This window comes from Scophthalmus maximus, chromosome 18 (genome assembly GCF_022379125.1).
Source record: "Scophthalmus maximus strain ysfricsl-2021 chromosome 18, ASM2237912v1, whole genome shotgun sequence".
Lineage (NCBI taxonomy): Eukaryota > Metazoa > Chordata > Actinopteri > Pleuronectiformes > Scophthalmidae > Scophthalmus > Scophthalmus maximus.
In genome coordinates this window covers 2669447-2741535 of record NC_061532.1, presented here as the reverse complement: position 1 = coordinate 2741535, position 72089 = coordinate 2669447, and the positions used below count along the sequence as shown (strand labels likewise).

The window sequence follows — 72089 nt, the reverse complement described above, 5'->3', positions numbered from 1 at the left end:
GCTGCCTTTCTCTGAGTAAGATTAACACACACACACACACACACACACACATACATATAATTTGAATTTAATTAATTTCCCCTCTTTTAATCCCACTGAGGCCACAGATACAGAGATCCTCTATTACTCTCCATTATTGTCAGCTCCTCAGTGGCGTCAGCTTAGGAAGCAAATCCAATTATTTGACTTAATATTCACTTTTAGTGTTCCTGCCTGGGTGTCTTTGCTTGTGGTCATTTTGAGAAAAGGTGGTGGAAAAAGCAAAAATCCATTATATTGTTTTTATAGCTGGGCTGTAAATGAAAGCAGCAGGAGAGTGAGTCTCCGAACTGTGATCAAGTAACTGACAATGTGACAAATTGTTTTTGCTTTTGTTTTGTTTTTATATTGTTGTTTTTTTCTTTTTACTGAAATCTGAAATGTGAGATTTCCTTAATTTGACATCTCCAGACAAGACACGACAGGAAGCAATAAAAAAAACCCCAGAGAGGATACACAAAAATCTGACTTTATTCACACTTTGTTATGAAAAAGTCTTGGTCAGTCAATTCATAACGCACATGAGGATGACTGTATCAAAAAAGTTTAGCAACTCAGAGATTTTACTGATATTTTACTGGGGTAAAGGTTCATTTGTTACAAAATGCTTTGGTATGATGATTGTATTATTAAACAGTGAGAGGAGTGATTTGAGTGGGCATGTCATCAGACTGTGTATCATCGTCTGAGGCCATACTTTACTGCTGGAAATTGTTGGATTTCAAGTCTCTCAGGATATTGGTCATGAATGAGACCGGCCTTGTACCTAGACTGCTGTGGTGAAGAGGGAGCTGAGCCGGAAGGCAAAGCTTTTTGATTTTACCAGTCAATCTGGAGTCCGACTCTCTCCTAAGAGCTTTGGTTAGTGACAGAAGGAATTAAATTGCAGATACGAGTAGAAATGTGTTTCCTCCGCAGGATGACTAGTCTCAACCTGAAACGCAGACGTCTGGTGGGAGTTCGTACAGCTGAATGCTCGTTCGCATCTAAAGGACCTTGATTTGGTGGTTCGGGCAACTGATCACAATGTGACCTTGGTACCTTTTGGTGGGAAACTCAAGAGAAGACAAAGAATATGTGGAGAACCTATATAGGCCCATCTCATCTCTCTTGGGAATACCTGGAGGAGATGGAAAACTTTGGAGAGAACGTGGCCCGGCCTCAGATGTTGCAGAAATGGATACTGCAAACTTGTTAAAGGAATGCTAGTGCTATCATACAGTAACAGAACAGTGTTGGAGTTTGATCTCAGTATATATTCTGCAACTGAAAGTTTTCACTATCTGTGAGACCTTCCTTTAAAAACCAAAACTCCCTTTCGCTGCCTCAACTGCCTCTCACTGCTAATATTGGAGCCGAATATCCAAATTCAGAAAATGTGAAGGAAGAAGAATGGATTATGGCATTCAAACAAGACCTAGAATATATTTATACATAACATAAGAAGTATAATTCTGCAAAATCCTACTATGGCAGATCGTGAGTGACGTCAAAAATTGAAATTACTTGGATAAATAATGAATAAATAAGGATTAAGAAAATAGTGACATAAAAGTGTAATGGCAAATTGATGCAGTTGAATCAATAAAATGGAGATCGTGGATGTCTTAAGCAGAAGTATTTATTACAAGACCCCACTATACTGAGGAGATTTCTGACATGTTACACGGATCAACAAGTGTTCAGTGCCAGGCGTCCCAAAAACCTGCCTTTCTCAGGTCTATGTGGGCATATTTAGCTCTTTTAGAATAATGTTGTGGTCAAACAGACAGAATGGTTCCACAGTATCTCCATAGTAGTCCTATGTCGCAAGAAGTCTTTTGACTACAATCTAAATTCTGCAACTATGATGCCCTGAGACAGCCTTCGGCTAATCAAGTTCCCCGGCCTGCCAAAGATAAGATGACCTTGATTAACGAATCAAACACTCATCTTTACAGTCAATTCCTCAACAGTAGAGTTTTTAGACCTAACCAGGGTTTGAACTCAGAAGCTTCAAACTCCGTCTTTCCACTCTTATTGCGGTCATGCACATAAACCTTAGCTATAGTTTCCAAACAATTCATTTTAAGGTGGGTTCATAGTCATATTGCCCAGGAAAGTTTATGAAGCAGTCGCATTGATCCAGCAGATCAATGTGCAAGGCATCCATCAGTATCCATGGTGGCAGATGTTTTCTTGCTCAATGTGCGAAATATTGAGTGTGTCCCAGATTTTCCATGTTTGTTCATACCTCCCCCCTTAATGCAGAGTGTCTTACAAAGCTGTGAATTTGCCTTCACATGGAGTGACAATCCATTAATGTAGGGCCACAGGGTAGGGACACCGCACCTTAAAGGACTCGTGCTTTGGCTCAGCTGTCGACCGTGGTGGCGGCAACTTGGTTAAAGCCTGCAAAGAAGTGTAGTACCTGCAGTGAGTAGGTGACCCAGAGTGATCTCTGGCACTGGCTCCACAGTGTGACAGCATGTCAGTTCAGGATTGTTATCAAGTCACACAGCCACCTCACATCTCTATGTTGTGAGCAGAATCTCAGGCGCCTGTGACTTGACAGTAACAACTGCTCACTTCCATTAGCTGATGGCAGCCACTCGAATGGCTGTTTAGCCGCTGAAGTTGGAGCAATCTGATTGTGGCAACGCAGCCATTTCCTGAATCTGATTTGTTGGAGCATGAATCTGTTTGCTGTGCATGCTGTCAGGAGATTACAGACACCCCCAGACTGATGTGGGCAGCCAGCCTTTTAATAACTCACAAGGCCATTAATTTGTTTACACAGATAAAATGCTCAGACTTGCACATGCAGTTATTCATTTTACAAACAGATATACATGCAATCAAGCAACCACATTACAAATGCTGAGTGTAAACAGTGCATGTTTTTTTTTGGGGGGGGGGGTGGTAGGGGAAAGATGTTATCTTATTCACTGCAGTAAAGTTGGATGCCCATTTTGGTCCACTTCAAAAAAAATGCACTAATCTCTCTCAGTTCAATTGAAGGTGCATGTTGATAAGTTGTCAATAAACATATTCTGGTCCATGTGCCCTCCAACAGCTTTTCAGAGGGTCAGATGTGAAATGGTCAAATGGCCAAAGCTTCCCTGAAGCTTAAAAGAAAATTCTGTAATGCAAAAATAAAGCAATAGAAAGTGGTAGAAGATAAATTGTTTTTTTTGTTTTTTTACACAAATCAGTAAAATAATTGTGTTAATAGTTTAATGGAAACTGTATTTTGCAATCAGACTCTGCATTGCATGTTATATTCAAAAAGCACAAGTAGAATATCTTGACAAACAATAAAGAGAATTTAAAAATGTATGTAGTTTCAGTGATAGGATTGTGTAGGTCAATCCATGCAGTTGACATTTCTCTCAACACCAAACATGGGAACGTCATGGTGGCACTCAAGGGTGAGTCAAGGGTTATTTTTTTTCCATTTCATTCAGCAGATATTTCACTGGATAAATTAATACTTTAACCTTCATTGATTGGTTAAACTGTAAAACACATTTCACATTGTACTCACTCCCATTTCTCTCTCTCTATATATATCTCTCTCTCTCTCTCTCTTTGTCTGTGATGCACACAGGTCACTTAGATTATTTGTGTTACAACATTTTAATGTTCAACACAAATATGTTTCGAAGAAGTACATCTATAAGTACATCAATAAGTACAACAAAGCACCACCTAAATGTGTGATTCAGCTGCCAACTACACTGCCTACATGGAAACATATCATTTCATGATTTTATGCTGGCTCTCTTTTATGGGTCTTTCTCCTGCATATCAAATTTGCACTATAGGGTAAACTATCTACAAAATCCCTTTTGTGGTCATTTTCCAAATACTTACCATTAAACGACATAGACACACTGGTGACAATGCAGAATCCTACATTTTCCTGCCTCAATAATGTGCCTTAAACTCTCTGCTTGTTAATGCTCATTAACAAGCACCTTGATTGGCAGACAGGAAACTATCATTAAGATAACTACAAAGCAGAACAGAATTGAAAGGCTTGGTTTTTTAAATTGAATAAATATGAAACTTCAAGGTGGCGTGATTGAGTCTAGAAACAGCAGGTTATCTTATAATTGTGAGGTGGACCAGCACATAAGAGAGCAGTGTTACCGACAGGGGTATCTCACAGAAGTGAGGCAGACCAGTGTGTGACAGTGTTGCTGAAATACAATTCTTATTAGAATTAGAATTCAATTGAACTTTATTTGTAGTACCAAATCACAACAAACATTATCTCAAGGCACTTTACAAGGTACTGTCGACACCTTACAGTATTACAGAGAAACCAAGCAGTTCCCAGAAATAGCAAGTGCTTGGTGACCATGGAGAGAAAAACCTCCCTTTTAACAGGAACATTTCTAGCAGAACCGGACTCAGTTGTGGGCAGAACATCTGCCGCGACCGGTTGGGGTGAGAGGGGAGAAATGGGGGAGAGAGGCAAGGTGAATATAAGTAGAACAAATATGAATAAATATATTTATTATAATATAAATATGTTCTAGTGCTACATTGGGTATTGAAGTCATCACAGATGAGTCAGGAACACCATCATATGTAAGGCAAGATGAACAAGGTCAAAGAAACACCTTCAAGCACACACTTAACCCTATGAGGCCCACTGTTGCAATTTTGCAACATCACTTTTAGCTGTCCTAAATACATATTTGTAAATGTTTTTTTTTCCTAAAGACCACATTAACATAGTCAATGATTCCTTTTGTTTAGCTTCACATTGTTATTGGGAGGTAAATGTGCATACAGGTCTGGCCACATGGCCATGAACTCACACAACATGCCGACTTTCCTTAAGCTCATCTCCTTTTTTATAAATCAAGACTAAAGTAAGTAAAATGCCTGAAATATTTTTTGATGTGTTTATTACAATGTCTAGAACAGGTCGATACCAAGTTATTGTGGAAAACATTCATCAAATTAGAGTTTGAGCTTTTTATGTCCATGTTGCAATTTTACAACGCTGGGTGAGAGTGGCAGTCAAAATAGCCTGTGCACCTTACACATTACCTGGGGACATGTGGAAAAAATACTAATATAAATATAATCCTTTTGATTATTCCTAAATTCTAAATGTATTTTCTTAAAAGTTCCAATTTTGAGTTTATACAATTTCTGGTTGAAACTCTGTAGCAGAATTTGAAATTGCATCTGTATCTTATCAATTAAAAAATGTAATTCACTGATCCTGGGCTTTTTTCTGGGCTTTGTTTGTTTGCCCAAATACGTAGTTGCTTGTTGCATTAGGGAGCCTTACATTGCGGGTGCCTAGAAATAAATACCTGGGAGATGTCGTTTTTTTGACTAATTTGTAGTCAAATACAAGTTCCCCATGACATTGCGCTGGTACATTTTCATCTTCTGGCGCACTATCATCCTCGACTATCATCTGGCTCCTCTACAAGTGGGACTGCAAAGCTCTCAACATTCCTAGGAAAGAGATACTGAACAGGAGACTGTTCCAGGCACATCTAACATCTTCTCTCATCCTTGTGAACGCCACTGTCAACACACCAAGGAGGACGACCTTCTTCAGGCAATGGGAGCCCAGTAACACAGACAGTGCCATCAAGGAGCCATTTGACTGCTCAGAAGAGACCGTCCTCAGGTGATTCAAGTCCACCAAATATAGGGTCCAAGCCAAGAGGACTTCTGGGCACCCTCTTAGTGGATATACGCAAGGACATGATCGCACATTTCACTGTGAAGATGAAGAGAGGACGCTGCAGACACTGGGATGGAGGATTCACCAACACTCTGCAATGACCGTAAAAAAAGGACAAGAACTGTCTTTGGGACTGTCACTGCAAATGAACATGGTGGAACACTTGGTCTATGTCAAGGCTTTCATTCAGGTCATTGAGTTTTGTTAATATTTTTAGAAAAAATTCTGAATTTTTCCCCCCATTTTTTTATGAATAAATTATTATTCATAAAAAATGTGACTGTTGTGTGATGATTATTCATGGTATATGTTATTGTGGGGTTACATGAGCAAACAAGCCTGTAAATAATCCCTTAGTAGTTCTGTATATTCATTCAGACTGTGAGTGCAAAAAAAGAACTCCTGCTACCACTGAGGCCCAGTGTTGCAAAATTACAAGTTACCCTAAAAACTTACTAAAACGTAAACAAATTCCAAAAACCTTTCATTTCTGCATCAGAGGCCCCCTACAACAACATCTGAAAGGTGAAACAATTTTGTGCTCATTTCTTTCTATATTTGGGCTTTACAGGGTAAAGAGATTTTGTTTGTATATCAGACTGACAGTGTGAAATTCACTCGTTTTATGTACATTGTGCTGCTTAGGTCAGTGATATGATGTGAAGAAGACAGAGTCAAAGTTAAAGAGATCTGTGGTCTGCAGGGATGTGTTTGTTGGTCTGGTTTGAGCAGTCTTCACAGACACAGACAGGGCTGATGTGGGATGAGGGGAAATACTTTAATTTGGTCCCATTGTGCATTTTCCCCAAGAGAATTAAGGAAGATCTCAGTGTGAAGCTGGACCCGATAGATAATCAGATACTGCACCACTTACCATTTACTTTGCAGGTCTAAAGTTACAAGCCTGATCCCTGTATTGTCTGTAGACTGTGTGAAGATGTCTCCTCGCTGGTAACTTGGCTTTTAAACAGCCTTCCAAGGTAGCCTGGCTATGGCAATGGGTGGTGACTTTTTTTAAGGGTTTAAGGTTTTGCTCCAACCAAAACAGCTGGGAGGACCAGCAATCTACCTACCTTGTTGGATGAAATGATGGGTGAGAGGAGCTATGGTGCCAGGGGAAGCATGTTGCAAAGATAATATTGTCTGGTCACATTCAGCTTGAACATACTGAAATACTGGAGCCAGCGTATATGGGTAAAATTGGACTCAACTGCTATTGGTTTCTGTTATGGTTGACTAAGGGAGATATTATTGACTAAGTTACCTCTTAACAACAATGGTGACCCTTCATCAATACAGTCTGATAATTAGTGTTTCTTCAGTCCGCTCAGTCACGACTGGAGAGGACAGTAGTGTCCCAGAGTCTATAGTTATTTGCACTGTGCATGTGACCATAACGTTTACCATTATCAAAAGAAATAAGCCCCTTGTTCATTTGAGTGACATCATTGCTCTTGCATAGCAGGAGCCCTGATGTGTCAAATGACCGGATAATTCATGTCACTAATAAGCGACACAATGTGCCAATCTCCCAATATTCAAAGAATTACAGAAGAGAAACATGCCTTCATCTGCATGTTCTTGCACTGATTTCCTGAAAATGTATTTAAAAAAATGTGTGCGGCATCTGGATGGAAAACTTCGCTATTGTGACCGAAGATAAAATGATTGCTGTTAAGATCACTTTCGGAATGATGCGGAAAATAGTCTCTCAGATAAATGTCATTATAGTGTATTGCCGTATGTTACATCTTCAAACTCTTGGTTGTAACTAAATCCTGGCCACACCAGCATTAAAAACAGCAACATCTTGCTGCCAAACCAATTCACTTCAATGGAAATTCAATGAGCAGATTTATAAATGGGCTCAGAACAAATTGGAAATAAAGGCTAGACTTTGATAGAGCATGGCATATGCATTGTGTCATTGACATGTAGCAAAGAATCTTGACAGTCCTGACCTTTCAGAGAAAATAGAGCTTGGGGGTAGAGCAAGCTGTCTGCTACCTAATCTGCTAATAAACAGATAGAAAGTCAGCAAGTTGTTGTGGTTGACTAGTACTTACTACTGTAGCACGCCACTACAGCTCCTGACTCTCTAGCATGTTAGCAGTAAGCTAGTAGGTGTAGCCGTTGACCAAGTGGCCCTGCAAGTAAAACTGGGTCCCTTTCAGGAAGAACAAGGAACTAAGACATCAGGGTCTAAATTAACTTTTCTTTTGCTTTCTTTTAACCCCCCAAAAAGTCCCTGCTCATGTGGTAGTACTTTAGGAAAGTACAGGAACCTTTGGGGGTGGTGCTTGCAGCACCGAAAATGCCTGATTGGTTGAGTACTCCAGCATTTTATTTGAGCCGGGCTATCTCTGCATGTAAAATCTGTTTCGTTACTTTAAGTCTAGCATTTTGGGTGTTTTGAATACAATTATTTTCTGATCGTCAGCAGCATGATTTAAATCTCCTCCATGTTTACTGTTGTAGTGTTACTCAACTCCTGGTGGGCTGGAGTGGAACAGCTTGTTGTAGCTGTCAGTTGTTCATATGACAGCAGGCTAATTTGTGTAACGCAAGCGAGATAAGGAAAAAAACTGTCTGCAGGAACCTAATAGTTCTTTGGTTGATACATGGAATGACATGACCTATTTTATGACTACACATAAATAAAACTTACTATGCCACTGTGTGGTGTGACTCAACTGGAATTTTATTGTCATACTGTTACCTGTGGCAGCACAGCACAGACAACACAGCCACAGGGCCAATTTTGGACTGAATTCCTTTCAACCAGAAAATCCTGCTAAATGTCCTCTCTAGAATTTTCCTACTTAAAAGTTTAACCTCAATAATGTTAAGAAAAAAAAGTTGTTATCAACACTTGCAATAACCATAATTGGTCATGGCCATGGGAATCTTTCCCATCATTACCTTTTATACAAATAGTAAATCTGTAAGAACTGTTGTGTCATCCCACTCTTTGATGTACTATCATTACCCAGTGACCATGAGAGATGTCCGTAGGCTTCACTACCAAATGAGGGACAGTTCAATTCTACTATTTCACTAGTTGCACAAGAAATGAATATACTGGTGAACTGGTCCTGACCTCACAAACCTTTTTATGTTTAGTCACTGTACTCTAATTGTAAAATGCTGTAATGTATTGCTAACATTGTAAAGCAAGCTAAGAACACACAAGAAGACAACTTTGGAATAACTGATATGTATGATGAAAGATATGTATTTCCCCAGAGTCTCACAAAACCTTGGGTTACCATGTTGGAAAAGAATATCTCTGAATTTTAATCCACCTTCACCATCCCACTTGTGTTATAAAAATCTGTTTTCATAAAAAAAATTTCAGTAAAATGCTGTATAATATTAGCTGATTGGGCTATACACATGTTAATTGATTGAAACCATGTGAGAGCAACAGATCTGACACTTGTGAGGAGCCACAACTACAGCTACTGTTTTTTGTAAAGAATTCCCCCAAGGGTGCACATGGCATAAAAATATTCTGTGTATATAAAATAGTCATATTCCACTTAGAACTTATTTAAATAGTTTTTGTCTAAAGAGGCAACAGACAACTTTCATGCCCCTAGTGGTTCCAGGTGGTATTATTGTTTGCTCAATGTCGTAAAGACGCTGCAGTAGCGAGAATATTTTACACCTGGTGCAAAGTGACGTCAAGCACGATGCAAGTGTATTCTTTAGTTTCAGAGCACCACCGTTGTCATCTTCCTGTCTAACACGTGATGTAACAAGCTCATCTGAGCACCCATGGGCCTGTTGGTGTTAAAATGAGGTGTGGTCAGGAGCATTGTTATCTTGAGGCAGTAGAAAGCGATTACACTTTTCAACCAACTGGTCTGTAGTCAGTGTGGCACAGTATTTCATTCTTATTTTAAGGTATTTTAAAGTAATAATAATAATATGCATTGCATTTTTGGCCGCAAAATGCAATGCAAGTGAAACTGCTTCCAGGGTGGTTGCAGGATACAGTCTGATTGGTTTGTTGCATGTTACACTCAAAACACAGCCATGATTAATTCAGAGACGTATTGTGCATTCGCTTGTTCCTCAGAAGGTCCCAATCCCCAAGTTGTGAAGTAATCTTTCCGACTTTGGTGTGTTTGTGTGCTTTGAAGTCGGACTGTGAAAAAAACATGGACACAGTAAACAAAACGTGTTTTATTTAATGTGTTAAGAGTGTTTATACCACATATTGACACCTCAACCAAAGAGATCAGATGTGACAGGCAAACAAAAATGATTATGTATGTGTGTATGCACAGTAATCTGTATGCACATTATTACTAAAAAATTGTAGTTTTGGCCTAATGTATGGTGTTAGGCGCTTGTTGTTATAAAGTTAGTAAATAAGTGATATGCATTACATGATTAACACCATCAATCAAAAGTTTCTTGCCTTCAACCAATTGCTTCCGCCATTTTTCTAGGTGCATGACGTCAGCAAGATTTTCTGACTCTGACCTATTGTTATGACTTATGGTGTTATTCACATTGATTTTCCAAGTGGGGAACTCATTTTTCCAGTTGTTCGGACACCATGTTGAATGCATTATAAGTACAATATTTTTGAACCATGCACCTGGGGCTGGGACCTTTTTTCTGCTAAATTAAAAAAGGGGATTTCAAGTCATCCTAAATTATCTTAGTAGAGCCTGTAGTCTCGTATGGTCTTTTTTTGCAATGTAATTAATTTTTTTGGAGCACCCTAATCCACTGAGGTTTTGTTAATATTCACATAATTACTCATGACTGTTTGTGAGAGGTCACGAGCCAAAAAGGTTGGGTGCCACTGGTTTGATGATAAGAATGTGTTTGTTTTTTTATAATTTCTAATAGTATCCATGCACTTTTACACGTTTCACCGCTAAAGTAAACACAGACAACATATTTCTGCTGGAGGTCTTAGGGGTGTGTGTGCATGTGTGTGACACAGATTTTGATTTAGCGGCAGGCGTGTGTTAGCGTATCTCTCTCCAGGGGGTCATAGAGACAGTCCCACGCTGGTCGCACGGAACACGTCCCCTCTGCTTGCTGTGCCCCTGGTATCTGTTACAAATGGAAAACAGTCGATGTCAGCCGAGATGGAAAAATCTATCGGTATCGTGGTAACGGTGCCCACGGCTCAAAGGATCTCGCTCTGTCCTTGAGCAGGCAATGCTCAAACTGCCGAACAGTCCATGCCTTTGAAAGTCACCTTTAAAATTCAGTGTGTTTCGTCAATAGAGATGCTGACTCATTACATAACACAGTCCTCCACTGAAAAGCTATTGTCCATTTCTGGTTGAAAAGGAGGGGAAATCCCTAATGTGAGTGTAGCTGTCGCAAAAATAATATTTATATATATAAAAGGAAAGTTAAGGTTGTGCAATATTTTTTGTGTAAGTGTCCTTAACGTCAGTTAGTGGTGACACCTAGTGGTTGAGCATGTGCACAGCCCTGAATGAACAGCATGCAGCATGGGCTTATCATAAGCGACTTATTTTTTTGTAAAGTCGCTTACAAATATTTGTATTCACGGGTTGCAGCTGGCTCTCTCTCGCTCACTCACTCCGCTGAAAAAAAGTTTTTTCCCATTGTGAAGCTACCGTCAACAACTCCAGGATGCACGCCCTATTTTGCCTCTGATTATTAGTCTTTGTTGCCTCCCGTAGATCAGTTGGCGAGTTTTCTTCGACATCCCTGTCAGCGTTGACCACTACGGAAGCCACAGCGGGCACAGGGACAAAATAAAACAGGTGAAACTCTATGAGTAATGTAAAGATGAAATGAGGAAAAGAAAATACATTTTATTCAATTATTTTAAAGATTGACAGTAAACAACATAATTACTTTCCTCTGACGCATTAAACTGTTGAATTCCTTAATACTGAAGCTACACCGGATGTTGTATATGTAAATTACTGAAAAAATCTTTCAGAAATCTGTAGTGGGAGCTTCTTTATCAGACTCTTCTCAGTGCATTCTGCTCCACTGAACCTTATTTGCCTCTTTGGGGCACTAATCCAAAATGAGATATTCAAAAACACTCATTATGGGATGTTATTTTAAATCTTTTTTGTGAGAAAGCTAATTACTTACACTTTTTTCCCCTTTACGATTATGCAGTCGTATGTGTAATTTGAGCAATGATATCAGGGAAACTGTGGTCTCAGAAGCACCGTGGAAATTAAAACTTTCAGTTGGGATCTGTTAAACACACACACACACACACACACACACACACACTAATGAATAAAGGTTTGGGTGCCGAAATACACAAGAAAAGCAGAATACTGCACATGGACACATGTCAAGTAAGTCACGAAAACATGATTTTGGCATCTCTGTAAACTGCTTCATATACGTCAGTGGAGAAATGATTCAAATGTGAGCAGAGTTAGGGCTGAGCTATGTTTCACCCATTTCAATTAAAACAGGCCCCGCCATCGAAGGGGCCTCAGATTAATATGCAAGATCTTGAATAACCATATGCATATATACACTTATTGTAGACAAGCCACTGCAGCACCTAGCAGTATGTTGTTTTTTATTTAATCATGAGGGAACTTATTGTTTCAAATGCAACATGGAATTCAGCCGACTATTTGGAGCACTGGACAGAGAATTCATTTGCACATTTTGCACATGTATCATGCTTTTTTCATTTGACTTCTTTTTTTTAATAATTTGTATTTTATTGCATTTTTGTACAGCATTGTTAAATCCGCGTCAAACGTTCAACTGATTTGTGTACATATATACCCTAGTAATGATAAGAATAAATCACGTTATCAAAATATACAACAATAGAGAACAGATAATGAAATTAAAATTAAAAAAATAAAATGACATAAAAACACACATGGATCAAATGTGCAGTCTTTCATTAATGTACATGTACTTTACTTCAAGATCCTGTCCTTTGAGTTGAAAAACATTTTTTCATTTGACTCATCATAACTTAACCCGGTTATTCAATTACACTTTTTAGCATAGTCTTTTGCTGAGATTTTATTTTATTTAATTGTGTCTTTTTAAGTGTCGGCATTTTGTATTTTAGGATCCTTGTGTGTGTTTATTTGCACCTCTGGTCCTGGGAAACTTGATTTCATTCCACTCTACATGTATATGCATATTCAAATCCCCTTGAACCTTGAGATTATGGAGTGAGTACATTTTTTAAGTGTCGGAGCTGTTGGGGAGCCTCTCCAGGCTCTGATCTCCATCACCTGAAGGTGTGCACAGTGCTCTCTCTCTCTCTCTCTCTCTCTCTCTCTCTAATCTGATATTAACACCACTGAGGCGTCTCCCTCATCTGTAATGTATTCATTTTGACAATCAGGCACAGACCTGATTTATCCCCATCAACCTTCTGTTGCTGTCTATATCTTCCTGACTGGCTCTTCTGTGGCTATAACGTATTTATTTGTTCATTGTAGCCTGCACTTTTATTTTCTGAAACTGTTATGACTGTTTTGTGTGTTTTCTCTATATTTTACCTAGCCCACACAAAAGATATTCCTGTAGGTGACGTGAAAGCTATTTTTCTGATAATAAAAAATCCTCAACATGTGCAGACTTATTTACTTCGTGTGGCTAACTTATATGAAAAGGTATGTTGGAGGACAGGTCGCCAGCCTATCACAGGGCCAACACACCGAGCAAACAACCAATCACAGCTATGGTCAATTATGAGTCTCTAAATAACCTTTGTGGAATGGTGGCAGCACCCTGAACGCGGCAGCTTGGCTCTCTCCTGCTTTTGTATTTGTTAATGTTTTTGTCTACATCCTGTAAGTGAACTAATTATACGGTGTCAGTGCAGCAACAGCAAGTAGCGGATAACAGAACTTTTCGAACTTTATATCTCGCTTTGTTTGGAAACTGCTGCTACTGACTTTGTCTGTGTTTTTTGTTTTTATCCTATTTCTATTTATTGTTCTGATATGTGTAAGGGGAGGAAGCCATACATAATGTAATTAATGACAATAAAGACAATTCTATTCTATTTCATTCTATTCTAGTGAAGAAAGAAATATGGACAAAGTGAAGAAGCTACTGATCATGATATGAAGAAAATTATGGAGGAAGAGCATGATTCACAACCAGCCCAGGAGTCAGATGAAACACAGGGTTGGAGCCTGCTATATGTGGATCTCAGAAGCAACAGGACCCCTTGATTTAAATTTTTAGATTTTGGGGGGCATCTAGAGAAATTGTTTTGAAATATATTTTTGAAATGCTTCAATCAGCTCCCGATGGTTATGTTTGTCTGTTATAACATTATTCTGTAATAAAGAACAAATAGATTCATGGTTGAAAGGGACCATAAGGTCCATGTTCCATCATGGCCCTGAGTGATCTGAGGTACGGTAGGGTTTACCCGGCATTTATCTTATAGTTACATTTTCTTGCATGTTTAAAAGGAGTGTTCCACTAAAAATGAAACCCTTTTTTAAGGTGATTCCAAAAAGTTTTAATCTTGTTCCTCCATTGCTGTATCCAGCTCGGATTCATGGCTATTACAATCGATTCCAATCGCGACTCCGCTCCTCTCACCCGCACAATCCATTCCTTCACCACTAATTCAGTAAATGTAGCTGAGCATTAATTATTCTCACATCGCCATAAATCCCTGAAGGTGCTACTTCCAGCGGAGCTTTGAAGCTATGAAAGTTATGGAGTTCATGTCTATACTCAGTGCTCATGTACAGAATATTGTATCCTTGAGGTCAAAAATGTTCACGTGTCTTAAAACTTTTGCTGTTTCTTATGAACATTTTTGAAACCTACAATGTTTACATCAATGTTGATGTAAACATTGCAGTCTTCATATTCTCTGCATCTGTTTTTTGTCGGCACATGGTTCATGTGCGAATCATTATAGTAAGATGAAAAGGAAACCACTGACAGGAATGTCAAATAAGGACCCTCCATAGATCCATAACACCACTTATGGCTACAGGTTGCCTTTAAGAGGAATTACCTTGACATTAAAGGAGTGCTCCAGTATGTTTCAGAGAAAGTGTTTTGTAACATACACAGTTCAATTTTGTAAAAGTGGATTACGGGGATGAAGAAGACTCTCCTGATGTGTTGATGCCTGTTTTTTTGCTGCTTAGAGCAAATCCTATTCTGAAATCTCCGGCTCTTGACGACAGACACTTGCTGTTACACAGCTGTTGAGATGTCATTGTTCTGTCAAGGAGAATCAAAGAGCCTGACCGCTCTCTTTGGCCACACAGGCAGTGTGTGTTTGAATTGACCAGCGTGTATGTTCAGGGATCCGGACGGCCGGCCTGATCCACCGTCCTCTCTTATTATCGACCGACAGCAGGATGTCTTTATCTCCTGCCGTGCGCTGAGCTCTTCGCTCTGGCTGGCGGGTTGGGCGGCCCAGTAGCGCTGGCACAGCATCACAGCCCTTCATTTTGGAAAGAGCTCCACCTCCCGACACTCCTGGGTAGCGCTGAACTTTTGACCCCTTCTGTCTTGGAGGCAGTCATCGCTCTGTAATCCCCTGATCCTTTTTCAACAAGAACTTATCATGATGAAAAAAGAAAGAAAGAAAGGCTTTACCTGGAGAAAAAAAAACAGGTGCAGGTTCCAGCCTCCGCCACAAAGACGGCCAAGCTCATCTCCATTTCAGAAAGACTTTAATTCTGCAAGTTTCAGTTTGCGGCGGAGGGAAGATGAGTGGGCTCGATTTTAGCCATCTCTATTTACCATCTGCTGTATCTGCCTGTGTGTAAAGTAAGCCTGTTTCAGCATGTAAAGCTGCAAGAACAGGCGGAGCTCAACGCAGCTGAGCGAGTGACCGACTAATCCCCTTAACACATGGGACAGTGCCGGCACCAGCTCTAATTGATTCCCGAAAATGACCGGGGCTGAATCTGCGAATGAAATGAAAGGTTTGAGATTCCTGTGTGGGTTGAGGCTCGCTGCTGCAGCAGCAGGAGCAGCCGCAGCCAGAATCTCCAGGTGCAACGCATCTCAATCCTTAATCAGAGGGTAAGAAATGAAGATTGCTGCTGTCGCGACAAAAATTGATTTACATACGTATATGTAAACGCCTCACTCCTTTGTGGCTCCAAACATTTTCAACCCCTGACTTTCAGAGTGGCGAGATGTTCGATTTTTCCCTCCCTCCCCCTCTCACTCCCATCATATATTTATAGAATCTCTTTCAGGGCCTGGGGAGGAAGAAAATCAGATTATGATGGTTCCCCATGAGGACTGTCCTCCGGGCCAAACTTATATATATATATTTTTATATATTATTTTTTTTTCCGTTCCTTTTGCATCCAGGCATCCCTTCTGATTAGGCTGTCAGAATTTCTCTGCCAGACATCTCAATTTGTAAACATCAGAACACATTTCCTTCTCACACGCCGTGTCGTTCTCTCCACAGATGCAACCAGACGCCGCACATAAAAGCAGCACATTATGGGTCTTTAGTGCTCGCGAACGTTAATTCATGTGTCCCTCTAAGCGCGAAGAGTCTGTGCGCGTGTTTAACAATCGTCCTCAAAATCCCCCTTTTGCCGGTTGCATTAATGACTGTGTACTGTGGTTACTGTTGTAGGTTTTCAAACCGTTTTCTTCAATGATGACATTTATTAATCACAAACCCTGTGCTGTAGTAATCACGTGGGAATCGTCGGTGCACATCTGATGTGACACACAGCCTGTGGATATAGTGCCCTGATTAGCAGCGGCCGCAGAGAGGCATGGATCCGATAGCTCACACATTGCTGCCCTTTAACATCAGTGCAAGTGCAATGAGAGTGAGTGAGTGAGTGAGTGAGTGAGACCCTGAAGGACAACACATCATCACCACCCCCTCTCAGAGATACTACAGTCACGTCTGCGCCGCCACTTTATTCCTCTCTCTCTTGCGGATAATTTAAAGTCACAAAGGTCATCGTGCCATGCAGTCTGGAATCATAAAGAAGAGAACCCTTTGAATAGGTTGTGTGCATCTGTGTGTAAATGAAATGAAGAGATACTGATAAATACTCCTTTAGCCTCCAAGTTTCTGAGTGGGTGGGCCCTTTCACATGATTGACAGCTGAAGTCAGCAGCAAATGTAAATAAACTGGCTAACTAAAAAATGAGATCACTGATAGTGGTATTTAGGAATTATTGACCATTAAATCATTAAGCCTGTAAATCTGTGTCAGTGTGCTAATGCTGTTGATGTGCCGTGCTAACCAGTCTGCCCTACAAATTAAACAACGTCATACTGTATACTGTATGCTGTCTTTGTTATCATCTTACAAAATGGCCACTGTTTTCTGACCTTCTGATTCTGATTCAGTTTCTGATAAATGAAATCTAATGATAATGTTGAATGTAAAAGGGTTGCTTGTAGTGACGAACCAGTAATAAATCATAAGCATTTGTGGCAAACATTCCACTCAGTTATCATACGCAAGACAGTTTTACTCAAAGCAGTGGGAGCGTCGGCGGTCACGGTCACCTTGCTGCAGGTGACTGCGCTCAGCAAACTGCTTCTGGGCAGCTTTTTTTATACTGCACATTTCAAACACAGAGTGTTTTACAAGGGAAGCATTAGAACGACATTAATGAAATAGAAAGCATTAAAACACTAAATATTAAGTCGTAAGTTGCCCCAAATGAAGCAAACGCAAATAGTAAGTGTTAACTGTGTTAAGTCTATGTTTTCATCAGCTGACTGCTTTCTAAAGATCTGAGAGTCTAGCTGGGGGGGGGTGGGGGGGGGGGGTAACAAATGTATTTTGGCCCCAAGCAACAGCACTAAAAAATCAGTCCTATAGGTAACTGAAGGCCGGTGTAAAATTTTTAGCACAGAATTGATGTGTTGAATTGAGGCAGCAGCATTGTTAGTGAGCTGAGGTTGTGTGATTGTCTTTTTTTGGAAGACCACAGCTACAGACGTCCATCCTGCTGGAGATGAAGGTATGAATGAGTTTCTCTAAATCTTGTCTGGACATTAAACCTCCAACTCTTGCCATTTGTCTGAGATGGTATAATACAAACTATTACTGCAACAGAGTGAGGGACCCGCTTACAGCTGACTTCAGCTCACTCTCATTATCTGTGTGTTGGACACACTTCACACCAAGAACCTACCACAGAGGCCGCAGCCCAATACCAACAGGTGCCTGTTATTGCCCAGTCACAGTCAGTATAATGAATTACAGTTTCAGCCAAACCAAATGCCCCTAACGTTGTTTTTAAAATAAATCTCAACAAAACATTCTAGATCAATAGGATTTTTCTAACATTACAATTTCTCATTGGCCTGTTAAAAATAGTCATGGTCTGGGGATAACAGCCAGCTGATCAGGGAGCAGCACTCACTGCCACCAAACCATGCTACCCCGCATCTTCCACTACATCCTCTTCATGCTCATCCTCCAGGGCAACGATGTCGCGAGTCCGAGGCAGATGGCACATGCTGATGTGACCTTAAATGATAGGATGGTTTAAAAAAAAAAGAAGGAAAGAATCAATACCCCTGAAAAACCCTAATCCTGTCAGTTATTCATTTATTTATTCATCCTGCTTGAAGCGTAGCAGTCAAGAGTCGTGCAGTGACCAAGGCCATCCCACGTACGTATCAATTATGGTCATAAATAGCCTGCAAGATGACAGAAGGGAACAGCTTCCTCTCCCTGTAGCACTGACCATCAGAGCCACTTGGTGGCATGCTATTGACATGGCAGCCAACGACTGCTCCAGCTGCTTTCATGAAGGCTCTGTTACTGACCAGCCCTGCAAACATATGGGATTCTGCCGTCTTGTCTTCAGGAAGGGTGTGACCTTATGGCCACCACCATCTTCTTAGTGACACCCTGTCCAATGCATGCAGGACAGTGGAACAAGGAATTCCAAACACTCTGGAGACCACCCTGTGTGAAGCCGCACTTGCCAGCCAGAAAAGAAACGCCAGGCAGCATCCCATATGTTCTGAGCACTGTAATATTTGTACGCTCTTGGTTCTTGGTAGTCTTTGCAACAGTCTTATTATTGAGGCATGTCGCCAAGATATGTCATAACACATTTTAAGATCTATTTCCCCATTAACATGTTACATTAATGCATACGTTTTAGTAAGTTGAATGTCGATCAAGTACAGCACAGCTAAATGGCAAGAACAGTATCACATAAACTTAAAAATGTAATGTTTCTTTGGAGAAGCAGTTCTGTAAAGTAGGCCAAAGTTTGGACAGGATCTAAATAATAATATTGATGAAACTGAATTTTACCAAATGCTAATCCATATATTTACATTTTAATTTAGCATTAGCTTGGTGTTTCAGATGAAGTCACTTCCAGTAACCGCAACAACCAGGAACCATGATGTGAGCTGCAGAGTCACCAACCCTGGTTCATAGCGTCCTTTAGCATCATACCTTCTGTAGGGATCACGTTTGTGGTTAGCAGAGAAAGGGTGGGGGCAGATTTCCCTCTTGTTAATAAGATCAGCAATTTAAAATTTTGATGTTGTGATTTGCACATCACTGCCACCATCTTAACACTGTTGCAGCACAAAACATATTCATTTTAATGCAAAGCAAATACACTCCTTGAACATTTCACTTAGTGCCCTACTCTTACTTGCAACGAGGCAGTGCACACCTCATCTTGACACTTTGCACTTATTGTAAGTCACTTTGGACAAAGACGTCAGCCAAATGAATGTAATGTTATGTGCTGTCCGCTTCCCAAAGTAGAGATCCATGAGTAGAATTTCATCCAATGTTACCTTTCTATAAGGTGACTAATCTTTTTAATCCCCCAGTTGGATCAGCCTTTAAACAGTGTGACAAACACAAAGGGTGGATTAAAAGGAAGAGAGGACAGCCAGCGCTCCACAGAAATACAGCTTCGGAGCGCTCGGAGCACCGAAGAGTACAGGGATAAAACAGGACGTCCTTGACATAAACACACATACACATCGTTGTGTGGAAGGGTGGAAGTTTGGGAAGCCGGCCTTCAAAATAGAGAGATTGTCCATGAATGGACATGAAATGAAATATTGAAAATTTAACTTAAAGCAAAACTGTTTGTTTTTTTTCCAAATTACAGCAAATTTGTTCAGAAAAAATACTATATTACTATAAGTCAGAGTGACGGTGTCAGAATTTGTGGTGTGACAATGTATATAATGGCATATTGTCCATATTAGCCATTATTCTGTGGGGGTCCTATGGTTCATAACTGACCATTCCAGTTGACCCCATTCTGCCACCCTCGATGGTGAGATATTGTCCATACTTCTTGCGGATGTTTCACATTAAAAGCCTTCAAGTAAAGGATGGATTTGCGGTCAGTCTCTTAAGTTGGAAAGGGATTCATGTAAACATCTTTCCAGGAAGTGACCAAAAGAACAGCACAGTAAAAGTGATTCATCAATGAAAGTTATTTCTGGTAAAAAGAATAATTCAGAGAAGAGCATTGGTGGGAAATGACACACATGTTGTTGCAGGGACAGAATGGCCAAAAAGCAAACAAGCCTGTTTCAGAATCACAACACAGAATTTATCACGACTTAAAAAAGAGAGCGATGATGACTGTCGTTTCAGTGAATGTACAGTGGTGCTTGTCATATTTAGCTGGAGTAAAAATCCAAACAGCAGCAATGTCGTTTGGCTGAAATGAAATGCATCAGACCTCTTTTACGACCTGTAAGCCGCAGCTCAATGAGAGCTGATTGGGTCTTTATTTTAAAATGTGGGGCTTGTCAGGAGATGATGCTAGTGGCTGTAAACTATTGCACATCCCCGGTGTGCTACAAAGTACCCCAGCAGAGACACAACGGCAGGCTGTCGTCAACACCCTGCTCTCTACACAGCGCCACACTTTAGTGGGTTCTTTTTCCCTTTTCAAATCTCAAAATCTTAAATCTTAAAAGAGTAAGAGTGAGAAAAGCAAGAGCTATACGGGGATTGGCTTCATGTAACTTTTCTCAAAGGCAGCTTTATTTCTGTCAAACAGTGTTTTAATGTTTCATAGCCTTCAATGAAATGGTTCAGGCGAAGTAGCTGAAATCAATTATACAATGCTAAATCTTCTATTATCTAAAGCCCCTCTGAGAGGCCCAGTGATGTTCACATAACAGGTGCAGTGATAAGATCCAAAGATCCACGGCACTGATTTCTCCCCCCTCTGACTGCTGTATTCATCCTGTGTCTCCAAAGATTATTATTAAAAGCCAATACATGACTTATAAATGCAGCCTTCAACCACCTTAAAACCTTTAATTTAGGGCAATAAAGTGAATTCCATCCAGCCTTCATCAATCTCAGCCTTTATCAGTTTTTCAAATTGAATTAAAGTCAGCGTCTCGCTCAAAAGGGATTTAAAGCAACCTGCTCGGAATATTGCAGGCTTGTGAGCCTTTAGTCTTCTGTCTGGAATGCCAAGTACAATTAATCCCCATGAAATGGAGCTCTGTGGCATTGACTAGAATTAGGGTCCTAACACGAAGTCAATCAAGAGGATCAGCGGGCTGGCGAGTGGAGTGCCAGCATCCCTGCCACACGGACATGCTAAGTGATGGAAGATGAATGGTCCAGTGGATCAAAAAGACATCAGTAGATGACAGGCTAACAAATATCAAGAATATTGTGCTATTTTTTGGTTTTGTTTTGTTTCCCTTTCTGGTGGCAGGGTTTGACAATGATACGTTGGTTACTATCTTTTATGTCTATATCACAACAACTATTCATAAGATGGCCATGAAGTTTTGTATCATGGCCCTGCAAAAATGGATCTTACCGATTTTGGTTATCGGATGACTTTTTGCTCACCATGAGTGAGTTGACTTTTGGTAAATATTTGACAACTTTCAAATGGCTTGGCAAGAATTTTGCTCCAGATATCAAATTGATATTCAAAGGTAAATTCTATTGATTTTGGTGACTCCCAGACTTTTCTTCTAATGCCAACATAAGGTTGACCTTTTTTTTCCATAACACCACATTTTAGATTTAACTTAAAATGTGGTTCAGACATGCATGTCCCCCTCGGGATGGAATGTGTTGTGATGTAGCAGCACTCATTGCCAAAGTTGTTCACCTTTCACCGCAAGGTTCTCCGTGGAATTCATTCATGCACACCAGAGTCCTTGAGAGCATCCACACTGAGCTGACTGACTTCCTGTCTTCCGACACACATGAAGGGGCTCTTGTGATAATGCAAAGGGTCATTTTGTATTATAAAAATGATGTGATGCACAGAAGTACTGTACGCGTTCACTGTTTTACCACTCTTCACTGGTCCTTTTGCAGGGTGTTTAATATCAAGTGAAAACCTGGGGCAAGATAGAATATGTGTCGTCACGGTTGTCTAACTGGCATCTCTATGATTAGATACAGATACTGTTGTAAATAACTGAACTGAAAGAAAAAAACTGTTTCAGGTGCATAACCATCTCTTTCTGGGGTGGAAGAGGGCCAATGTGGCCAGGAAAGCAATACAGATTGTAAAAAGATTAGATAATTAGATCTGGCCAACAGAGATGTACTGCATGTGGCCAATTGTAAACAAATGTCATCAATTCTGAATCTCATCTGGTTCATTTTACATTTTTTTTGGACATGAGACACTTGAAATACAGCTTCAGACAGGGCAGTAGATATGAGATGACCGCGACAGATCGTTTTTTAGGTGTTTGGACCATGGACGGAATATAAAGATGGATAACGTGTCTCCACTTCCTCTCACTGTACAGACGCAATAATATCTATATTTACAGTTGAGACAGGTGCTGACATATTGTGCTAGCGTTGCCATTTGGAGCTAGAGTTGGCTCAGTAGTGATTGTGAAGTGGAGCTGCGATATCTTGGTGCTGCCAATACACGCGCACAACCAGTCACGAGTCAGTCACAGCTGACAGTCATGGCATTTCACACTTTTTTTATAGCATTAACTGATTAACTAGAATGGCACTTAGTAAAGCGCATACCGCTGCCAAGGCCCACCAATCCCCTTGAAATCCATCAAGCCGCACCAAATTGCACACATTCAGAGATTTCAGTTCCCTAAATATGCCCTTTTTTTCATCAAGACCCATGAATTATTCCCTGGGCAATAAATGAAAATGTAACTCCTATATTGCAATGTAAAAGAAAGTGAAAATAAATAACTGGATCCGTCCTGGTTAGTAGTTTTTACATAAACCTGCTGACAAACAAACAAAACATACAAGGGCGAAAACATAACCTCATTGGCAGAGGTAATTAAATCCAAATGAATCCAAAAAAATTGAATACTTAAACGTACATCAGTGTGAGAAAAACTTAGATGACAGAAAAAAAAATTGGGAAAAAATGTATTTAATGATTTTTTTACTTTTTTATTTTGATCGAAGTCCCATGCACAAACTAGCCTGGCCTCTCAGTTCATTTTCGTTTTCCGAGAGGCGTCACCAACGGACGCACACCAAAATGCCTCTGGACTTTATTGTATAGACGTACCAGTGAGAGCAACGAATCATGTCTGTTGAGCAAGGCAAACATTTCAACACACTGGAGCAGAGAGGAGATGTCTGTGATGATGATTCCACAATGTCTGTGAACCAGTGTTGCCGTTTTTGTGCCAGAATTGTGATAATATCGGGTGCTTTATGTCAAATGCTCGTTCATCAGCAACAGCCTTGGTTGTTTACAAAAGTCGCTTCTCTCCAGTTTGCGTTATGGTATAAACCCTACCTATTATCAGATAATCATAATGTGATTGGACCGGCAAGTTTTCTTCCGGAGGAAATCACAGAGTCTAGCAGAGCAAATGAAATGAGCTCCCAGAGTTCGTCTGGGTCTCAGGCTATGAACTTACATGGAGGAGGCAGTGTTTCTGACCTATACTACAGCCAGATTATTTAGTCATCCATCTCTAGGTACATGTTTGATCAAACAACACAATACTGCAATATTGCTGGAGTTTTTTTTAGTATCAACAATACCCAGTTTTTCTATTAAAGTTGACATACTGTCAAGAAATGCTAGAAATAATGATGAACTAAAATCACTACCCTAAATTAATTTGTGTACAAGGAGTAACACTACACTCTTGCATCCATGGTCAGACCAAAATAATGACAGATTAATACAGCATCCATAATGTTATTTCCTATTTCCTGGGCTTGTTTGAAGATACTTCACATTCTGTTTTTAATACTTAGTGAGAACATCCCACCCACATTAACAGTGTGCTCAACCAATGCCTGGTCAAGCGTCACATTCCTGTTTGCCAGAAGACCTGCTGAGAGCTAAGCCATGTTAAATCTGCATCATATGCTGTGTAAGAATGCCAATTTAAAGGACCCCATTATTAACTCAGAGGTCATGTTCAAATGGAACACCTTGTGATTTATTTATTTTTTCCACCTTTCCTGTTGCCAGAAGCATTCGTGAAATTAGAGGGTGACTCATTTCAAAACCAGCAACTAATTGCAGGTAGAAATGAAGCTGGAGGCCTGGCAAAGATAAACACCTTGTATAAATAGAAATGGGCAGTTTCAGAAAATGTCAGCCCTGCACATCACAGGCGTAAGATGGAGTTGGCAGCCGGATGAAGCCAGATCTTGGTGCTCAGAGAGAGTGGCCCACCCGCAAGATAATGAAGTGAGTGGGCAGTAAGTGTAGAATTGACTGCACTGAAAAAATTCCTTTAGCCACACTCAGTCCCCATATTGTTCCCCCAGAGTACACCTGTATCCTGAGCAAGTCTCTCAGGGTGGATGAATAATGAGAGCGGGAGAGAGAGAAATGGAGTGTCACAAAATGAAAGGGTCCGTTCACCCAAACACATTTTCTCATACCTCTAGAGTATCTGGACATGTACATACAGAAGTTGCTTTTGGCCAGGTTTTGACATATTTGTCTGAGGGGATTCCATAACAAAGACGTGGAATCCAATTTGTTGCACATTGTAAAATGTCATTTAAAGGAATAGTCCAGGTTAAAGGGGCAGTAAGTGATTTTAGAGAGAGCTTGTCTCTCTATTTATGTCGTTGTTGTGAATTTCCTGCTCTGGCCGGGCCGCGAACCTGGGTCTTTAGGGTATGGAAGATTGACGCGCAAACCACTTGGCCAAAAGTGGTGTGGTGCAGCCTGCACCATTTGTTTTCTTTTCCATTTACAGAGCCAGGGCTGAGCCGAAAACCCAGATTTTTTTTTTCCGCCGCACACTGAACCGACAGCTAGCGGGAAGTCAGTAAATATTCACTGATTTTTACAAAACATGTTTTTGCTTTGGAATCGCTTACCGCCCCTTTAACGATATTCGTATTTTTTAACAAATGACCACTAAAGCAACTTGATATGTCAGCAGACTAGAGACCTCAATGTCAGCGAACCCAAAGGATAAGCCATATAGATAATAGATGGTCTAGAAACAATGACTGTAAATGAAGATTAACAACATGACTTGAGCTGTCATGTTGTTAATCTTCATTTACAGTCATTGGTTTCAACCCTATCCCTACCTAACCGTAACCGCTGGCCCCTGGTGTACAGCTAACGGTACGTTGTCCGTGAGAAAGGCAGACTGCCCGCCAGCTTTTCAGATCCTGTGCGACATAGAAGAAACAGCAGACGCAAACAGTGCACCAACAAACTCATTCCTCACCACGTTCTTGGCAACTGACATACCTGGTTAATTAACTGCTGAAGGTTGTTTTCTCAAACTAGTTTCTTACCCTGTCAGCCTGTTGTCCCGTACTGGGAAGCTGGAAAACGGCGGGTCTATTACTGTTTTCTGTGAGAAGTTGATTGTTCCTGCTGGAAGCGCAGCTGAGGAGGGCATTGAGACTCAACCCAAACTAAAAAGTTGCTGAAAAAGAAAATACATATATAAACTGAGTTAAGTGGTAATTCTCTGTGGGTTTGTCACGTCACAGGCATACAGTTAACCCATTGTTGATAAAAGAAATATTAATAAACCTTCACATTATTCCTACACATTTATTTAAGTCCATATACAAGTCCGAACAACAATTCTTTGACAATGATTTTGAGATCGTTTGTTTACAGTGCTGTTGCTAAGCTTCCTGTCTGTCTGACTGGAATCTTAAGGCTGTCAGACCAATTAGCTGGTGCTGTATTTGAGACAGTGGCTGGCTGATGAGCCCTTTGCTCTGCGTTGTTGAACGGAGCAGCAGCACATCCAGGTTTCCATGGGCTGAGCCATCAGGGCTGCAGCTGCTGCTGACGTCTATATGAAGCCACAAGAAGGGAAATGTGCGCTTGCCTCTGAAAGAACAAGCAACAAGGTGAAGTGGTTGACAATGGATCTGCAGTAGTTATATAACTGAAGATCATTTTTCAGTTAGGAGATTGAAAATCATTTTTCCACTTGCTAATTTTGTCCAAATATCACCACCACCAGAGAAAATCCACTGAGCTGAATTTGTTGTCCCCTGCGTGTGAATTCTGGAACTCCTCTAATCACATTTTGGTGCAGGTTAATAGAGGAAATACTCAAAGTAGACAGCATTGGGAATGCCACGTCTGGATTTTTTTCAAATGATTTGTGTATTCCTCACTTGCTGCACTAGTGTGTGTATGTGTGTGTGTGTGTGTGTGTGCGTGTGCGTGTGTGTGTGTGCGTGTGTGTGTGTGTGGTCGATCAGAAAATGTTTCGCCATCATATGTCATGAAAAGTGACGTCATGAAGAAGTCACAAAGAAGTTTAACAAAAGTTTAAAAATAACGCCGTGCATCGTTTAAAAATGCTTTTTTCCTATTGGACTATGTGCAACCAATATGATGTACATATTATTTGTCTTAACTAATCATTCATCATCATATGGTGAAAATGACGTCGTAACGGAATGGCATCACTACCACTATAAAGTTAGTATTATCTGAGAGGTAAATACAGTAAACGCAGGGTATATGCGTTGCCCCTCCAATTTTTTGTTCTGTGCTGTATTTTACAAAGGAAAGAACATGCAGCATTTTAAAGCAGTGGGCCTTTGGCAGACATAGAGAGTCCATGAAAACAAGTCTCATCATGGGAGATATGCAGGATCCAGTGTCGTTGTTATCACGCTCACAGAGAATGGACCCACAAATGCATAACTCAGGTACATAAAATACAATGAGCAAGCCAATAAAGCAAGGCAACAGTGTCCGGTAAGCAGCAGGCAAAGGGAATCCGGAAAAACAGGCAATGATCAAAATCCAAGTGAAAACAGGAACTCAGGATATCAGGACACGGGGAAAACCGCTTGAAGGCTGGACACATGGAAGCAGACGATCTCGCACTGGGGTGAGGGGAAGACAGAACTTAAATACACAACACAATGAGACACAGGGGCAACACATTAGGGTGGAGACAGGTAAGCACACAGAGGGAAAATCTAAGACAGGAAGTGAAACTAAACAACACATGGGAGAACAGAGAATCTACAAAATAAAACAGGAAATGGGAAACGCTAACAGAAAACATGATACAAACTAAAAACAGAACTTGACACAGGAACGAGACATGACAGTTGTAGCTTCAATTCAATTCAATTCATTTTCATTTGTATAGCGCCATATCACAACATATATTGTCTCAAGGCACTTTACATAATGAGGTCAATATTAAAATATGGACTAAATTCTTGGCCTTTGCTTCAATTATCCTCCAACTTTATTTGAGTATGCATTGTTCGAGTGTTGTAATGTTTTGGTTACGTATAGTAAGACCATCACACAAATGCATCCACTGACTGTATATTGCAAGCTTATCATTATGACAGGTAATTGACTTTGGTGTAACAGTAGGTGTTATTATTCTTTTGTGGAACAAGAGAACAGGAATATTTTTGATCTAAATATCACCATAAAATAACCTGGCATGTACTAATAATTATGTCTCGATCATGCAGTGCAGGTTGACTGCGTGTTTCTTTTCGTGCACATTTGTTTTTACCTTCTGCTGTGCATGTTCACAGTTAAAGTTCACGTGTGCCCACACTATGTCGAGATAACTGACATGTCTGCATGAACAACCGTTTTCTCTTAATGTCGTTTTTGTTGTCTGAATAAATGTAAGTCTTAAATGAGATTCATAGCCGGCTTTTTCACCTGTCATAGGAAAAGCATGGGTGGAACTAATTATCAGGTGGAACATTAATGGTGGTTCTTATCCAGCAATTATTGCAATACAGTTTGACGGTAATAATGTCGTTAGACACCATTTTGACGAGTTTGCATGTCCTCACTGTGAAGTGTAACATTTACAGTCCAATACATTTTACTTTAAACATCTTTGTGTGTGTGTGTTTGTGTGTGTGTGTGTGTGTGTGTGTGTGTGTGTGTGTGTGTGTGTGTGTGTGCGTGCGTGCGTGCGTGCGTGTGTGTTGTTGGTGGTGGTGGTGTAATACTTCCACAGTTATGTAAACAGTCTACTAGCTAATAACACTGTCCTCTGTATGAAAGCTGCTAAGCTGCACCAGGCACTGCATCCATTAACAGCAATTTGTCTTAAGTGTCCTTCGGCAACAAAAGATAAACCTGCTTAAACAGATTAAGGTTATAGATTAGAGCCTTTACATGGTTCACATTAATCTGATCTTCCCCATAGTTTACATGAGCTGCTTGGTAGTTACAGTATGTTAAAGCTTGGGAGGATCTGAGGGCTCTGTGTTCCAAAACAAGAGAATATAGGCATTGTATTGGTAATTTATCAGTTTATATCATGAATATATATATATATGTATATGTATGTGTATATATATATATATATGTATATATATATATATATATATATATATATATATATATATATATATATATATATATATATATATGAATATACACAGGACACATGCAGTGGGAATGATCAGGGCTGGAACTCCCGACACCCACCTCAGATTCTTCATTTGTTATAATGCCTAAAATAATAATATTGGAGGATTATTACCTACATAAATCACAGTATGAATAGATGACTGCACTTTTTAATACACTATCATTTTCTATCAAAGAGTAAACTACTAACTTATTTCTGATCACATTAACATTAATTTGTATCTGACAGCTATGGCTATGCAAATGTGTTACATGTTCTATCGCTTTTTTTATTTTAAGCCGTATGTAATATGTTTAACGTAATATACATTTATGTTGTTACTGCATATCCAGATATAACTGCATATGAACATAAATTGCTTGTGATTAATTATGGTTATATACCTTAGTTTTCCCCTTTTTCACTAGATCTTTTAGAAACCTTGTGTGTGTGTGTGTGTGTGTGTGTGTGTGTGTGTGTGTGTGTGTGTGTGTGCTATCATGGCAAACTGTGGCGCTTGACACAGCAGAGGTGGTTTTGAGTTCATAAGCAGCTGTTATGTCTGTATATCTGTCGATGTAGTAGCATCACAACTGTGCAGGAGACAGTGATGAACATTTACAGTTGTGTAGTTGAGATCTAAATGAAGGATTTCAAGATGGGTGTGATTCAGCTGTGTGATTATTCATGGAGGATGTAGTTTGTGGTCCTGTTGAATTGTATGTCATCATACAAAGCAGTGTATCCTCGCTGATATAAATGGGGTGACCAATAATATCATGAAATACAGTTTGCTGTAGTTTGCCCTGCTAGCAGGACAAACTATCATGTAGGTGAATCAAATCTAAAATAGGAACAACTCCCCAACAAAGAAGATGAATGTCAGCCTCGGTAAAGAAGTGACGGACAGCGTCAGAAGTAAGGTCACCTATGGCAGGGACCTATCAGGGAGAAAGAGAGAATAATATGCAAAATTTTAAAATGAAAGAAATAGGAATAAAATTGATCTGGTCTGTTTTTAGTTTGATTGGAAGAAGCAGAACCTCCATTGGTCTCTTTTCCACAGCACCCATCCCCAACCCCCTCCACCAAAAACCCAACCGGTCGAGGCAGAAGACCGCCCCCCATGAGCCTGGTACATGGTTCAAGCGTACTACCGGTTTCCTGTTTAGGAAGTTTCCATCGCCATGTGCTTGCTCATGGGGAAAATGGGTCTCTGTGAAGAGTGCAGTCAAGTCCTGCTCAATATGAAAATAAATAATAGAGAAAAAATACAAAATCATAAGTGAATGGCTTGATCCTCCTCTGCCTTAATATTAATAGGATAGGACAGGCAATAGGATATTACCATCTTATATTAAGAAGAAATAATACAATACATTCGATGTCAGATGTGACTTGGGAATGTCAATAAAAATGAATCTTTATAAACATCAAAAAGAAGAAGATTTAGGCCAAGAAGAAAGAAAAAGGCCCCAAAGCTTCATTAGACTTCGTCTGCCCATCGCTAACATACCATACAGTTGATCAACACCAGGTGGAAGCTGAAAAGTCAATTTTAGGTTATATTATCAGCAAATACAGCACGTCTTAAGGTTTAATTTTAATGCTACCATTCAGTTAATCCATGTCATTGGTGCTGAGTGTGATCTAATATTCCAACATGGTGGCGTGCCCCCTACATTTGGGGTGGCCTTGGGTTGAAGATGGTTTAGATATTAATTTTGCTGTTATTTGAGCTTTCGTTGGATGGATGTTTGACTGTGATTTTTGGCTTGCTCTATAGTGGGCCTTATGTGTGACAGAATAATATGTACCCATCATCCAAGGTCCCTCACCCACAGCAGTACCATGACATCTGCTGATGGAATTTGTCTCTTGCCCAGTATGACAGATCCAAGCAATCTGGAGCCCAAGGACACTGGACGCAGACCTTGCCAAACGAAAGATGATAGACTCATCCGCTCATGAACTAGGACCGAACCCTAAATCACATTTCAAAACTTTTCTTTTCCTTTCCTCTATTTTATTTAGTCTTTCCCCTTTTCATCTCCTTACTGTCCTGTCCATGTCACGCCGTCTTTATTATTCCGTTTCATTTCCTTTGCTTTTCTCTTTTCCTAAATTTTTCTTACCTTTTCATTTTTCATCTTTTTACTGTCCTTTCAATGCCATGACTTTATTAAATTGCTTTGCCTTTCTTTCCTTTTCTTCCTTTGCTTGATTTTTCTATCATTTTAACATTTTCATCTCTTGACTGTCCTTTTAGTGTCATGCTTTCCTGTCCTTTCCTTTCTTGTTACTACCTCCCAGTCCTTCCCTTTCATTTGATAATGTACTGTAAAATAGTGGTGGGAGGAAATAAATTAAATGCAGAAAGCTACAGATAAAAGAATCAGTCTGCAAGATAGTGAAACACAACATATCTCTTGAATTGAAGAAAGCTAAAAAAAAAAAAAAAGAAAGAAAAAAGACCAATAATATGTGTTCAGTGTCTAATGTCTAGGTGGAGAACATCAGAAATGCATGAGGAAGTTTCACACTCTCCCACAGAAATGTCCCTCCACATCCCAAACCTTGTTCACATGTCAGGTTTCCAGCTGAAATGACACCAGCAAACTTGTTGGTGAGATGACAGACAGCTGCTTCTTCATGAGGTTCCCTAAGATGAGACGGTCTCATACAAAATGACCTTGTATTTTTTGTTATGGGGTCAGGCAGCGATCCCGAACATGGAGGAAGTTTGGAGAAATGATTGGAGCCTGTGTGTTTGTGGATTTGTGGTCACTCGGCTGCACCCTCATTACACTTGGCAGCAGTGTGCACAGCCATAACCTCTCCAGCTACAGCGGGACTTGGACAGCAGATGTAGTCTCCCTATCCCTCACTCTCAGGCTGTCTGTTTCATTCCCACGTGCTTCTTTTCCTGCCAGCTACCGCCGCCGCTCTGTCTGATTCGGCAGATACACTACACACACTAAAATACTTGTTAAATTGGCTAAGTATACAGTAAAATGTCTCCTCTGAAAGACTTGTGTGTGTGCCCTATGACCTCGACGCATCTTTTTATATTGCAATCAATTAAATAAACCTAGGGCTAAGTGCACTCTGAACCTTCTTTTTTTCTAATCTGACCTAACTGGGGGTCTTAGCTGTCTTTTGAAGTGGGTATTACAGGGCCTAAATTGAACTTGGATAAGAGCTCAATCTTTCATGAATAGCGTACTTTGAAAGGAACTCTCCAGAATGTGGTTTTGTTTGTTTCTGCACAGTTTCTGGACAGAAATGTTTGTGTTTTTTTTCTGCAACGGCCTGACTGTTGCGCCTGAATAAATAAGTTCCACCCACGTGTCCACTACCACCAACCGTTGTAATCACTGTCAGAGAGCTCCCGCCACCTACTTACACCTGGAGGAGCCAGAGAGAGATGAGCGCTGAGGTGTCAACGCCATCGGGAAGGCAGCGGAAGTCAGAGAATCCACCCGGAGCTGCCTGGTGGCAGTACCAGGCCTCGTGATCCCTTTGTATCTCTATGTGCTGTATTTTTAGTCCTGAACAGATGGGGCACAACATTGAGTCAGATTCGGATTGGCTGAAGTTTCATGACTTGAGCAAACAACAACACATCAATGCAAATATGTGTGCTCACTACATCAGGGCAAGAAACGTGAGCCGTCAAATAAAGTTACATTGTAATAATCCTTTTATAACAGTGTTAGAGTGTAGCCTGCGTGTTCGGATTGCAATCAGATAGGGCTTTGATCACATGACAGTGCAGGTGTAAATGCACCCACGATGCATTGAGGACAAATTATGATCTGGAGGTGGTCAGGGACATATTATGACAACACAATGCAAATGCAATTGAGTTGTCAATCCACACACAACAACTACGTGTGCAGGGCCTCGTCCAAACCAGCAAGGGAGCAGCAGTTAACACAGGAAGCAGTCCTTTACTCGTTATCACGTTATTCGAGACACATATTGATGAAGTGAAGATGAGACCCGGGGCCTGTACTACGAAGCGAGTTTAACATTCCCAGGACATATTTCTTCGTAATCTGGTTGGACTTAACATTGCATTGGCCGTCCTGATAACCTGTTCTATGAACCCGGACATCAGCTGTCTCAGTCAACCCTGGGTTTTCTTATCCGGTTACGAGCACGTTCATGTGGAAGAGGCGGAGTCGTTAATCACAAGCAGCATCGCTAGAACCCTGAATAAAGTTTTTAAAATTACACGAAAAGGAAAGTGAATTTGGTTTAAGCAACATGTAAATGTGACAAAGTGAAATCAAAATAATATGATCCAACGACTAAAATAGCAAAGAACCACTCAAAACATTTATTTTAAAGCCAGCCTAAATAAATAATGTAATGAAGCACAGGAATTTATCAAGTTTAGTGTTGAGTGAATACTTTTGGCCCTTTTGTCTGATGATGATCAAACTATGATGAAGATAAGCTTCAGTGATCGTTGTTCTTATAAAAGAAATAGTATTACGTTTTTATTACTAATTATCGTCACAGTCTCCTCGTGTTGTTCCGAGCTGCAGTGATGGAATAAGAAAGTAAAACACTGTCAGTGATTCTGTCGGGAATCAAATAATATTTATTGGATTCACTTGAAGCTCTAATATTAATGCATCTGTTTATTTATTGAGTGTAATAAACTCTCCCTCTGTTTATTAGAAAGTGTTTTAAAACCAAAGTGGACACATGAAAAATCGGGAAACATGTATAAATATCTGCTGCACTTTATTATTTGTCCCGCTACTCTAAACTCTTTTGTCCCAGTCGGGATCCTGCAGAATGATGACTCTGGTTTTCCAGCTAACTGAGTCAGTAGCTGGGTTTACTAGAGATGTGATCACTCTGAAGAGAAAACAAAGGGTACTGGCACAAAACTCACAGTCGTTAACATTGACAGCTTGTGTCGCAACCTCCTGGTTCAATTTCGCATTACTGCTGACATACTTGTCGTAATGCCATGTCCGTAACTCAAAAAATAAAACTTATAAAAAGTTTTATAAGTCACATTAACATTGTCAACTTTGTTCCATTTAAAAAAAAATGTATTTTCACTTTCTTGGAGGTCCTTCTAGTTAATATAAAAGTGTTTAATAATGCGAGTTTAAACCTCAGGTATAAAAAAAAGTATTGTGGAGAGGGCAGTCCCCAGCCACTTTTCTCCTGGTAAAAACTAAATTCTTGGCTCTGTATACACATCAGGTTTCCAAGGATTTTTATTTACTGTATGTGTTCGCATGTGGGCCACAGAGACTTCGGAAAAAAGGAATCTCGCTGAGTGACAACAGTGTGGCAGAATGAAAAGAGATATCATTAGCAATGCACCTAAGTCCAAAACCTAAAATGAGTATACACGCTTCGAACAAAATCCTCGTGATCACCAGCACACAGTCCGTTGTTACTGTGGCAAAAGCAACAATCACACAACCGCTTCACACGGACCAAGCCACAGGAGTGCAGAGGCGAGGAACGGAAGCAGGGCGTGCACTTGAGAGAACAAGTTCTCTTTTTTTTATGTTTTCAGTTTTCACACAACCACCTCCATCGCTTTTCATGAGCACAAACGAGAGCAGCGTTATAACCGCCTTCGAGGACACGACATCTGAGAGGGCACACATTTATCCCTGTTAGTGCATTGCATCATGGCTGCTGTCGATCACAGCAGGCCTTGAGCTCAGACAACCACTGGTGGGAGCTGCTTTGTTTTGAGCTTCGAGCAGCTTCGATAAATCCAAGGATGCAGCATCTTTTATCACTACAGCAGGAGAATAATAGGTAAGCCAGGGTTGGAGGAGAAATCTGACCACTGAGCTGTTGCACCTGTACATGGATTGTATGGTAACACTGCGTTTAGCCATATCTTTCCCTGCATATGCTGTATTTTTTTCTAGCAGCCTGGTTTTCCTGTGTGCACGCGAAGTGGCTCAATGTAACACTTTGCGTGTGCATTTAAGAAAACAAAACAGATCATTGTGAACAAACGCCTCGTGCTTTGTTCGGCGACATCTTCAACCAAATTTTCAACCCAATCACTATGTTCAGTTGAGCCGTTTGAAGTCACAGCACGGAAGAGTTCGCCGCTGCTGCGACAAATGTAATTACTGATGAACCTCAACTTGATTGCAACTCAAAGAGGCAGCCCCACAATACATACTCACTGTGCAAATATGACCTAAATTTTGTCGTGGAACCTCCACTTTGAAGTTTGGAATTCGTCTGACGAGCTTTTATTGAAAATTTCAGAAGGCAGCTTTTTCAAACACTTTTTTTTAAGTTCATTTATAATAAAATAGCATTTAGCAACAATTCAGGTCTTGTCATAGATGAATATGGGGTCATCGAGAGCATAATGTGACATAAACAGGCAGTTGGAGGTGTTTCTGGACACCTTGTCAGATGTTCATATTGCATGAATTGAGCACGCTGTGGAGCATTGCGGCTCTGCAAATGACATCATTCAGGTTTTCCGAGCCATCACACAGCAGCCTAAACCATGAAGCATCTGGTTGTTGGGTGTGCGCATTAATCTAATCTGATTCCAATCTGTTAAAGAGAAGTCTGGTTACACTGCTGCAAACCAGCATGACACAGGTACTGGGTTTATGTGGCACATGAGACAAAAAATAAAATGAAAAAAAGCCACTGCTAAACAGTCACATATAGTATAAGCTCAATGAATGCTGTAAAAAAGAAAATAATACTATAATTGTGTTTAGGCTGAGCATGACCAGCCCTCATGAGCAAACTTCCCTCTTGTGTTTAAGTGTCATCTCATCACCACGCTGTACTAATGTTGTTTAAGGTAACTGTAAGAAACCAAGAAACTGTAAGTTTATTTAATTACATGTGCTGTGTTCAATGTGAGTTTTAAAAGTGGTAACCAATTCCTCCACAAAAATAAATTAAAATTGTTAAGGATGAAAACAGCGTAAAGTTAAAGACTCATTGTGGAGAGGCTGAATTGCAGAATGGTGTTTTAAGGCGGGAAAGACAAAAAAAAGGGGGGAGATATAAGTAAATAAACTCAGTATATACGTAAGACTTATAGTGTTTTACTATTTCATGTTATGCTTATTATAATCATTTCAGACGAATTAATGTACTTGCAACTCTATTAGATTTATTTGACAGTACTAAATACAAAGCAATTTAATTTTATACAAAGCAATTTATTTTTTATAGTAAAAATGCTGACATAATGCAACATTAATTATATCCAGATTACATTCTATTAACAATTTATTTTATTGTTTAGTACACATTAAATGTGTACTAATGTGTCTACATTTTTATTTTAATTAAAATTTACTGTTTAATAACTATAAACAAGTATTAAGAGTCATTTCATCTGCATTGAAATGTATTTGCACCTTTGTACATTGGTGTTTTTGTTTGTTTGTTTTCTGGCTCAAACAAACTCAAATTCATGTAGCACCAACTGATGATACAAAAAACAGAGTTTAATCTAGTTTTCAACATTTGTTCTTTAACCGACCTTTAGACAAATACTCATAACAACAGTAAAACGTGAAAAATACAAACGGTACAGTGCAATAAAAGCCAACGGAAAGCATCTGATGATTTGTGTCTACATGACTCATCCCTGAGCAATTTAAAATATAATCTTGATTTTAAATTCAAAGGACAAATTGCCTCAGAGGAAAATCTGAGACTAATTCACCCAGTGTTTTACACTAAACTCTTTCAGCATGAAACATGATCACACCAGAAGCTTATTTCCATGTTGGTTTTCATGGTGAGAGGCAACATGACAAATGTTCAAGTCAGTAAAGAAACAAAACACAAAATGATTTGAGATCCAGCAGTTCCACAGGGATAAATAAAAGTTTGTCCGTGTGCATGGTTCTCTTGATACATAATTATGGCAGAAATGTCAAATTCCAATTGGGCTCGATCTGTTTCAGGTAGTTGTTTCATTTTTGCCTTTTCATCGCTGTAAAACTCTCCATTCTACGTTCACCCTGACTGCACTGATTCACATGTCCACTCAACCACAAACAAGTAATGTCACACACCAGAACAAACCTCCATGCATACAGAACAGCACTACGATGATGCAGTCATCTATCTGCAATCAGGTGAAGAAAAACACCAAGTTTATATACATTGGGCTGCTGCACTGAGGTGCCGGGGGGATGAAGCTGTCCACCGGGTCCAACACATTCAAACCTTCAAGGGAATATCCATCAAAAGGCCTTACATTTTTCTTCTGAATAAATGATTGAATATTTAAATGGGTTGGACTCTGATTCTCCATTCCTACCCACACACCCCAAACCCCATCCATAACATACTTTAATCTCATAATTTTCATTTACCTCGGGTGCTCCTTTAAATCCGAGCTCGAGGGCTGATATTATGTGGAGGGAGAATCATACAACACATCGGAAAGTTTGAACAAATCCACTTACAACTTCTCCCCTCATTCGAAAACTCAGCTTCGGGCTACCGATTAGTTTCTTCTTCACCCCCACAGAAAGTGTGTATTTCCTGCAACTGGCAGAGCAGGCTTTGGCTATGCTATACACTGATATGGAAGCTGGTCATGCAGAGGTTATTTCAAGAAGTTCCTCATCACAGCAGGCTATTAGAGCGTACATGGCTCTGAGACATAGTGCACTTTGGCCAGACACAGAGAGAAACTTTTTCTCATTGAGATTGTGCTGTTTTTTTAAATTAACTTGCAATTAATTACATATAGGCCTGCAGTGAATACGCATATGACATATAATTACAGTGTTTCACCCCTACCAGGACTTTGCTGGCATGATGGAGCGCTTCACACAATACAGCGCCATCTGTTAACCACCCTGGACGGAGTTTATTAGCTTGTAGTCTACTGCTCTCTAGAGTTTACAGATTTGCACTGCAGCTCGAGTTTGTGCCTTTACTTTTGACTTCATGTCTCACTGGGTTGCTGCAGCAGGATGGAGGATTTAAACAAGGATTTCCAAATTGTTCAGCCAGGTAAATAAAACATTAACATTCAACAGAATTCAGACATTAACGTTTAAAACTATGAAGTTAAACGCATTAATGTGCAACACATGTTGCCTTCTTCAGTCTGGTAATCATTGATCAGACTTGCATGTTTTTCGTACGCTTCTTGTTTTGCACATATCGACTGTTTCACTCTCATTCTTCAGATAATGTGGGCCAAAGACAGCTGTGGCTTTCAGCATACACTGATGCGAAAAGATCTATCCATCACCCTCTCATAAAGGTCTTATCTATGGAGCTTTCTTTTGCTGGGATGAATGGGGAAACTAGTATGGAGGCACTCAATGCAGAATTAGGATTATTTTAAATTAGGATTTAAAAAAATGTTGATATCATAATTATATGATATCAACATTTTTTTAAATCCTAATTTTGTGGTATAAAGAGGAATGTGATATAAAGGGGAATTTGGAGAAAAAGATCCATGGAGATGGTCCAGGTCTGGGTTGTGTACCTGTCCATCAATTCCCTGACATGTTTATAAGTCATTATATACGTACATAAATAAGTGCTCTTTTGTTAGTGCTTTACAAGTTAACCTATTACTATTATCCTGTGTACTGTCTGCATCTGCCACACTCTTCTTTGTCATATATTGTCAACAATAATAATTATTTATGAAAAGTTAATGGTACATTTGATGTACATATGTTAGTATAAAAAACAATTGAAGGAAAGAAAACAACGTAGGCTACCTACATTTATGAGCACATTAATATTCGTCCTTTGTCCTCATTAAGTTGATATTTCTGTATGTATAGATAGTTCAACACTTCCAGTCTACCTCCACTGTACTGACGTGAGTACGTGTGGACTCCGCAGACCTGATTACTGTTCGATTAAAGTCAGCGCGGAAAACGCTGGGACGCCGAGCTTTGTCCCTCGTGGCCCACCGTCGTTACGTCACCGTGTGTTGACGTGTCTTCCCGGTCCTCTCCCAGCTCTCCCAGCTAGCCGACTCTCAGTCACAGCGAACAGCTCCAGCGAACCTCTGACAGCAGACTAACTTTACGGGCACACAAAGTTGTAAACATGGCGGCTGACTGGGAGGAAATTCGCCGGCTCGCCGCGGACTTCCAGAGAGCGCAGTTTGCTGACACAGTGCAAAGGTAACCGCACAGGGCGCTAGCGGGCTGCTAGCAGCGATGCTAATGTTGGCTAGCACCAAGCGCTGATTCAAAAGTATCTCTAAACGCTGAGCGTGGTGAATCGTCCCCTCTGCCCGCTGACGGCCGCCTAAGGAGAACATGTCTGCAGAGGCGGAGAGGGTGACGCCGCTAACGCTGACACTCACTGTGACACTCCCCGCAGGCTGTCGGAGAGGAATTGTATTGAGATCATTGCGAAACTGGTGCAGGAGAGGAAGCTGGATGTGGTGCACACGCTCGATGGAAAGGAGTACATCACCCCGGCTCAGATCAGCAGGGAGATCCGAGATGAGCTGTACGTGCACGGAGGTCAGTGTCGCAGCCGGACGCAACATGTAAACCACACATAGGTGGACGAGTCATTTCGGGATCAATATTATGAATAGTGTGTATGTAAAATATGGTTACCTATAGTATATTCAGAATGGTAAGTGAACTGTATTTGTATTGCGCCTATCTAGCCTCATCGGCCACCCAAAGTCACATTCACCCATTCACGCTTCTGTACCCAGTTTTTTCTATCACACATCCTTCATACATTGCCGCCACAGCCATCAGGGGGGAGTACCGGGGGATCAAACTGTCGACCCTCTGGTTAGTGGACGACCCGCTCTAACACCTGCGCCACTGCCGGGGGTTCAGATGGAGACATGACTGCAGTAAATCTTTCATATCATTTTATTTCACAGGGCGAATCAACATCGTCGACCTCCAGCAGGTGTGTATGATCAACATCCTGTGTCCTGCACCATGTGCCAACGGAAAGCAAAGATCCAGGACAGTCCATTATTCAAACATCCTGGAAATATTGTTGTGATCCCCCCCCCCCCCCCCCCCCCAGATTCTCAACGTGGACTGGGTCCACGTTGAAAACAGAGCAAGTGACATCGTAAGGTCCGATAAAGGGGTTCAGCTTGTGCTGGGACAACTTATTGATGGGTGAGTATATGACACTTTTCAAACACTGGTGATGGAGTCCAGACTGCCCTCATGTGTTCTGTAGCACTGTTTGCAGGTGTTGGTGAGTGTTCTTGTGAAAGCACTTTTGTGAAGCTACTTCTGAAAGGTGCTATATAAATAAAATTATTATTATTATTAGACACTCTAAGCCAATTAAAAAATATTAAAAAGTACATATTAAATGTAGACTTTGGCTTAACAATGATGTAGACTCAAAATAACCAATAATTGTTAAGCTTTGATAAGTAGCTAGGTGACAGTGTGACATCACACCAGCATAGCCGACAGGAGTGTTTTGAGTTTTTCACCCTTCAAATAATAATCTATACACATGCAAACCTCACTTTCTTGAAATGGATTCATTAAATTCAATGTCCAACCTAGTGGACATCAGATCTGTAGTGATATAAATGAATTCCTTTCAAAGTAAACAGCTGAAGAGGTCATCAGCCTTCATCAGCCTTGTATACTACACTGGATATGCCTCCAGATGAACGTCTGAACCCATATGGGTGTTATGTTTTGTGTCAGCTGAGATGTTTGTCATGGCAGACATGACCATCGTTAGTGCTCTGTGGGTCAGAGAATATCAGGCCCCTTAAATTGACTGTAAAATAAATATAAATATAGACTGGATTGCTATAAGAACTTCTTCTATTTCTACTTTGTCTCCCATTGCATGGTGTAAGAAACACAAAAACATCTGACAAAGATGAAAAAAGAATGGAACCTGTTGAATCTAACCAGAAGTGGGAGTTTTTGATCAGCTTGTGTTGTTCGCAGCTCGTACCTGGACCGTTTAGCCGAGGAGGTGAATGACAAACTGCAGGAGGCTGGTCTCATCAGTATTGCAGAACTGTGCAAAAGCTACGACCTTCCCGGAGATTTCTTAAACGAGGTGAGAAACATACAATACATGAGACAAAGGATTCCTTTTGGAAGTTGACTTGTATATAAAAAGCACTTTTCCACTTTTGTGTATCTACAAGTTGGTTTCCGACTTCACTGTTGAAAAGAAACATGACGTGTGTGCGCTGTCTATGCCAGGAGTTGTCGAAGCGCCTCGGGAAGCTTATCCAAGGAGAGATGGACCAGTACAACAGGGGAGTCATATTCACGCCAGCTTTTGTTGCTCGACACAAAGCCAGGATACGAGGGCTCTTTAGTGCCATCACAAGGTAAACTGTGTTCGGATGTTTCAGACAAGAACCACTCTTATAAAGACATTTTTTGCAAGTGATATTGGACAACTTGTCACAGTTACTTTATTTTAAGATATGAAAAAAGTCGGCCTTTCCTCTAGAGGGGAAGAACACTTGTTTGATTTTAGAATCATAATGCCTATATAATAATAATCATAATACCTGACTCAATCTGAATGATCACAATTAGGTACTTTCTAATTAAATCCTTTTTTATCTATGTCACAGTGCAGCACCACTACAATGACATGTTGTTTTCTAATTGTTTTGGGCCCTAATACAAATATTAACACATTCAATTTGCCCTTGTTTCCCATGATGATTTCCTGCTGCAGTATGAAATCCTTTTTAGTCTTTGGTAACACTTTTACGAGTTAAACTTTGACACAAACAGGGTAGAACATGTCGCCTTACAGATCATTGGGCTGGTAGTCATCAAAACAATCGATTTGTGCAAAGGAGAGAGTTTAGTGACTCTGACTAGGAACACTGGGACGCAGGAGAAGAATACAAAACCTCCCTTTACGAGATCAATTGTCTTCCTTAGTTGTGTTGTTTTGAATTTTAAAGATTTTTCTTTGTCCCATAGGCCGACATCCGTCAGCAGCTTGATCGGAGCATTTGGATTTCAAGAACATCTCCTGTACTGTAAGGAGAGACTCCTCCTATGTTTGACTGTTGTTTAATTGAACCGTTTTTCAGCAGTTTGTTTGAATCACATGTTTTGTCCTTGCCAGCTGTCCTGGAGGAGTTGGTGAATACTGGACGTCTGAAAGGATGTGTGGTCGGAGGGCGACAGGACAAAGCTGTGTACATCCCCGATATTTACGCCAAAACGCAGAATGCCTGGGTGGATTCTTTCCTCCAGCAGAATGGATATTTAGGTATGTTTGTTTTTATGTGATGACCTAAAGGACTGTGATGACAAAATTGCAACAGAAATCCATTTAAGCACATTTTGCATTGTTATAGATCTTGCAGTGTGGTTTGATCCTTGCGTTATTTCTGCAGAAAGTTTTAAGTCTCCTCATGAAATTCCTTTAAAAAAACCTTAAACCAGATCAAGTTAAGGCAAGCATCAACAAACAAACTTATCTGCAGCTGCATCCATGTTTTAAAATACCTTGTCTTTTCAAGCTGTGGTTACTCCAACTGTTCAAATGTGATTGTAATGCACTGAATGCAGATATTCTTTAGTAAACTTCACTATTTTTAATGGAAAACTGGAGGTAAATAAATTGAGACACTGCTGTGAGCAGATTTGCTGTAATAAAATTTTCAATGAAATGAAATATATTTTAAAGTCCCTGTGGGTAAACGTGTCTACAGTTTCACAAACAGTAGTTAGAATGTACAATTCAAAGACATAAAAGACAATAAGAAAACATAAAAAGAAACGGGTACACAAGTACAATCAGTATGACACAGCCATACATGCATAATGCACAAATCCTGGGACAACTGCATTTTATAGGAACATTATCTAACAGCAGATTAGACTGGATTTATGCTTTTCACATTGTTCAGTTTATTTGAAGAGGGCAAATAAAAAAAAACGATTTTTGCTTTATCTCATTTAGTGGATATGCAATTAGGACAAAATATTAAAACATAAAAAGTTCACTGATTGCCCTTATTCCTGGGGAAAGTTCCTGCATTGGAAACAGCTTATTTAAAAGGGGGATTGGCATGACGGGACAGAGGTTGATGCTGTTGTGTTTCACGCCACGCGTCTGATTCCAGAATGCCAGCATGCGATCTAAAATCACACATTGGAGCGGTATGTCTGCTTTTTTGGTGCAGCGTAAACAAGCAACCTCAGCATAATGAGGGGTCATCTTAACGTCATAATAGTTGGATCTCTATGAAAATGGCTTACGGCATGACTCCTGTTGATCCCCTTGTATCACATCAAATCCAGCTTCCCAGTAGCTGTGGGAAGTATCCGTAGAAGTGTTGAGCATAACTGGTGCACCACTCCTCCCGCAGAGTTCGACGCGTTGGTGAGGCTGGGGATCCCAGACCCCTCCAGCTACATCAAGAAACGCTTCAAGTCCAACAAGCTGCTGTTCCTCAGGGCGGCCTGTGTGGGTCAGGGCCTGGTCGACCAGGTGGAGGCGTCTGTTGAGGAAGCTGTCAGCTCAGCCACATGGACTGACATACAGGTGCTCACACAGTGCTGGAGTTTGCGGCGATTCTTTTTTGTTATTGCTTAAAATAGTTTCTTAAGTTTCTTGCTCTCATTCTAGCCGATTCTGCCCAGCTGCCTGTCTATGGAGGACGTCGGGATTTTGATCAACCAGGCTATGAGGAACACTGAAATCCAGTCCTCTGCCAGACTGCTGGGAGGCACAGTCGTCGTCAGTGAGAAGTTCATCACCAACTGTCTGTCGTTATTCGATGAAGCCATGCAGCAGAAAGCTCAGAAGGTCTTCTACTGTCACACTTCGCCACAGAAAGTTCTTTGCACTTACATAGCTGGAAAGAATAACTCTTTTTACAGCAGTGAGTACAATGTCTGGTTTTTTTTTGTTTTTTTAGGAAATCAAGAACAATCCAGTGTTTCTGATAACTGAGGATGATTTAAAGCAGGCGTCCATGCTGTCAGACGGCACAGCAACTACTAAAAAGGAAAAGAGAGAAGCTGAACGCAGGAAGAAAGCTTCAGGTTTGTCTCCTTGAGAAACAAAATGCATGTTATTTATCTCCGATCATATGTCACCTGTTACCTGTCTGTCTCTCAGAGGGCAGCGGCTGCGTGAAGGCAGGCGGAGGAGGCAACGCCAGAGAAATCCGGATCCGTAAAACCAAGAAGAAAGGCAGGAGAGATGAGGACAGTGATGAGGAAACCGGACCTTCACAGCAAAGTACACTTGAAGCCGTTTTGTCTTCAGCGGATCATAATGTCTCTTTATGCACATTAAGCCTATTCAGTGAGGCATTTTACTGTAACAAGACCATAATGGCTGGTTGGCTTGAAATCTCTCCCCTGGGTTGTTCAGCCTGTTTTTTTTTTTATCATGGAAGACAATGTTTAATGTAGTTGCCCTGGGAGACTAATTAGCTTGTGTATTACCTTTTCTAAGATCGTAGCAGACAGACTGAAGCCCCCTTCATGGCCCAGGAGGAGATTGTGGCTGCTTTAGAGGAGAGAGTGAGTGACTGCCCTGAAGAGATCCTCTCTGAGCTGGCAGAGCATATAGTGAGGTAACGCACAGGTTTCTGTCTGGAGTGAAAACTTTTTCCAAAGTGCAGCAAGAACAGCGAGGCCATTATCTTACAACTCATGTCTTCGCAGGCCTCTGACTAAAGCCTATCAGGAGGTGCTGCGCGCAGTCTTCATGTCCTCCACCAGCTCCCCGTCGGGGGCCAGCAAGAAGAAGAGCATGAAGGACCTGCAGGAAGAGATCACCAACCTGTACAACAACGTCCGACTCTTTGAGAAGGGCACCAAGTTCTTCTCTGGTAAATCCTGCTCCTCCCACCAATGGAAAAAATCCACAATTCACTGATCAGACCTCGATTTGAAGAAACAGAAATGACACAGTTATTATCATTGTCAAAATTCACACACTAAATAAGGGAAGAGTACAAAGAATCCAGCTTTATCAGCATTTCTTAGACGTTCATATATAGGATTGCTATGATCATCCTGCACAGGTATCACCAAGACGTTATGAAGACCTGGAACTGTTTTAATAGACACACCTAGTTAAAATTCAGTCGGATCAGAAAAATAGGTCCTTACTTGTCCCTGTAAATATCCATTATATGAACGGACATATTTTGCCCATGCAGATGAGACCCAGGTCCAGATTGCCAAGCATGTCCTGAAGACCGTGTGCACAGACGTCACCAACATCCTGGTGAATTCCCTGGCTGCCGACCTGATGATGTCTGTAGAGAACCCGAGCTCCATCACCAACGAGGTCAGCACACAGTTAAATGGGGTTATACATATTATTATATATAATATGCGGGTGTTTCTCATTTTCACATCAAGACTGTGTGTCATTGTTTGAAATGCACTGTGGGACTTGGTCATGTTGAATGTCTCGGACGTGTCGCCTCAGATCCGAGTGAAGATTTTGGGAAAACTGTGCGAGGAGACCAAAGGGCCTCTTATGAAGCTGCACAACTGCCTGAATGGCAAAGTAAGTGCAGCATGTTTCCCGTGTCAGACGCTGCCTCCATATGAAAGATAAGATCTAAATACAGTGTTCACCTTGTTTTCATCACAGACAATTGAAGACTTCCTGACCAACATAGAGAACTGTGCCGAAGTGTGCGGATTTCTGCTGAAGAAGGGAGACAAAAAAAAGGAGAGGTTGGGAAAACTTTGATCTCCTTTTAGTTGTTTTGTTCTTATGGTGCGTTCAATCCGAATGTGTGTGTGTGTGTTCAGAGGAGGTTCGTCGGAGAAAGTGGAAGGAAGAACAAATAGCTAAATATTTGCTTAAATTTGGAGTAATGCTAAGTTCACACTACACGATTTTAAGCCCAATTTTTCGTCTCGCCGACAAATCCTGGAGCTGCAGCAAGTCGAAGGAAAATCATCATGAAATCAACTTTATATACAAGTTGTGATTAATAAACCCACTGGTATGTCACAAAACCAGCATGTAATGGACAATCTTTGCCAATCAGACGTTATGCTGTAGTCTCTGTTGCCGTCTACTGTCAGTTCTGGACTCCATCACGTGAGGTCGGATCCGACAAGTTTACAAACAAGATCTGTTAATCCGTTTTAATTACTTAGTTTTACAATTTGCTTTCTTCAGAGAAGAGGATGATGCTGTGTTGACAAGCACCCGGTGCTCTGCCCCTGGGCGGATGTCCAGATGTTTCGCCAATGAGAAGAAAGTGGGCTTTTAAGGATGCCTCTTAAAAAGAGTTGAGCTAATGTTATCTGTTTCAGTTAGAGGCTGAATTGAACGGCTGCATAACAGGCAGTTTGAAATAAATCGTGCAAAGCTTATGCTGTGGTGATGAAGGTATGGAGCAGAAAGGAGAATCACCGGTCCCTTGTAAATGTGCTGTATGTGTTTGTGTTGTTTGACAGACAGGCCCTGTTCCTGCACCGCCAGGCTCTCACCGAGCAGCTGAAGGAGACGGAGGACCCGGCGCTGGTTCTCCACCTGACCAGCGTGCTGCTGTTTCAGGCCAGCACCAGCAGCATGCTGCACGCTCCGGGACGCTGCGTGCCCCAGATCATCGGCACGCTCACCGGCCGAATACCTCCAGTATGTCTCTCACTCATTGTTGATCAGGGCACTGATAAGATGCAAAAGCCACATTTCATTGACTGACGAACACACAAACTCAAAAAGGTGATAAATAAGGACAGACTTAATTTAAATAATAACTACATAATCACTGTATTAATATATACTGTATATATATATATATATATATATATACACATATATTGTTGTATTATCATATTGACGATAACTCTCCCTCAATCTACATGTCAACTCTCAACTGTCAGTCAGTTTAGAACAGCAGCCTAAGAAACCTTTAGTAGCCAAGTGTCCAATTGCTTTTGGACCCTTGCAATTACGGCACCCTGCTGCCTTCTAAATTAAGTTCTTGGGAAATCTTTTTACCCCCCAAAAGTCCCTGCTCGGTGGCTTGTACTTTACAAAAGTCCTCTAGCATTTAGTTCAACCGCTTAATCTCCCCAATTTTTTGTAAAATCTTTTTCCTTCCTTTAAATCGAGTGTTTAGGTTGTTTTGAAAACACTTTGTTACTATTGCTCGTCTCTTTTCTGGTCAACAGCAGCACAATTTCAATCTCCTTTTTTTTTTACTGTTGTTGTAGTGCTCGATTTAAATAGCCTCATCACTGTTGTATGGTACTCTGCTTTTTTCGCCACCTAGTGGTCTGGAGTGGAACAGCTTGTTTGAGCCGTCAGTTAATACATTAGCAGGCTAAGTTGTCTAGTCTCATTTATAAAACTGTGCGTAGGATCCTTACTAAAAGTGTACGTTAGCCCAAAAGCCAAAAATGGCATACACCCCAAAAAATATTCAGACTTCTAAAACCGTGCGTACGCACACCTGTGCGCAATTCTCCCTTTATTAATCACAGATCACCTACAAGTGAACTTACGGGAATCAGCCTCATATCCCGCCCTGTACACGCCCATTTGTAACCATAAATAGTTAATGCAAATCACCTCAGGAATGCTCATCTATATATTAATGAGCCTGGCATGCAATTGTTCTTCTGTTATGGTGAATCATGGCGACAGGTGAGAAAAGAACAAAAAAGCATGAATTCTCAGACACTGAGATAGACACGCCTGTAGGGGAGGTGGACGCCCGGAAAACAGTGTTATTTGGTGGCCAGTGCAGCGGGATCACGAATAAAAAGAAGCAGTACGAGTGGCGACGTGTTGCTGCTGCTCTCAACTGTCAGTGGGACAGAAAACACACACTCCATCCGCAGCTGTCCCTCCCTCTCGCGCAGGGTGTGTGTGTGTGTGTGGGAGGGATGAGCAGTGAGGTCACTAGAAACAGAGTTGGCTGCAGTAGTGAATTTGCAGTTCAGGTTTCAGTCTGTCTGTTAATAAATGATGCACTGTCTCAGGGCAAAGGGGAAGTTTCTCTGTGTTGTGTGCCTCCACTGAGGAAATAAAATGAGTTGGTCACCAGAGCGAGACAAAAATTGAATTTGCAAGCGCTGTGTGAGGCATCAATGCTTATCATTGTTCTTCTCACTTTCTACAATCGGACTTCAGTTCACTACCTCACCATCTGTGTCGCCTATTCCCCTTGTCTGGGTCATGAGTTTGCTTACAGGTGCGCATTCTCCCTGTAGTTCAGCAAGGAAACACTGGAAACACAAACAGGAGATTTTGTGTGTGTAAGTGTAACAGATTGCACAAAATATGTTTTTGCACAGAACAGGCTGTTCATTTGTGCTCCAGAAACAGGTGTGTGAAACCTAGAATAGTACAACGTTATCTCAGTCATAATGGCCGTGTTTACTCCTGACTCTGTGTGCTCTAAAACGCGTCAGCAAATGTTGGCAACGCGCCGCTTTATCTTCAGATTGTTTACATCCACTTGTCAGACACAGCAGCTGTCGGTAATCTTCGCCTGTGTGGCTGTGGCGGAGCATCTGTTCGCCAAGTTCAACTGCTGAAATGTTTTTCCCTGCGTCCCTGTGTTGCTGCAGGAGCAGCAGCAGCTGCTATCGGCCTTTCAGAGCATGGTGGTGAAGCAGCTGGTGAGCCAGAGTCAGGCCAAGAAGCAGCAGGAGGCCGAGGGCGACAGGGCGCACGAGCAGGACGAGGAGGCGCGGAGCGTCCGCTCCCAACTCATGGCTCTGACGCCTCAGGTGAAGGAGTTGGTGCTGTCCCAGAAGAAGACGTCTCTCACCGAGGACTGAACATTTCAAACAGGAGAGAAGTGAATGTGCGAACTGATCTATGATGAAGGTTTTTAAGGTCTTAAATGTTCGGATAAATAATTCCAAGACTCCTGCATCAGTTGTCAATACTGTATTTTTGTGATTTATCCATGTGGACATAATTCTAAATTATTGAAGGGAATTTCTGTGTGAGATGTCCCACTGTAAAACCCAATTAGCATGAATGATTTACATACATTAATTAAAGGTTCATCCCCTCCTCATTCATGGTCACGTGTTGTAGAGTTAATGAGCTTTCATGTTATTAACAGCAGCTGAAGCTTTCTGCTGACAAATCTCCAATTCAGTTGTTTTTGTATAGGGCAAAATCACAACATATATAATCCCAAGGCACTTTACATGATAAGGTCGAGGATTCACAATAATATAAGGAGAAACGGTTCCCTCAATGAGCAAACACTTCAGGAAGAAACCACCTTCAGGGCCATCCAACAGTCCCACAAGCTTTGTCCGACTGACCAAGTGGGTCTTCCTATAGCAGAACCCCAGGTAACGCCTGCTGTAAACTGATGAGGTCAGAAGTTTGAGAAGCTCCAGTACCAGTGCATTTGTAGATTTAGAATAGTTGTCGAACTGAACTTCTAAATGAACACGTCAGCTCTAGAAGAGTTCAGAATCCTGAGAAGTACAACATCTACGGCCCCTGAGAGCACCCACATTCTGCTGCTGTTTAGTTATGTGGTTGATTGTTCAAGAGAAAGTGAATGTTTAGTCTTATCAAATTGAATTTGATATTGTCTACCTCTCATAGAAAGACTCATACATATATCATGTTGGGAACATTGCCATAAATTCACAGTTGTGAGGAATAATGGTGGAGATCATTTAGTCACATCGCCATGGGATTTCTTTGAGAGAAGAACAGCGCATGGGAAAAAACTTGCAGCCCGTCTCCCCCTTGTGGCAATTTAGGGAACTGTGTGTAATATAACACCTGATGGTTTGGATTTCTATGTGCAAGTTCTACTTTTTAACACTAGGGGGCAACAACAACCAACGAAAGCTGCACAGCAGTAGTCTTTCAAGGCCATAAAAATATGCTGTCTGACATTTGTCACATAAACATACACATTTAGAATTTACCACAATTGCGGTTGAGACGATGCAGACACTGCATGGTCAAAAGTGTGCACACTAGCGTTACACTCGTGATGAACTTAAGGAGCCATGAGGAGTCAAGCTACACTAATTTACACACACTCATAGAGATGTCCCCTAAATGTGCATGATTAATTTTAAAAATGGGGGGAATAAAGTTAAACAATACATTGTGGCACGGTACATTTTATGCACTATGCTGTTTGTTAAAATCCCCTTTAGTTTTAATTCCCCCTGCTATGGCCAGCACTGGGGACCCTGTTTACAGAACAAAGGAATCTATAATTCCAATCTATCGATCGCTTAAAGGATCAATATCCTCACTAAATTTAACCTGGCGACTTTCTCACGTTTTGAACACGGCTTTATGTCATCCTTCATTTCGGATCCTGACGTGACTTTCCCCATGTGCAGTGTGGAGGCAGACACACTGTCTGCGTCCTGGCAGCACAAGAGGCTGGCGAGGACGATATGTACATCATACACATAAGCACATGCTCCACATCGCCATGGAAACGGGTATCTCCCAGCGGAGGCCAGATTCTTTTTTTTCTCCTTCCTTTCTTTCCTTTTGCTTTCTGTCTTCCACCAAAGCCTCCATGTTTGGCGAGGGAGATGTCAAAGGAGGGACTGGGTGCTAAAATGAGAGGTTCAGCGACGGAGCCTCCTACTCTCTGTATATGATTCATACCAACATAAAATACAGACGCAAAGTTAAAACCACACAAATCCCTTCCGACTACAGAGAAATTGGACTCATGGATCACACACACCTCTTTCTTTTTGTTTCCAAAATAGCATCTACAGCATACATACACTGGTGGATGAAGTAATATAATCCTCAATTTAACAATACTATTAATAAATGACAATAGTGCTACTGCAAAGAAAGGGCCTAGTTTCACTTTTAGTTTATAACCATCACCAGGATTTATGGGAATTGAAAAAGTCTGCTGTGAATCACTTTCACTGGCTCGATTGTTGATGAGGACCCAGCACTGCTGCTGTGTGCACTGGTGCATTCTGGGTCACCGGACTGAAATTGGGCAGGATTTGACCGCATGGCAGTACAGTGTAAATGCACTTGAGATGCGTTGAGGACAGATTGTGATCCAACCAGCCAAACGTGAGCAGGACAGAGTGATCAGATTCAGGTTGGACACTGGAGACACTTATTGAAAACCAGACATAAATGTAATCAGGTTAAGATCATATCTAAGTCTGGATACGAGAGCAATTCTAAAGCAAGGTGTAAACAAACATGACCACCCTGAGGACAAGTGTGAAGACGAGACCAGATGTCGACCGCGGCTATTCTCACGTGGCCCAAGTGCGTATCCATCATTAATGAGAGCAGTGAGTTGAATACACGCTCTCCCTGTGAAATTATACAGCGGCATGTACAGTGAGTGGCTCATACAGTCAATAAAATCCACGTTGAGCCAGTCAATGATTGATGTTGTTTATGTGAAACCCTTAAAAGCCCCTGATGAAGTCGCCTTTGCACACCATGTACCGATGAGTGCAGGGACACTGGGTTCCCTTGGCAGTGCATAGCAACAACTGGGTTAGCCTCGACTGTTAGCGAGCACGCTGCTTATTGTGATTCATGAGCTAACAGGCCCTTGTCCAAGCGGTGCAGTCTTACAGTCTCTTTGACCCTTCAGTTATGCCCCTGCAAGGTCATTTGAGTGTCGCATGACTGTCACTACGGGCAACAAGACGATGCCACCGATCCTCTGTAAACCGCATAATATTTTTAATGTTTAATTCTCCACGGTTGCAGAGTGCTGTGCCAACAAAAATGAACATGCGTTGCATAAATCTTCTGTTCTGGGTATAATCAATATATCATTTTATCAAGACAACATAGCTGGTGGCTAATTATACAATTTTCAAAGAGATCATATTTCAGGAAACATACAGCATACTATAGATCCTTCACTTCCCATGAGGCAACTGAGTCTTTTTTCATAACCTCCCATCTGATAGACATCTTTGACTTTTAAATGTGAAGGGGCTAATAATTTGTAGTTTCCAAATGCATTTGTTTTTTCAAAAATAAACCTGATGACATCATCACACTTATTTTATAGAGTTTAATTTACATTTGCTTAATGTCTGCACAAATGTCTATGAAAGTCTCATTCGGTTTTGTAAACATGTGTTTTGTCGCAAAGCCAGAACGCGAAAAATGAATACATGGTGCTGGTGAAAATCCAAACACAGATCAAGGAGGAATAGCTTACAGTAAAACTATTTATTTGATTGCTTGGCCTTTTTCTCCTTACTAGACTGTATAAAAAGATAGACAACATGACTAATTCCAAAACTGAAACCAAATCACCTTGATCCTCCCCTGGTGGCTGGCTGTAATATAGGTCAAAAACCCAGCTTCTGCTATGTAAGAAAATGGGACAAGTACACTTTAGACACATTTTTCTCAGAGAATTTTTCTTTATGCTTGATGTTTGTACAATGAGATGAATTGATGAAGCCTTGTCCATCTTTAGATGTAGTCAGTGGTTCAAAACAACAAAACTGTCACCTGTCACAAATGCACTGGTGCTGACGATCGCTGGTTGCAGTCATTAGTTCTCTGAATCGAGTAACCCTGAAATGTCTAAGAGTCAAAATCCTGGAACAGTTCATACAGTAATACCACCAAAAGTGCCTTTGACTTCTGTCCCATTTCTCTCGGCGAGCATCACTTCATCCACCATCACCACGTGTCCTCCTGAGACATCTGCAAGTTCCTGTTGCTTAGTAATAGCCTTCAGTGCTATGATTAAAGTGAGCTTCAAAGCTCTGGGTACGCTCATTACTCACTGCTGGCTGCATAATGAATCCCAGCGATGCTGCTGATTAAGAACACCATCTTTTGGAATCACAAGTCGGGAGCAGATCAAACTCGCCTCGTCTCACTGGAAGCATCTGCACTGAGCTGCCGGCGACAGGCCACTGGGGTCAAGGGAGGTGTCGCCAGTCTGATTCCTGCTGAGCAAAACAACCTGCTGACCTTTCCTGGACGGGCGGTGATTTCCCACAGGACGCTAACAATGGCCCGCCGCCTCATTTCCTCTGCTTTCATGTCTCCGAGGCCACACAGATCAACTCGTCTTTGATGTGTCTTTTGGGCTGACATGAAGGTGGGCAGCTTTTAAAAGCCACGCTATTTCAAATTAAATATTGACATACAATCATATCCATTACACACGCAACATAACATGGTGCAGGTAGTGGTGCTGGCGAGTATTATTTTAGACTTTGGTGCGTTTACTGTTGATAAAGGTTTTTTTTTAAATCATTTGCATTCAGTGTTAAAATATTATATTTAAATTTTACATTATATTTAAGTTTACACCGTTTAAACATTCAAACCAATTGTGGCAGCTTTCGTTAAATCACATTCAATGTTCTTCCCACATTTTGCTAGCCCAACTTCTCCTGGATCTGTTCCTTCCTGTTAAAAGAAGAATGTTTGCTCATTGTGAGAACTGTTGGGTTTCTTGATATATCATTGGTCTCAACCTTACACTGATTTAGAATTATACAAACAGAATTAAGTTGAATTGAACTGGTTTGGTTGAATCTAAGTGTGGCTTCAGGTTAAGCATCTCTTAAGGCATCTGGTTCAAGGTTTGTGTCACATTTATGTCTTTGCTTTCACTCATATTAGTAAAAACCTTAACGGGAAATGCTACTTGTCCTGCCCCCTGAATGTGCTGCACTAATAGGGCTTATCGCAGCTCATAATTATCACTGTCTGAATTGAAGAATTGTCTGAGCTTCATTTCATGGAAGACAAATGTATGATGTATGACATGAAAAATATTCCTTAAGATACAGAGATGGCGTTCTTTTTAAACGCTATCACATTAGCTTATTTTTTACAAATGCTGGAAATGTGGTGTTTTCTAACGATGGTGCGCCTTCTCATTTGTTAAAATTAGACCTTGGTTTCTCAAGAGCCTTTTTGTTACAATGTCCTTGGTTATGTTCCAGAGTCAGACACAATGCAGTTAACAGTCACCAATAGAGCTCAGGCAAAATATTGTTTTATTCAAATGGATTGTGGCCCGTTAGCCTGTGCATTTAGCACATTTCAATTTTAATGCAGTGGGCACCACATACAGAATCCCATTCACCTCCGTTGTACTGAGATTGAAGAGACACTTGATGCTGGACTGGACAAATGAAATCGTGTCTGGTTTACTATTGGGGCCAAATGTGAAAATGTTTCTCATAATTACCATGAACTTACCTTGAATGTTGCATCTTTGGATGTGCCAAAGAAAATTACATGGCATGGTTTCTTGCACAACTGTGTGTTTAACACAAAATAATTTATGAATATAAGCACAATATCCACAAACTGGGAATACCTCGGGAATGAATTTTGGAGGTCTGGGGCAGGTTCCAACGTTAAAAACATGAACACCTGCAGTGCAAGACACTGTAAGCAGATATGTGATCCAAGGCGTCCTTCACAAAACAACAAAACAGTGAGACTGGAAACACACTGGAGGCTGGTTGTCAGGCACAGCAGCAAATACAGCTCCCTGGTATCGCTACTACTACTGGCTGCAACACACATCACGCCGTTGATTCGACCGAAGAGTATGACTGGCAGGCCTGGTGAAATCATCATGTGGAGGAGTAATGCACAAATGTACAGTGGGCGTATGTCGCACTCACAGAAGCATTCAGCAGAGACGATGACAGGAAGTGGAGTCCCTGAGTTGAAAGAGGAGACACAGGTGATGCACTGGGAGAAGGTTAATTAACGCAGAGCTTGCACAGACGCATCACATAAACACCGGCCTCCCAAACATCATCCTTTACTCATACAATAATGATGCTTTTTGCATGCGCACGGTATTCCATATGCCATGACACCTCAACCAAAATGAATCAAAAATGCATGTTTGCAGCTGATGATTTACATGAGTTGCATGTGCATTTCCTTTCCTGAGTGTGGGAACCCATCCGAGGAAATAAGAATAGAAGATTTAAAGAATCAAACAGGAAATATTCTATAGTCTTCTGTCATACTGCAATGACATACCTAAAGCTGGAAAAACAAGTATGGATTGTATACACGCCTCCGCATCCGCGCTTGTAGAGGCACATGTTGTTATTCAAAAAATATTGAGATTAATCTGAAACACATTCAGTGTTAAATGGAAGATGCCTCACGAGAGAATAAACACTTGCCTTTTGACGTGCGACACGCTTTATAATATCAGCTGTGGTTCGGCATTCTTTGTCCTGACTTTGATCAGTTGTTTCAGTTGTTTACCAATTACTCACCTCCAGGCCGACAGTTCATTCCAGTTTGAAAGAAGGTACAAAGGAACACAGTGAACTGGTAGACAACATCCTTCTGAGGGGTGAATTCTACTTAGCTGCTGGTAGTGTCCATGCTAGGTCAACAAATCTGTCATGGTGTACTGGGAAACTTGAATAGATGCTAGGTGCTTTTTCTGTTGTGGCGGTCACAATGACATTTGTTTGTTCATGCGACACTGGCAGGGCCATGAAGCATCTGGTCACTGATCACTTGCAGGGCACCATCATAACCACCATCTCTTGTTGACTTTCCCCCGGCATTCTGGTTTCAAACATTGCAAACATTTCCGGCCAATAAAATAAAGCTTTCTGCGCCAGCAAAAGCCATGAGCTGAGCCCGGTCATTTCCACAAAACATGTGCACCTCACATGAGCTACATTCCTGACAGTCAGCGACCAATCGCTGTCTCTGCGGGAGATTTTCACTCAACACTGAGATGTGTCCTCTACTTTGGACTCTCTTCAAAGTTCAGCGCTGTCAACGCTGCCTGGTCCCGATCGTCTCATGTCAAAGTTCGTCAAAGCTGATCATTTGCACAGATTAATTTAGCCTCCTGGAGGAGTGGGCCCTCATGACCTTTGCATTGGAATTATTAGATTTAATCACAAAATTTTGCCAATTTAAATCTTCACTTAAACTAAATGTCTGCCATTACAAAGGCCTATTAATTGAAGGTATGATAGGTGAAACAACTATATGTGAATGTCTGGGTTCACCCAAACTACAAAAAAGGACAGTGTCTCATTTTATCTAGTGGTATCTATTCTGGGAAATTCTATTTTTTTTTTGTCTATTCTACATTTGGAGATGTCTGTCTGAGATTTCTGCATCCACTCTGATACAACAGAGGAGAATATGATTTGATTTATAATACTTGAAGCATTTGATTTTTCAAAGACTGGACCAAAACAATTTTGAAATAAGCATGCCTGTAGGAAATCATTGTAAAAGGTATAAATCTCAGTAACTCTCTGTAGAGCTAATATTACTGACACATTTCAAATGACTAAAGATCCAGCTCTACAACATGATCTCACTTAACAATTTGCAGTTTATTTTTATCTAGATACGGGTGAAATCTAAAATACACTGATATGCCCCAACATTACAACCAGTAACCAGTTTTCATGTTGTGGCTGACCTCATTGAGGGGATGACGACTGATCCAAAGCAACACATACACAGAAAAAAACCCACTTCAGACGGGTTACCAAGGTAAGAAATGTCTATTTCTTTATTACATTCAACAGTACAGTACACATATTGCACATTTTCACCAGATAATAGCAGCATTCTGACTGGCAAGTTGACTAATCAATAGGCACATCCAAAACATTAAAATTCAAACATGTTCAAATGTGTCATGGCCACTTTCTGACCACATTTAAACTCCATTTAAGCTGTAAATTTACATGCCTTGTAAAACATCTTGTACACAGCTAAAACACACTGTCCTTTCGCCACGACTCTCGATGTCAGTGGAAAGGAAGGAGATGCGATCAAGTCAAACCCAATGGTGCCTGGATTCTTAGCTCATCATTAAAGTTCAAATTCATCTGTTGAAACTCTTACATGGTATGTGCCATTCAGTGCATTTCAGCATTTATGTAATGGTTTCCTTCAGTTGACAACTTCACTTAAAGCTTTATTTCATTGCCCAGTATCACCCTCAGAAACCAAGTGCGTTTTGTGAGTAGGTGCAAAAAGAGCCACAGAAAATAATTTAGCTGTACTGCATTTTGGTCTACCAAGTAATCGAGTAGGGCTGGGTATTCCACTTAAAGCTACAGTGTGTAATATTTAGAATACGCACATTTGCGTTGAATTTTCAGCACCGCCAGAAACTGGAAATTGAATCAGAGATGCGCCACCATAAAGTGTCCCCTGTCCGTTGTTCAGTGGGTTGCGGTTTGCAACTTTACCACCACATTCCGCCAGAAAATTACACACTGGGGCTTTAAACTAAACGTGCTAGTAGAACAAATTATTAACAACAGTCAAGAAGTGTCAATAATTGATTTATCATTTCATTCTTTGACCAGATTCAGGCAAAAGGCAAAAATCTTGAATGGCCGCGTGTGTTTAACATTTGAGAGCTTGCACTGCTTTGACTCAGGTATCGTATTGGCACTTGTTATCAGAAAACTTAAAATACCCAGCCCTATTATTAAAGATTTAATTGAAGATTACTGATGCTGTTGATGGAGAGGAGTGGCTCTGCCTCTTCTGCAATGTACATTACCCTGTACGGTTCGGTTGTCGATGTACAAGTACTAAATCAAAGACGAATGTACTTGTTTGGTCTGCTATTTTAGACTTACCAGGTCCTGAAGCCTCTTTGATTGGCCATAAAAGTAAATTGCACATCACGAGTCCAGTTGCCTTTGACCTGCTAGATTCCATGACCTATTGAGAATTTTAACATGCACCCTGACAGTTTTTGAACCTCAGTGCAAAATGGTACGTCAGAGTGAAATTAGCACTGCATTAAACATAGTTGGGGTTCCTATGAGGGTTCTAGCCCCCCCAAAAAATCTAGGTCATCCAACAAAAAGTAGAACCACGAAACTTTTGCTACAAAACAACGCATCATCCGGCCAATCAAATGCATAGCACACACAGGCTGGCACGCCAACTCTGTAATGAGAATAGCATAATGCATGTTGGCCATCGGATACACTAAAAGGTCCAGAAAAGGCTAGGAAGTAAACCTTAAGCTGAGATAGTTCCTGGTTTAGATAAAATATTTGCAGACACTGGCTTCTTTTGCCAAATGAAAACATATCTGTTCCTAAACTCAGCTATTCTAACAGAATTGATTTCGACCAATTTTGAACAGTCCTATTACAAAGTTAGAAATCGTGTCTTCTAGTATAATCACTGTACAGTGTTTTGGCATCTGACAACCCTTACAACTCATGGATGTTTGACTCAATCAGGAATTTCTGGACTTAATCGTCAAACTGATCCCTGTAGCAACACACCCAGGTTAAAGCTGCCCCAAGCCGTAACTAATGCAGTTCTACTGTCAGTCTGTACATCTGCTATAAGCAACTGCAAAATACAGTATGTATAAATGTGCTTTAACAGTAGTAAGTGTTTGGGGGATGGATTTCACATTAAACCACAGAGCGATGCTCTCCACACACATACACAGCGCTCGGCTGTATGCGCCTCTTCGTGTTTCCTGGCAGCTGAGGAAGAAACTTGAAGTACTTGGGCATCAGATCAAGGCAGGCATCGCGGAACTTCTTGATCCGCCAGTAGTAAATGAGAGGGTTAAGGGCTGACTTGAGGTAGCACAACCACAGGACCCATGTGCTGACTTGAAAAAAGCTGTCTTTATGGTAGAACCCATCGCTAAAGGTAGTCACCAGACTGTAGGCAGTGAAGGGTGCCCAGCACACTGTAAACACAGAGAAGAGGATGAGGATGGTGGTGAAGGCACGGGTCTTGAAGCTCATGTCTATGTTCATTTGGAAGGGCCTCTGGAGGCTCAGCAGACCCAGTTTGCTGGCCTGGCTCAGACAGATGCTGTCTGGGTGGCTGTGGATACGGATGGCATTGTGGCGGATGGTATTCAGGATCCCCATGAATGTGTACAGCATGACCATGAAAGGAATGAAGAAGAAGACTAGCATTAGGATCAATACATAGGCATGGTAGCCAGGCTCAATGCTGTATCCAAATACACACTGAGGGGCCCTCGGAGGGATCTGTAGTGGAGGGGAACCAACAGCCAGGGGGAAAGAGAAAAGGAAAGACAGTCCCCATGTGACCACTATAAGCACTTTAGCTCTCTGTGGGCTCAGCTTATCTTGCTTCTGGACAATGATGAGAAAACGATCTATGCTTATTATAAGCAGTACAGCCACGCCTTCCATCACAAAGAACCAAAAGAGCATGGCCGACACGCGACAGAAAAGGTCTCCAAAAATCCAGTTGGTGGTCACGACGGTAACCAGAGCAAAGGGCATGTTCAGGATGGCCAGCATCATGTCTGCAAATGCCAGGCTTGCCAGGAGGATGTTGATGGCGGAGCGCATGGCAGATCTCTGGTACACCATCAGGCACACCACCACGTTTCCCAGCAAGGCCACCAGCAGGATGACAACCATGACAAAGCAAAAGAAGATCTGCAGAGGCAGGCCGACACCATACAGACTCTCCGGGGCCTCTGCTGTCAGCGTGACCGGCTCCAGGGGCAAAGTGGAGCCCAGGGAACTGTTCGCCATGGAGATGTTCTCCATCGCCAGCCTCTCAGAAAGGTTTAGCAGCCCCGTAAAGAGGCAGCAGAGACTGGTTTTAATGCCCCTTGCCTCTGAAAGGGGGACAGTAGCGGAGTGAAACATTCTTCCCCAGGTTGAGCAAGCATTGTTGCTGGTGAGCTCACTCTGAACATGATGCTGTGGATGCAGGTGTTCCCAGCTCAATGCACCGGGACGGCTTCTTCATGGTTGCGGGACCCTAAGACATACACAAAAAATATAGTCAATATCAAGTTATTTCAACATGTTTTAATTTGCATTCTATCAATGTCCAACTAATTTACATGCTAACTACTGCCTTTACTTTGACAGAAGCTAACCACAACTTAAAAAGAATTTCAATTCAAGTGGTCACACAGTCAACTCTTCTTTTTTTCCTTTTGCCATGTTGTTGAGTCAAGTACAACAAACAAGGACTTTGTCATCATGTTCTCTATTGTGCATGTATGTGTTCCATGTAAGCATATTATAGCAACAACAGAAGTGCATCGGTATCCACAATCACACATCCAAGAGCAAGTGGAAACATGAACTGGCCTAAAGTATAAGGACACGGTAAGCCTAGCTTGGCATAAAGACTGTAAAAAAGAGAAACAACAAACATGACTGCAGTTCAAAAAGGCAGCTACCTAGTCCTATAAAGCTAAAATTCTTTAAACCATGCACAAAGACAAAGGTAAAAGGCACAATTTATCATTTTTGGAGTTGTGTACAGTATTTACGTCTACCTGACACACAGACATGCGACTGCTATTAATCTTTGCATTTCCCAAGAAGGATAAATAGAATATGAACAAAACATGAAAAAAAACACATTATTCCAAATAAATGTTTTCTTCCCCTGAAATGTAAAAATAAATCATGTTAACCTGCTTCTCTTAGCCGCTGCAAGTATCAAACAGGCAGCGTTTAACTAGAGACAAGTTAAATACTGCAATAAACCCTTATCACTTGTATAAATACGGACTCTGTTTATTTCCGACTGCCTGATATCATTTACTGGGCCTAAACGGCAAATGACAAATAATAAATGTGATGCGGTAAAGAGACCATTTGTAAAAAAAAAAATTTAAAAAAAATATCCACATGAATTACAGGGTTTCGTTGAGTCATAAAAAACACAAAAAAACTAAGAAATACAATTGTAGTCAACTATTGTGAGAACAGCGAATCTGTATTTTATGCAGCCGTGATTAAACACAGGTTGGCTGTTGCTTTGATACCTGGATAAGTAGCTATTCTTCATAGTGTTATCACATGTCACCAAGACAGTCAAGTGAAAAGCTGTAGTAAGGAGATAAACAGTCTGGCAGCCATGGAGTCCAGGTTACTAAGCTTTATTTCTATGGTGATGACAACAGTATTGTTGTCTGCTGCAATTACCTGCAGCTTCGTCATGACCAAGACCTATTGAATGAGAAGCAAAGCAATTGATATCATTTCGACCTGGCTCCTGCTCCTTTCATCTCACATACTTACATACACAGGACAAGGGCTTTGTGGATCATAATTCTGAGCATGCTGTGGAGCAGTCTGCCATAACAGGGAATGTAATACCACATCCCCGTCCCTTCTTTTAAGGGCGATGTGACCTAAAATGTTAAAATAGCCACTTAAGCCTACAAGCAATCAAGTAAACAAGAAATAAAAAAATGGAGAATCTGCTACTTGGCATCGTGAAAGAGTGGGAAATGTTCAAATACTCTACATGGCAACGCCGCAAGAAAGCCTCCAGAGAGATTTCACCCACATCTTGTGACCTTGAGTTCCTAGGGAAGAACACTTCTGAGACAATAGGTTTCTGCCTGGTTAGTTGAAATCGTTACAACGGGTGGTCTATAACAACCCATCAGAGTGTAGCTTGTTTATCTGAGGTGGCACTAATAAGCGCTGTTGATGTACCCATGAGAGAAATACCAATTTCTGTCTCCCTACAAGATTTCTACATATAAAAACTGTGTAAGATTTGATGGCAATGGTTAATTGCAGGATTTTCTAAAACATAGTATATGTGAAAAGAAAATCTAATACACTGTTGATCAATTCTGCCATAACATGTTTACAGATATGGATTGTTTCGGAGACCACAGTCATATGGAAGCAAAGACAGGTGGTTATAAAGCAAATAGCCCTTGTGAAACTAGAAATTTCCCTTTTTTATTCTAAATTTGAAAAACTGTGCGAAAAGGAAAAACTAAATATTTGATTAGCTGCCATGTGCTTGAATTCAAATTGCAGTGTACGAGTGCGACATGACATGGTTGTTTATCCAGTGAGAAGCTTGCGTGTGTGTGTGTGTGTGTGTACACTGTCTGACCTACTGTATGCCCTGTCTCCTTATAAGTAAACAAGCCTACTGTTCTATTCTTTGCCAACACAAAATGGACAAAACTAGGAAGCCATGCTGAACAGATAATTGGAACCCCAAACCATTTGAGAAGTAAAAAGGAGGAGCACCTGCATCAAAACAGTTATAGCTAAGAGCATAAGCAGCTGCCCTGTTTGCTGTTCGCTAAAGAGAGTGAATGGTCACACCATAAATGAACAGACCAACTTTAATTCTACAACATGTACGCCCGATGATAGGCTAGGTGGGTTACGGTGGAATCGTACTTTGTTCAAATTGTTTTGAAGAGGTGACAGTCTGAATTGCAACTAAATACTTGGAAGGTTCCGCCAAAGGGGGCTTCTCGCCGGGAGCAGGAGGTAGTGATGGTCTCTCTCCAAGAGCTTCAGACACCATTGTGTCTGTGAGACAAGAGGCAACAACACGACCTCAGAGCGGTGCCATTTACCTGGATGCTGCAGTGACTGACTGTCCGAACGCCGCGAGATGGTCCCGCCGGACCTAGCTAGTAGGCATTTTTTTTACTTAAGTAGAGAAAAGTGAAAAGAATGTGTTGCTTTCCACCTCTTGTTGGTGAATGAAGGAAAGAAAGTCTGTTACGTAAACGACTGTTAATGCGAACTAATGCTAACGTGGGCTATGTAGCAATATCTAAAAATCTGCATATGTCAGCTTTAAAATTCCATCCATTTAAAGTTCCATTTAATTTATAATATTGACATATCCTAACTTTTAAGATGTTCCAAGTTTTTTGATCGAAAAAAATTTGAGTAACTACACATTTTTATGCCTGACATTCACACTGTCAAATATTGATGCGGGGAAACCTTTTTTCGAAATCACTTATGCAACACATTTAAGAAGCAACAAAACTGTCAGAAGCAGGGGATTCAACCCGCACACATTCAGACAGATGGTTCGAAGTCAAACATATTAAAGCTTTAAATCCAATGGCGTTGAAACATCACTTTCTAGGATTCAGTGATTTTTAATCAGGGACTCAAATCCCAGCAGCGTGGTCTTTGAGTAGCTCTCCGTGTAAAATGATTTTCAGCGTGTTACTGTTCAATCTTTGCACAAGTAGACACATGTAAATCAGTGCAGTTTTGACAAAGAAAATATCATCTGATAAGCCAGCTGGTGGCCATGTGTTGTGGACCAGTGATGGTAGTGACCAAGTTATATTCAAACGGCAAATTACCTAGACTAACTTCAAGAAGCTGATTGACAAATCTGTGAGGTAAGCTCAGACGTGTTGAGAAATGTGACCGTCATGATTGTTTGTTTGTTTGTTGTTGTTTGTTTGTTGTTGTTGTTTGTTTGTTGTTGTTGTTGTTGTTTGTTTGTTTGTTTGTTTTGGGGGGGGGGGGTGAAAAATCCCTGCCAAACAGAATTACACCCAATTCAGACCAGGCCTTCACTTCTTCCTCCCCCAGCTAAGAGCAATTTGGAAGCTCACTGGTGGGAAGAAAATAAAGAAGCTGGTCCAGGCGACAGACGCGAGTGTCCGCCGACAGGACACCGCCGCGTCTCAGCGTCGACGTGCACGGAAGCATGCGCCAGAGAAGACACTCGGTGTCGTGGGTCGCCGAGCTGGTTCGGCTTCGGACGGCGTGTCCACTGACATTACCTGCTTCCGTCTCCCGTCGAGCCTCAGTCCTCCAAACGCCGCATGTCGCTGACGGAAAAGGGAGTTCGCCCACTCGTCCTAGCCGACACATTAAAACGAGACATGCGGTGTGTTGTGGGGTTTTTAAAAAAAAAAATATACATATATATAAAGGCGTGTTTTATCAACAGTGCGACAGCCGGTGATGCCACCACCTACACGCACGAAGCCGTAGGAAAAAAAAAGTGAAATCCGCATTCGGCTCGTCTCGCTTTGTTTCCAGAGGAGCACGAGAGAGAGAGAGAGAGAGAGACGCCGCTGGTTTGTGCACGCCACCGAATGTGAAGCTCCCGTTTCCCTGCGCCCTTTATCCTTATCGATTCATTCACGCATGAGACGCGCGCGGCACATCTTCCCGGCACCGACGGTGCCAGTCTACCCGCTGCACGTAGCCCGAATTATGGCTACACTGTTGCACACCGCTCTCACCGTCGGCTACTGGCTCCCCGCGGCAAGGCAGCGAGAGCGACGAATACTACATCCGGTCTGGACTTTCAACATAAATTGACCTACAATATTTTAGGTGGTTCTTTTTAGAGGTAGACCTAAAGATACCAAATGAAATATAATACAAATAGACCCAAGATGTGTTCATGATTTGCTTTGTATGAAGAAAAACTAAAACAAGGATAACGTTTCAAGCTCGTGAATAAATATACAGAATGGTAATTTTTGTGAATAATTGGAACATGGCCACCACAATGTAACTATTAAGGTATCAATGGCCTTTGCAGGCTACTTGCCTGGCCAAGGGTAGAAGACTGTGAATACCACTTAGGTTAATTTAGTTTTCAGAGCATACTTTAAATAGATCATGCTAACCAGAACATAGATTTCTTAGCAATTAAGGTGATAATAAAAACACCTGTGCCCCAGAGATGTCCACCGACATGTTGTTTTTTTAATATAGCCCAGCTTGTTTAAAAAAAAGTCCAATATCTAATTTCAGAGTAATTAAAAAAAATTCTACTTTGCGTAAAACTTGTTTTATTGTGAAAGTAGAACAGCGCAGCTTCCGGAAGCATTCGTGTGCTCTCTCAGGCTAGTTTGACGCAGGTTTGTATTCAGTGATAACTGACACCCACAGAGGCCAGTTACATGGGTAAAAGTGGACTTTTCTCAAGACACGCCCAATTTCCAGCGTCGTCCAATTGACAGACTGGTTAACGTGGGCGTAGCCACGCCTGCAGGAAGTACTTCTTTGGGCACGTGTCATAGGTGGTAAACATGACAAACGGAGCTTGTTATCGTATAAGTAATATAACTATTATTTACTGGTTTAATGTTTGCTTAGGGCTATGACAAGTTTTTGTATATGATTTCAACAAAACACTGGTTAAAATGATTCATTAGTGAGACTTTGACTCAATGACAAATAAGAAGACAAATCATTTTATTTTCAGAAAGTGTGCGTATGTGCAGCAAGATGGTGCTAGTGTCACATGGTCAATCTTAACATTTGTATCGTGAGCTTGATGTTGTTACTTCCTTTTCAATTTTCTTTGAAGAGCTCAGAATCTGCCAGACATGTCAAAATTCAACTACATTAAGAAATTCATTTCCCAGCTTCCACATTAATGGTGTTAAAAACAAAACAAATGCAGAGAAAAAAGGGTCTTAGTTTCACACTGCAGATGTGTTCAACAAATTTGAACTGCGATACTGGCCTTTTAAACAACTTTAATATTGAAGGGTTTTTTTGCCGAATGGACAGCATTTAGCATTGCTCGGAACGTTGAGTAGAGCTACAATAAGTTCTTGTTAGTCTCGAAAAAAAAGCTGAATGGAACAGATAGACATAAATGATGGATGCTATTATCCTGGCAACAAGACACAATCCTTTGAACTAGGTTTTCTGAAGTGGTTGTGGATCTCTCCAATATAAATACGTTTGTGTTGCATTTGAATCAGCACAAAAGAATCTCCAAAGGGGCTGTAAGAAACAATGCTATAACTGAAAATGAAATGCTTGTAAAATATACAGCGAGCTATTTATTTATTCTATCATTTGATTCTTCGTAGTTTGCTTCATCAACCTTAGAAGATCTCCATTGTGTCCAAACTCTGCCATATCCAGTCAGGTCACTCTCCCAAAGGCTATATGTTGACATACATAGATAAATCTATTAAACATTTTATCTTGTTTCTCCTGATCCAGTCCTAAGAAGCCTTTATCTGCTTGGCACCGCCACTCTCAGGCGGAATGATCTTGACCTGGAAGGGGATGAAGAACTCCACGAGAGCCTTTGTGTCTTTCATGTCAAGCACATATTCCTGAGCAATCTTTTCTGCCGTCCACGTCTGAGGCTGACGATGGTGGCTGCTCAGGGCCTTCAGTGCCTCAGGGATGGTCAGTTTACCTTTGGGAACGTCCGTGAGCTCCACCAGACCATACTGCTCCCCTGGTAAACTGAACCTGAGCGGACGGCGCCCTGCCTCATCATCCCCAGTCACTTCCTTTGACACCTGTTGGAAAATAAGATAAAGTGAGATATTCCTTTATTCGTCCCATAACGGGGAAATTCGGATGTCACAGCAGCAAAGTGGATAGCAGATTTTTTTTTTTAAAAGCAAGCAACAGATATGTACAAAATATAAAACATATAAATAACAAAATATATACAGGGCAGTCACGATAATTGCACATGGATAGTAAGTATTGTGAGTTCATTACTTTCATATATCTGACACATAGTGACTCTGAAACCTAAGTCGTGATACCCCAACCTATACTGAAGTTTAGCACACAAGCGATTATAATCCAATACACTTTTTTTTTTTTTTTTAAATCAGCAAAAATGTCCTCACTGTCCGCTAGCTGCCGGTTCTTTTTTTCAGGTGTTTTGCCTCACGGTTAGCACATCTGTCTCCCTTGACTTTATTTGAAATGTGGCTGTCAGAGCTGGTGAGAGTGGCTGTATCTGAAGTTTCATATCTATCTTATTCCTCTGAGCAGTAAGAGCTCCGTTGTTGTCCAAAAAGTATTAAAAACATGTCAGTTAGCCACATGGTCGCGCCGGCTGACATGTCCCTGAAAAGAGTCCCACAGCTATATACTATCTTTCCCTGTTGGAATAAGGTTTGTTTGAACTATTCTGCTCCTCACTGCTGGACTCTTTAATTTGAACTATTTGAGGGGTATGTAAAGGACCGGAAATGACTTGTTATGTACATATTATTGTCACTGTAGCCCAATGATTCTGTTATTTGCAAATCAAGTCAAATAAAGCACCAGCCATCATCACAGCCATTCAAACCAATGGACACAGCCAGTGTTCCAGCCTGACCTCTGCTGCTGCTGCTGCTGCTGCTTCTGGGTCCTTGGACTCCACATACACGGACCGGAGGAGGCTCAGCAGCGGCGCGTTCTTCTGGTTCATCGCCTCCACCGCTGAAACACAGAGTGAACAATGAACCCGCGGAGGAAACACGGAGAAGCTACGCTCACGCGTTTCCTATTTGAAGGATGACCCAGGTCGGGCCCCCCCTCCCGAGGAGACGGTTTCACAAGTTAGCGGAGCTTCCGGTCTCTCACCTTCAGAGCCGCCGGCAGACGGCGGGAGAGCGGCCTCGTGTCGCGGCGCCGCCTGCGGCTTCTCCTTTGACAGTTCTCGGAACACCCGGTTTTCTAGGTTGAAATTTCGGAACATACGCGTAACCCGCGCGCCCATCTTTGACATTGCGGCCGGCGACTGCTGACAATAAAGTTTGTTGAAACCGTCGACGGCGAGCGAGGAGGTTCCTTTCACAGCGAAGAGGCGAACACGGAAACAGCGAGGGGGATGTGTGCGTGCGTGTGCGTGCGTGTGTGTACATGTGTGGGTGTAGGTTCGTGTGTGTGTACACGTGTGTGTGTGTAGGTGCGTGAGTGAGTAAACCATAGTGAAAGCATACAGTCTAATTATATTGTTAAAATATAATTCACTTGTTACAGCAGCAGCAAGAGTCAAGGCAACAAAGAGAGGTAGAAAATATTACAAAATATACTATAATAAAAATAAGACTAGAAGAAAAAAACGTTCACAAAAACCTTGTGAAGTTGAAAAAAGTAATTAATGAACTGCATATAAATAAATGAATATTGCACAGGATGATAAAATTGCACAGTTGTTTTGGAATATAGGTATATGTATAAACTTCAGACAATGAATAATTAAGTGATGAATACAGTATGGTGTGTAGGTAAGTGGCATATTTGTTTATCTATATCTTACTAAATATGATATTATAAAACTATATCTTACTATCTATTTGAGGTTTTATTCTAAAGAATACAAGTTTAGGACTTGCACGGCCATCAGATGGCAGTATTTCATATTTGAACACATTAAGGCTCAACATAAAATTTAAAAAACACACCTGGCCTCTTGCTTTGTGGGCTTCATGTTTTTATCAGTGCAGGTTTCAAACACAACAGGGCCTCAGCCTGTTTGTCACAGTTCTTACTATTACCAAGTAAACAGATCAGCATTCCCCCCCAACCCCTCTAGTGTTTAGACCAGGCCAGACAACAGAGGCCACTTTTCATTATGAAAGAAGCAGTATGGAGCACTTCTGGAAATGATTATCTGTTCCATCATGACAAAACAACCCAAAGCAAGTTATTTTTTTCTGAGGGGAGGAATGGAAGGATATTCTTTCTTTTCATGGGAATTGTGAGTTGGGAGCTGATGATAAGTCACAAAGTCAAAGAAAGGCCACGGGTTCTCAGCAAATGGTGCTTTGTTAGATCAGAGTCTCATTCAAAAAGCTGGGGAATAACATGAATCAAAGGCAAATTTAATAATTATAATTATTATTATAATAATAATAATTATCATCATAATAAAACAAAACAATGAAATTATGCTGTTGATGATGACAATACAGTACTGATCTTTGTTTGGCTTCTTGCATGGGAGAAGCTTTGATTTTGGTCTATAGTTTAATTCCAATGTTATTATTCACTTTGGAGTCTGTGTAAGTTGAGGTGGGCAGATGTTTCTTAGCACTGTCAGTTCAAAGATGAAACTTTCCACTTCAGAAATTCATCACTTCACAAAATACTACTAATTAAAAGCATATGCCTGGTTATTGTGCGTGTCAAAAGCCTGAGCCATAGAGCTCCACTGTTGTCCAGAAACGATCAAAAACGTGTCACACTGCTGCTCATCATGGACACACACACACACACACACACACACACACACACCAGTAAATACTCACTAGAGCGCCAAATGTGGAATCCACACTTTTCTATCACACACCATTCATACACTGCTGGCACAGCTGTTGAGGGCACGTTAGGGTTGAGTGTCTTGCCCAAAGACACTTCTACGTGAGGAGTGGGTTGTCCACTGGTTAGTGGACCTAGTGAAACTTGATGTAAATCCTCCATTGTGACAACACACATGCAACAAAAAGAAATATGCTGAAACACAGAAAACACAAGAAAATGAGAAAACAATGGACAATCACTTGTTTGTGAGTGCGAGTATTGTAAATTATGACAAATTTCATGTGGCATTCATGTCATATCAAAAATGTTGACTGGTAAATAGTTTTCATATCAACATCCAACTCAAAACCACAACTGTGAGACTTGGTCTTTTTTTAAGTAGGCAGACATTTCATGCATTCGACTTGGTGTATCTTCACTGATATAAAACCCAGATTCAATAGATATGGTGTTATATTGGGAATGTAGAGTATTCATAACAGTCACATGACCAACTCTGTAATCATACAACCGTTGTCTGATGATATGAACACAGGAATCTTTCCCCAAACTACCATCCATAGTAAATGATGTGACCACTTTTTTTAAAACAGAAGAGTATGCAAGACTAAAGTTTCCTCATGCTCTGACTTGTTATAGCTGGAAGTTGACAGGTGCTAACAACATCACCTCAGGTGGTGGAGGTCTCATAGTGAGCCGGAAAGCACCATACCAGGACCCTGACAATGCTAAATGAAATTCTACTTTGCTTGTCTTTCTCAAACATGTCAAAAAGTCCTCTGTGAAAAAGCTCCATCAACGCAAGTTGTGGGGTCTGTTTCTGTTTTTGCTTGTGATTCATTGAAGTTGGATTTAAAATGTTTGTCTATACGCAACATACGTGTTGGCACAGTGGTGCAGGTCTTCATTTGTTTGTTCCATCTAAACTTTCAGTGCTCTCTTGACCATTTTTTCGACCTAATGTACCTGTTTGGGTTCACACATTCACGAGACAAACAATGAACGCACACTTCTGCATGTGATAATTTTATTTACAAATGGTAAAAAAAACAGACCATAAAAAATATATCTTGCTTTCACATATATTTATATACATATACATTTCAATGTATTTCTATGAACTATTTAGACAGGACAAATCTCAAGTACAGCTGAGGCGACTGCTTTATAGTGGCTAGCCTCAAGATCTTTGACACGAGGAAGGTCCCCTGAACACGACAAACTTCACACAGACTCAGTTCTAAAGCTCCACAGAAGCTCATTACATCAGAGGTGATCTGGTTTCATCTTGGCAATTCATCAATTCCTATTCAGAAGAAGTTTTTTTTTTTTCTCCTGAACACCCATTTGGTACATCTTGTAAGTATCTGGGCCACTGTAAGGACGAGGAAATCTGTCAATCCAAAAAGAAAATCTGAATATTTTGGCAGAAAAGGTCCTCACAAGTATTGTGAGGAAAAAAGCTCTAGAATCAAGAAAATGGTCACAATATTATTAGAACAAAAGTCTTAATGTTATGAGAAGTCACAAGAATTTTCAGATGAATATCCTTAAGCCCCCCGAGGCTAATTTGCATAAGAAAAAGTCAAAATGTATGAGAATAAAAGTCATAATACTACAAGAATAAGGGTTATATACTGAGAATAAAAGTCACATTATTAATGAGCATAAAGTCATCATTTAAAGAAAGACCTAGGGCTTTGTTTAAATGACCTAAGATCACTGTGCAAGTGCATTTACAATGTGCTCAAATCAACTTTTTTGTATTGGGGGGGGGGAGTTTGCTTGGTTCAAAAAGGTTTTATTTAACCCTCTGAATTAGGTGTTTTAGGTGTAACATGCAATAAACCAATCAGAGTGCCATCTCCCATTCCCTTTAAAAGCTAGATGATCTTGCTGTTGGATCGATATCTGTGTGTGTAACAGGCAGAGTGTGTGCTCATTGTTCACCTGCCAATGTAGATGCATATGACTATCTTGATAATGCACCTTGAAATAATAGTGAATTGCTGCACCACTGACCTTAGAGGTTTTATTTGTTGGTCCGAAACGTAATTATTTTCCACTGCTTCAAGATAGTAATGTGCAAACATGAGCCTGACCTAATTTTAACACCAACAGGCCCATGGGTGCTCATATGGCTGTAAGTGCATTTTTGATTTGCACTGCATTTGGCACTGCTTTATGCTGAATGTAAGATCGGGCCCATTAAATTATGATAAAATATAACATTCAGAGAATAAAAGTCATCATATTGCAAGAATAAAATTCAGTATCTAAAAAATTCAAATCACAATATAGTATAACAACATATGTTTGGGGCAAAAAGTCATAATATCACAGAAATAAGATGCATGAGAAAAATGTCACATCCTGTCACATGATGTAACTGGTTTCATTTCATTTTACTATCATAAAATCTATGCTGACGAGGTGATTACAGATGAAACTTGTGACTTCAGGTCCTTTGTACCTCTCATGTAGTAGCTGACAGACTGTGTCTGACTAAGATATAAATAGGTATGAATACTCACAGAAGCATCTTAAAAAATTATCGACTTTGTTGTTGAAATGTTGTGACTTTTTTCTTGAATAATAATGACTTTAATCAAGTATTTTCTTGTACACATACAACTTTATTTCTGAAATATAATAACTTTTTCTAGAAAAGCGAAGACATTATTCTTATAATATAATTACTTTTTTGTCAAAATACCCTTTCTTGAAATCTCAGATCTTTTTCTACTAGCAGCCCTAATATTCTTCTGTAAGATCTGGCTCAGACTGAGGTGTGGGTGTGGTTGGTTCACCATGAACAATAGGTCTTTCGATCGGCGGCCGGATGATTCCTCACCCACTCGTGATGTTAGCACTGTGTGTGAGAGCAGGAGGAGTATAGGTACAGTAAGATGAAGCAGTCGATCAGAAGGATGGTGTAGAAACACCTCTGCGTGTGCAAGCTTCGACCCCTCTGGAAGCGAGTCAGCAACACAGCCAGCAGTAAAAAGAAGGTGGCAGTGTTCAAAAGGAGGAAGAGTCTAATGTAGGAGGTCATGCTAAGGAGACCCTCGCTCCCAGCTGTGGCCACCATGTGAACCTCTTTGAATTTGCGGCCCTTGACGAAGCCGCCCTTTCTGTTTTTGCGACTGTCTGTGTAATCCATGAAGGCCCGCGAGTCTGTGTCCCCCTCTTCTGGACTGTCCTCATATGTACGCTTTGAAGTTTTCTGTCTCTCCTTCTTCTCATTCACTTCAATTTGTGCAAAAATGTCAGGGAGACTTTCAGAAAGCTTCTCCCCAAGGTTCATCTTCTTCCCCCCTTTACCCTTGCCCTGCTTCTTGGACATAGCAAACATCTTCTCAATGACCTCCTCGGTCTTCTTTTTGTCAGAGAACTGCAGGAGGCGCTCTGCAGTCTTGCGGAAGCTGGCAGTGTTGAGAACCTGTCCAAGGATGTGTCTCTCCATCTGCTGGAAGACAGGCTTGACGTGCTGGAGGTTGTCCTCCATCACGTTAACGTACTCCTCTACCTCCTCCGGGGACCTGTCAACCTCTACTGCCGCCTTCTCGAATACGATCTTCTTGTGGTCCTGCAGCACCATGGAGAACAGAGGCTTACTGGTGACTTCTCCTGTCAGCAGATAGATGGTGTAAGTGTGATCCTTGGTGGACAGGTAAATATCCACTCTCTGGTTGTCACCACGCAGGCTGAAGCTCTGTACTTCCACCCCTGGACCAAAAAAAATGTAGGCCACCCTTGTGTGAGGGAACCTCAACGGCATCGTAATGTTCACGTAGTTGGA

At 41.0% G+C, this 72089-nt stretch overlaps 4 protein-coding genes across 6 annotated transcripts in view; 1 reads left to right on the top strand and 3 right to left on the bottom strand.

The window, feature by feature from the left end:
* Window positions 1-38483: 38483 nt before the first annotated feature.
* On the top strand, window positions 38484-48537 carry ufl1 (UFM1-specific ligase 1). Its single transcript, XM_035618170.2, has 19 exons — window positions 38484-38692; window positions 38895-39040; window positions 39421-39449; window positions 39573-39670; window positions 40475-40589; window positions 40739-40869; window positions 41483-41541; window positions 41631-41777; window positions 42883-43058; window positions 43143-43322; window positions 43435-43561; window positions 43638-43760; window positions 43980-44100; window positions 44192-44358; window positions 44692-44822; window positions 44967-45047; window positions 45135-45220; window positions 45956-46136; window positions 48080-48537. The coding sequence occupies exons 1-19, from the start codon at window positions 38616-38618 to the stop codon at window positions 48290-48292; spliced, it is 2388 nt and encodes a 795-aa protein (XP_035474063.2). The 5' UTR covers window positions 38484-38615; the 3' UTR covers window positions 48293-48537.
* A 7455-nt stretch (window positions 48538-55992) lies between these two features.
* gpr63 (G protein-coupled receptor 63) lies at window positions 55993-63523 on the bottom strand. Its single transcript, XM_035618157.2, has 2 exons — window positions 63031-63523; window positions 55993-59252 (listed from the first exon to the last, which is right to left on the bottom strand). Exon 2 carries the CDS (start codon window positions 59135-59137, stop codon window positions 57905-57907), a length of 1233 nt encoding a protein of 410 aa, XP_035474050.1. The 5' UTR covers window positions 59138-59252; window positions 63031-63523; the 3' UTR covers window positions 55993-57904.
* A 922-nt stretch (window positions 63524-64445) lies between these two features.
* Window positions 64446-66807, bottom strand: ndufaf4 (NADH:ubiquinone oxidoreductase complex assembly factor 4). The gene is made up of 3 exons (XM_035618334.2): window positions 66605-66807; window positions 66357-66460; window positions 64446-65535 (listed from the first exon to the last, which is right to left on the bottom strand). Exons 1-3 carry the CDS (start codon window positions 66747-66749, stop codon window positions 65230-65232), a joined length of 555 nt encoding a protein of 184 aa, XP_035474227.2. The 5' UTR covers window positions 66750-66807; the 3' UTR covers window positions 64446-65229.
* Window positions 66808-69300: 2493 nt separating this feature from the next.
* The window catches only part of dse (dermatan sulfate epimerase), a 19762-nt gene continuing 16973 nt past the window's right edge, over window positions 69301-72089 (bottom strand). For all 3 annotated transcript variants that reach the window (XM_035617732.2, XM_035617733.2, XM_035617734.2), the window contains one exon: window positions 69301-72089. This exon is cut by the window's right edge and continues 811 nt beyond it. In XM_035617732.2, coding sequence (XP_035473625.1) covers window positions 71154-72089 — 936 coding nt within the window. In that variant the 3' untranslated portion in view covers window positions 69301-71153.

Coding starts and splice junctions, on each gene's coding strand:
- ndufaf4 (XM_035618334.2), bottom strand. CDS start 66,749: ATGTCAAAGATGGGCGCGCGGGTTACGCGTATGTTCCGAAATTTCAAC. Junction 66,461..66,604: donor GTCTGCCGGCGGCTCTGAAG/GTGAGAGACCGG, acceptor TCTGTGTTTCAG/CGGTGGAGGCGATGAACCAG. Junction 65,536..66,356: donor CAGCAGCAGCAGCAGCAGAG/GTCAGGCTGGAA, acceptor ATTTTCCAACAG/GTGTCAAAGGAAGTGACTGG.
- ufl1 (XM_035618170.2), top strand. CDS start 38,616: ATGGCGGCTGACTGGGAGGAAATTCGCCGGCTCGCCGCGGACTTCCAG. Junction 41,778..42,882: donor CCAGCAGAATGGATATTTAG/GTATGTTTGTTT, acceptor CTCCTCCCGCAG/AGTTCGACGCGTTGGTGAGG. Junction 44,101..44,191: donor CTGGCAGAGCATATAGTGAG/GTAACGCACAGG, acceptor ATGTCTTCGCAG/GCCTCTGACTAAAGCCTATC.
- gpr63 (XM_035618157.2), bottom strand. CDS start 59,137: ATGTTTCACTCCGCTACTGTCCCCCTTTCAGAGGCAAGGGGCATTAAA.